This window comes from Phytophthora infestans, genomic scaffold, assembly GCF_000142945.1.
Source record: "Phytophthora infestans T30-4 supercont1.2 genomic scaffold, whole genome shotgun sequence".
In the NCBI taxonomy this organism is placed as follows: domain Eukaryota; phylum Oomycota; class Peronosporomycetes; order Peronosporales; family Peronosporaceae; genus Phytophthora; species Phytophthora infestans.
Window position 1 is genome coordinate 4,159,939 of NW_003303757.1, and position 65,564 is coordinate 4,225,502.

Below are 65,564 nucleotides of genomic sequence, written 5' to 3' on the forward strand. Positions count from 1 at the left end.
CTACTAACTACGGTCCGATCCGCTGTCAACCTGGCTGAACGTCCTCGTGCCAAGTTTGCCATTGTATCTGCCCCTGAAGACGCGAGCTCCACATGGGACTCTAACCGAAAATATCGGGAGGCAAACTTGATAGCTAGCTCTATCAGTGACACAATGGCCATGAAGGACTACCAGCTTGCAATGAAGTTTCTCCAATCGGTGTCTCGTATCATAAAGCACAAGGAGTTTGAGAGGCTTCTTCAAACCGAAACGGAACGACCTACCATCCTGGTTTCAAAGACCACAGGTGCGGGTGACGATGTGGATGATTGTGGCGACTGTGAGTTTGGTCAAGCTGGTATTGAGCATACCGAAGAGAGCTTGCTTGCCGTGGGCGATCATTGCAGTAAGACTAGGACCTCCTGTGTCACAGAGGAGGCCAACACTCACGATCTAGCCGACATATGCCCAGCTGTGCCCCAACCAAGACCAACTTTGCCCGAATCAAGACCAACCGTGCCCGAAGCAGGACCGATTGTGCCCGATTTAAGGTTGATCATCCCCGAGCAAGCTGCGAGTGTATCGAAACCGACTGCCCCGAAAACAAGTGCATGTATCCAAGAACCAAGTGAACCGGAGTCACCTACAACCGCGGTTAATATGAGACCAACTGTGCCTGAACCGAGACCGATTGTGCCCGAACATAGCATTTCTGCACTATCAAAACCAGTCAATGAAACACCATCAGTAGCTCAAGCCAGTGAAGGAGATCAACAGGCGACTACATCCAGATTATCTACAGTTGATATTGAAGACAGAGATGTGGAGTTCGAAATTGCGAGTCCAGTGCGTCAACGAGGGAGACCTAAAGTCACGCCAAAAGCAAAGAAAGCAAACCGAAACAGGCTGATTCGGAGTGTAGAGGCAGATTCAACGCTGTTTGACTTGCAAATAAGCTTGCGGTCCGTTCACGAAAGCCTTTCCACGAGCGCTACCTATTCATCCTCCGCTGAACTTGCTCGACGACTACAAGTGTATACATTTGGGACTAAGCCTAAACCCCCAGTGGCCCGACAGACGAGCAAACTCCCTGCAGGCAAGACGCTGACAGACTCAAGTTTGCTGACTCGAGTGCTTTCCAAAGACATACTCAGAAAGTGTGACGCGAAGGTTTCCGCGCTTCAACGTAAAACGTCTGGATTATCGGAGAGAGACGTATCGGTCGAGATTATTAGTCTGGGTGTGTTCTCAACAACGACATTACGAATGATGAAAGGTTGGCATCACGCAATCTCAATCTTCGACTCTATTGACAAAACGCTGAACTGGATCAGCCGAATCGACTTCACCCAGCCGCTTAGCCCGGACTACACTATTGAAGCAGACCATGAGATACCAAGCAAGCTTAAGCAGCTACAGATTCGCTCTGACTCGGTACGTCATCTTGTCACTGTACTACCTCGAAATAAGGCTAGTAAAACTAACATTGGAGCACAGATACATCTACTAGACCTTGCTGCCAGAGGGTCACTCGGGGACGAGTGCATGTATGCGGTGATGAACGTGATGTTTGCGTCCACACCAGGGGTGGTCACCATTTGATTCGAGCCACGTTGGTGTAGTTGTCAACGGGAAAAACACTACAGACATGAAGGCCTTGCGTCTCTTTTCGCCGGGGTTTCGGACGAAAAGGTGCTCGTTCCCATCAATTGTAATGGAAATCATTGGTGCGCTATCATGATCGACCTATCGACCGAAAGCATATACACTTACGACCCGATGTCATCATCCTATGCGGCCAGCGTCCGAGCTATCGCGCACAAATTGGTGGGGGTCCTACCGATACCGAAGGATAGGTATCATCACCAGTCGTACGTATCGAGCATTGGTATCCAGACCGACAACTACAATTGTGGCATTTACGTTCTCTTGGCATTCGAAGCCTTTACGGGAGCTTCTGACGTGGGATATGTGAACAAGCAAAGGTTGCAGCTTCTACGATACCGGTACCTCTGTATGTCTGTGTAAGTTTCTTCGGCATAATATGAGACTTTACATTTCTGATGCATTTTACTCTGACACTGCCTGGGATGTCATTGAACTTGGCTACACTTCACTGAACTATATATCCAGCTATCCATGATTCGCATGTATACATCGAATGCCCCCATTCGGGTAGCTCGGACACATTCGGGCGCACTCGGGTGTGTGCAAATCCTAAAGCATGTTGCCATTCGGGTGATATAACGACTGCCTTTTAGATAAGAGAGGATGTTAGCAAACTCGTATTTTACGATACGTACGAGAGCAAAACCGCGCGCCCGGCAGCTTATATAGAATTTTCAAGATACGAGAACACATTTGATTGGCTATATTATCTCCTGGGTTTATACTCCAGGTCGACACCAGTTCCGCGGTGCACCCTTGTTCCATCATCCACCGAGTTACTCGGTGCCAGCGAGATGCATGACATCCCTGGCCCCACGTATATCAGCGAGGAGCCCGTAGCTTGCGAGCAGTCCCCTGCAAGCCAACCTACCCAGCCGTCTAAGCCAAAACGGGGGAAGTTCAGCGAGGAGCAGGACTTTGTACTGCTGTATGCTATTACTAGGCTCGCTCCATACGCTGCGGACCACGGGGACGTCGGATAAGCGTGGGAAGACATTGTTAGCTCCGCGCCTGCTTCACTTCGCATGCCTGTCACTGATCGCGCATGCTCCGACCGTTTTAAAACATTAAAAACGTCAGACGCTCTAAGAACATACACACGGCTTCTATTATTGGTGCATTTCGTTCTTCCAAGGGTTATAGTGATGTGCTGAAAGCGTAGTACAGCAGTCATCTCTCGAATTTCTGCTCTGGTGAAACGGCAGTATACTTTGCAGTACGCGTTGATTTGCTCGCTCAGCATGAAGCGCACTACAGGGATGAACGGCCGCTCGGGGTCGCTAGGTAAGTCGCGAAGAAAAAGCGCGATTCGAATGCGAGCATCTTATCTTTGTAGTGCGAGTTCCGTCGGTGGAAGTCAGTGCGATTTCGTAAATGAGAATTTTACGAGAATGTTAACAACGCCTACGATATCGCTAAAAACGGGAACAAAAAATGCTGAATGTACCTATCGGTATTTACGAGATTGCTAACACCCTCTAGGGTACTCGTTATTTAGACCGATTGGAAGAAATGAGACGAGGAAGTTGTGCCAGAAGTTGACCGATCGACCCAAAGTCATAGTTTGATGAGTGGCCATGGTATACGCGCCCGCTACGTAAAATCGGATACATCATAGTAGAAAGCGATTGGTCGCCACTGTCGCGGTCTCCTTCTCTTGTCGGGGTCGTGTATCTTGTGAAAGCCGACGTAGATTCTTAGACGTAATAGATGTGTAAAATATACTTATTTCTTATTTGTTTTTCTTGCGCACTTCTCGTAAAAGAAGAAAATTCACAACTGAGAGCTCTCTCACCAACCCTCTAACTTACCAAAGTACCTCCTACCAGCACCAGTACCTCTAGTTGTCGTTCGTAAACGGTGTCAGCGTACCACTGTCTGGACTCCTTCGTTCCATTTTAAACTAGGGACGAGGTAGTCGGCGACGGGGAACGAGACTGATCGGGCCTGACACTCTTCTTACGCCGCTCGCTAAATTGCCGTAGACTGTCGTCTAGAATAGCGAGTCCTTCCTCTAGCCGAAGACCGTGACATTTCTCCCCGACTGCCGCTCGGAGTCCTCGCCGAGCCTCATCTTTTCCAGCAGGTCCGATCGTCGAGTCGACAGGTAGATCTGGAACGATCGACCTCGTTCCAATCGAAGTCGAATCCGAGTTTTCCTGCGCCACCGAAGTCGTACCATTAGGACCTGCACGCAAATGGTCGAGGCTAGCTCTCTCTCTCCTTTCCCGTAGCTCCTTCCGACTTTCGAGCTTAGCCCAACCCTTTTGTGCGGCTTCAATTCCCGAGCCGTCGACCGCCTTCGCTCGCGACGCCCAGTAGTACCTCGTAGCATGGCTATAACAACCCAGTACCAAGACGAACACGTCTCCAAAGAGACTCGCGACAGAGAATTTCAGTATCACGTTCACCACTAGGGTAGCTAAAGCAACACCCATCCAACCACATAGGGCACCTTCCACGCCTTCGTAAAATACTCTAGGCAGGTAAAACACGAGCGACAATAACAGTTGTCCCACTAGACATACGCCAATCAGGTACTCGCCCACTCGATCGATCGAGGCAACCGTAGCCTCAGCTATTGCCTTAGTATAACGACATCATGATGTCCACACAAGTTGCATCACATCTGGAACGAAGAGACAGATCGAGTGGTGCCACGCCTCACACCATCTGAGGCACAACAGTCCGAAAATGCCAAAGCGGGGTTCATACTTCCATACCAGAATTTATCCGACCTCCGACCCTATCGGACAGGTACCCCAATAGGGGTTCATGAAGTGCAAAAAAGCCAGCGGACTTTTTTTGACAAGTAAAGTAATTCTGTGTAATCATTATGTTTGGAGGAAGATAGGCAAGATTTGTCGTTCTGTACTGAATCTGTAGAGAGCCTGTTGTGTCTAGTTTATAGGCGGCTCAGAATCGCCTAAAACGGCCTGTGGGCTGAGAAAATCGAAAAGAGCTGAAAACAAGCAAATTACACTAGAGAGTCATGTGCTCTCTAGCAGGCAAATAATAAAATGAAGCTGAACTTGACAATCATCCGGATAAATTGACTGTTCGGATACTTTTTGGACATCGACAACCAGTCACTACTGAGCGCATTTCATTGGGCAACCATTTTCCAATGAAATTCTGCCGTTTGGCAGGCCCGAATCTCTCTATCAGTCGGCGATACACAGCCACACGTCGTATCCGACAATAAGGTCGAGGCCTCACTCGCTCTTTTTTCGACGCTACTGCGCAGACCTCTCAAATTGCACTGCTGCATGCAGCGTGTGCACACGGCGCCCCGTCAGCCCCCCCCTCCAACCTCCCAATACGACAGTGTAGCTCAATGGATAGGGCGCAGGGTCTTGCCCTGAGAATGTTGGTTCGACTCCGACCGCTGTCATTCTGTGGTTTGTTTTATTGTTGTTTGTCTGGATTGTTAACTACCTCGAGTACGTCCTGTGTGTATCCAGGGGCGGGATCCCTAATTGCTGCGGTCTGGATCAGGCGCTGGTGACGCTCCATCTTGCTGTTCAGGACTCCCGCGCGATGGAGAGTGCGGAGGTGCTTGAGGACGGCGGCTGACCCGCGCGATGTGATCTTTCGCTCGGCTAAAAATGCAAGGACTGCTTCCTCCGCCCGTTTGCCCAAGTCGAGAGCCTGATCGCGATAGCCATGCGCTGCCGTGTCAACTTCGAAGCCGTCGTCCAAGAAGAGTTTCATGAAGGCCACAAGCAGCTTGGCGTCCGAGTTCTGCTGCTTTGAGATGGGTGCTTGCCACATCCTTGGCTCTTGCGCGTACCAAGCAAACCACGTAGCATGAAGGTGAGTGACTGAAGATCTGCGTTGCTTCTTCTTGGTCTCACTGACAGCTTCTTTTGCAGTGTGTATGTGGTGGCGCTTGTGTGTAGGCTTCATAGGATCGTTGTTCAGCTTGGCCTCGAGAGCGTCCATGCGCTGATCTTGGCGTTGAGTGTGCTCGATTAAATGGTTAATTACAGCGGCCTGGTGTCGAATTGTCTTCTGGTCGCTGGTGTCTTCGGTTTGCTTGCCGTCTTGCGAGGTTGGTTGTGCTTTGGTATCGTTCCTTGATTTGTTGCGGAGTGATGCTACGGATATTAAATGCGACGACCCTCCGAGCAATTCTGCGATAGCGCAGCCACTGTGAAGGACGCATGCTTCGATGCGCTTGACGGCTGGGGCTTCAGGGCTCAGCTCCTTCAGCAAGGGGTAGTGGCGAAGCACACACGCGGTAAGAACATCAAGAACGGGCTGGTTGACGCTGTGGCTTGTTGTCCCAAAGTCTTGGCAGGTAGCGAAAAGGATACGCTGAGCAGCTTCGGCTTTGGTACGCGCCTGCGCGTCGAAGGACTTGAGCTTTTGGAGAAACACCGGTGCTTCAGCGTCGTGGCCGCTAAGTATCTTGCTTTTCTTGTGGTCCTCTGCGCTGGTGTTGAAGATATAGTTGGATCCTTTATTTGTTGTTGTCATGTTCCAGGCGCCGCGGTCGAAGATCCAGCGAGCCGTGAGCTGGCCACAAGCGTTTGCATGCTGAGCGCCGACGACGAAACGAGTGGGACGTCAGCGCAACCTCGACACCTGCCGGCTTGGCGATGCGGTCCAGTACGCGGTTCACATGGGCAAAGATTGTCGGGATCGTGTGCAAGCCAGAAGTCGGAGCCGTCAGGCCTTGTGTCGTCGTCGGATGGTCGAGCATCTCCAACAACGGCACGTCAGGGGCCAGCTCTGACTTGGCTGCTTGGGCAGGTTGTCTATAACGTTTGCCGAGGAAGCTACCTGGGTAAGAAGCGCCAGCGCGACAGCGAGGAGGGGGCACGTGGTAAAGTCCGCGTCAGGGAAGATCGACAGGCCCTGCTCTTCGGATGTCTTCATACGGATGAAGCGAACGAAGAGTACCTTTCCCGCGTCGATGGACAAGTTCTGCTTCCGAAGATGCGCAAGGTCGGACGCTCAGCCGAACAGATACCACAGCAGGCATAGTAAGGCAGCGTCTTGATAGTCACTTGGACAACTAGCGTTAACATACAAATACATAAGCATTCTTTTAAAATCACCCTTTGACGGTGTGGCTTTGGTGATGAAGCCACCACCATCTCGCTTCATACAAAAGTTGTCCAGTGTTTTCCCCATTTTAAGCAACCGAGCCTCAAGTGCGGGTCTGTGCCGAGGGAACTGTTCGAGTAGCCATAGTTTAGCCTGCCGGTAGTATTGCATCGAAGTGTTTCTAGCCAACGGCTTGCCTTTTTTGCCTCATTAAATGCAAGATACATACCGAACTTATCCATCACTGATACGAAACACTTTCCAGTCTCATCACGTTCAATGCAAGTTCGCACATACTCATCACTTACATTCTCCTTTTTTTAAGCTTCGGTTTCCAACAATCTCCACGTAGAACACCTCCCAGCTACAACTTCTCAGCTGCCAGCATGTCCAAGCGCATCACCGTCGCGGAGCGCCGGCGATTCAAGCGATTCTTCGACGCGGCACTGGAGTACGACGAACATGGAACGCCAGGGGACGACGCCAAGGCCATCAAGCGGGAGTTCTAGGTCGTATTGAAGTCGCACCTGGGCGGCAACAGCCTCTCCACCGGTCTGGAACACATGGAGCGGTTGGTCGACGATCTCCTCGAAGGTCGGCCCTCCATCACATTGCGCGGTCCCGTGGTCGCGATGCCATCTCAGTCAGGAGTCTCGCCCGAGCCGTCCGCACCTGCTAAGTCTTCTACCACCTCCTCCACTTCGTCAGCGAAGAAGCCTGTTCGCGGTAAGCGGAAAACTCGCAGCGGGCCGCCCCCAATCAAGTCGTCCCAGAAAGCTGCGGAGCAGCGACAAGCTGATAAGCCGACGTCTTCTCTCGTTCCTTCCGCCGAGTACAAGGCGTTGGTCGACTTGAACCTTGACGCCCCTGACTCCGTAAAGGCTGCCGTTTACTTCATCTTGGCAAAAGGCGGAGGAGATCGGAAAGAAGCCTTGGTGCATCGCTTATCCTTGGACCGGGCGTCCGCAATGGTACAGCCCGCTTCGTTTCCGCGCGATCTATCGAGGTCATTGGCGTTTCTGGATGTCTCACCGTCGGGCGTTCTGGGAACGGGACCTGTACGCGCCTCTGGCGTCGGAGACGGCACAGAATAATCGTCGTAAGGCCAAGAAGCGCGCCGTACAGGCTCGTGTAGCCTTCATTAGTTTGTGTATTGAAACCTGGGGCTTCTACAGATTCCTCACGTTCCTCGACAAGTGCCCGTTGATGTTCTGGATGGGAAGTCAGCCAGGTCGTGACGACAAGAAATGCCTGCACTACGACGGACCTCTCGCGGACACGTTAACTTCGCTCGGAGACAAGGATCCGGAACGATACCAGGCTACCATCGACAACGCTCTGGAGCCCGTGCAGATTGACGCGTATGGGTATCCGAGTATCCGCGTCCTGTTAGAGACGACCGAGGCTTTGGTCCCTACGGCCAAGCCGGCTAATTGACTCTCCATGGTGGCTTTGGCGCGCATTCGGCTTGATCTTCGGTCTTCGGTGACGCCTCGTGACACATGGGTGGGGTCCACTAGTGACGAGCCTTGGAGGACTCTTATGGACGACGCTCTGGTGAAGCATACCCAGCTGACGGTCGCAACCGAGTTGGAGAGTGGCTCGTATCAGCTTCCCGAAGTTAGGGGACCAACCAAGACGGAACGCCGACGCGCCGAATGGTCAGATCTCGAAGAGGACGAAGAAGACGAGGCCAAAGATGCCGCTCCTACTGCTACGGTCGTTACCTCTGCCACTGCGGACTCTCAGAGTGCCGAAGACGATGCTGACGACGGAGAGGACGACGACGAAGAAGCCGGGAACGACGACGAAGACGACGACGAGGACGAGTACAAACCAGAGGAAGACGACGAAGACGATGAAGAGGAGAATAAGGCTGAGGACGACGACGGGGAAGACGATGAGAAGGTCGTTCCCAAGAAGGTTTCAGCCGACAAGGGGAAGACCACCAAGAAGTAGCCTCTTATTCGGAGTCGTTTTTAGTCCTCGTTCCTTTTCTTGTTTCTTCGTCTCGAATACATCCATTTAATCTCCGCGCTACAAGTCTTAATCGTTCCTCGATGTCCAACCAGTTGTTTCCGTCTCTAGTGCCAACGTTACCTCGTTCCAACTTTGTAAATCTCGAGCATAGTCATCCCGCCAAAGGGTATTGTGCTCCGTTGATGCCCCATGTCACTTTCCTAGTGTCCAATTCCGTAGCGTTCCAATATGTAAATGCAAAATGCAGCTCAGTGTCCTGAGACTCACTCGTGCCCAAACATCAATAAGAGTGAAGCGGTCCAGCTCCACGCGTTCCAACCAGTCAGAGGACCAGTTAGAGCAACACTTCCGCGTCGTCTACCTCAGCGTTGGCCTCGACCAACCTGACGCTCCGACGTATCTCCGGCAGACCCTTCTTCTTGCGGTCTGCTCCTTCAAAGACGCTTATTAAGGTTCCGAATTTGGGGAACAAAGCAGTTCGGGGTAACCAGAAAGTCTCGTACGTTGCCGTCAGCACTAGGTATTGCAGCTCGCCCTTATCCACTCTCTTAGCAACGACGTCTACTATGGGCGATGAAACACCGGTGAAAGCCGTCTCATTACCCCCGATAGACACTCGTTCCACAAACCTCGACTGAGGCAGATCTTCCTCTAGTAGTGGTTCAGCCTCCAATTGCAATCGTTCCCAGCTACCTCCTCGCTTGTCGCATGATTATTTGTCTCGTTCCCGGCTGTCACGTTCTTGCTGGTTGCACTTTTATTAGCTACGTTCACGGCTGTCCCTCTACGCACTTCGTCTGCAAACGGTCGACTCCATCGGCCACGGAAACGTTTCAACCTATTCACGCTCACAGCGACGACCCTGTCGGGATGCTTAGCGATTGCGATCCTGTAGGCGTTCTCCCCGACTTGGCCGACTATACGGTACGGACCGTGCCAAGAGAACGCCAGCTTCTTCGTCTTATTTTCGCCAACTTTTGACCTGAAGAACTATAGGACCCAGACGGGATCGCCTACCTCATACGCGACCTTGACTTGCTTGTTCAATCGCTGCTCGTGCCGATCTTGGGCCTTTTATAACTGTCGTTCCACCAGGCGCCTTGAGTCACGTAACGACAGATACAACTTTCTTCGATACGTGGCAATTTCGTTGCTTTTCCAGTCCTTTCCGGTGTTGAGGAAGGCCAAGTCGATCGGCAGTATTGGGTCACCACCGTAAAGGGAGTATCCCCAAGACCCTCATGGTAGGCAGTCCGATAAGCCAATAAGACTCGAGGCAAATAGATATCCCAATCGGTTTGAGTTTCACTCACGAACATCTTGAGCACTCCCAATATCGTCCCATTGAATCGTTCTACCAAACCCTGAGTTTGGGGATGCAAGGCGGCTCCAAACAACTCCTTTATCCCTAGCGTCTGGTATAATGATCGTGCCAAATCGGATGTGAAGTTCGTTCCTCGGTCACTAAGCAGTCGTTCCGGAACGCCGTGGCGGCAAATGACTCCTTCAAGCATAGCGTCCACAAAGGAGATCGTGTCCAACGACGCCACCGCGAAAGCTTCGGCCCATCTCGTGAAGTAATCCACAAACACCAAAATATACTTGTTCCCTCGAGGAGTGACCACCAAAGGACCGACTGCGTCAACTACCAGCAACGAGATCGGTCCCGATAACTCCTGGATCGGCATCTTCTGCATTAGACCGGCTCTCCAGGGTCTCCGACCTTTACCACCACTACAAATGGCACATTCTTTTACGTACTCGATCACGTCCTTTCGCCATCCGTGCCAATAGGCATGGCGTCTTACTTTGTTTAATGTCTTCGTCTTTCCCAAATGAGCAGAGAATATGTCAGCGTGACAATAATGTAGAGCCGTCTCGATAAACGGTAAAGGAACGACGGGAGCTGTCACCGTTCGCGCAGGACCGGCACGAGCCACTAAGTGCACGAGGCGCATCAGGACCTCGTTCTTCATCAAGTGATGTGGGGACATCTTTAGCACCGTCACCCTCAGTTGAGGATCCGTGGCCAGTGCACCGTCTTTCAGAAATGATCTCATGGCACGCATCCACGGCACCCGCTCTTGTTCTTTCACAAACTTGTCGTAGTCCAATCCGAACACGTCGATCGTGGAGGGCAGGGAAGGTGGAGCGCCAGCTTGTAGTTCTTCCTCTTGTTCTTCCTGGGTGAGCTCGTTGGCCGGGACCGCCTCTTCGGTCTGCTCCCCGACTGGAACCGAACCGTCGGTCACGTTTGAGCCCTCGCTCCCTTCCGAAACGATCGTTTCAAGTGTATCAGGCGGATCATTCCTTTCTTCGTTCAAGAGGTCATTCGTCGTGATGGCTCCTATCGTTCCCTTCCCAGCGCGATGATACAGCCTCGACAAGACGTCTGCGTGTCCCCATGGACGTTCCTGGCTTGTGATACACTTGAAACTTCAGTTGGGACGACTCCGCAGCCCATCGTGCCAGCTTCGCATTCGACGTCCTTGTGTTGTCACTAAAAATCCACGTAAGGTCTTGATGATCCGTATACAGGTCAAATTCACCGTGGTCGAGGTAGCACTTGAGCTTTCGTGTAGCCCAGACGATTCCCCAGCACTCATTTTCGGTGGTGCCACAGGTCTTGTTGATCCAATTCCTCTGAGATCCTACCAACATCTTACTAGCGTAGGCAACCGCTCGGTCACGTTTGTCGACTTCCTGCATCAGACAGGCCCCTACCGCCAAATGAGACGAATCCACATAGAGCTTGAATCTCTTGCCAAAGTTGGGATATATCAGTATAGGAGGTTTCACCAAAGCCCGTTGTAGCTGTCGAAACGCCATTTCACAATCTTCGTTCCACTTGAAGTCTACCTCTTTCTGCTTCAGTCGTTCCAAAGGGGCGGCAATAGCAGCGAACCCTGGTATATAGCGTCGGAAGTAGCTCGTTAGTCCGAAGAAAGCACGAACGGTGTGAAGATCGTGCGGCCTTTCAATATCCATCACTGCCTTCGCTTTCTCGGGGTTCGGTAGTATGCCCGTAGGCGTCACGATGTGTCCCAGGAACGCTACTTGGTCACGTCCCCAGTGTCACTTCTTCATTTTCGATTTAAATCCCGCCGTGCGGAATACTTGTCTTACTCGGATTAGGTGAGTAGGAAAATCGTCACTAAACACCACGCAGTCGTCCAGGTAGACGAGGCATGTTCTCCACTTCAGGTCGATTAGAGCATTCTCCAATAGTCGCTCAAACGCAGGAACGGCGTTGCATAACCCAAAGGGCATAACAAGCCATTCGTACAGGCCAAATTTGCTCGTAAAAGCCGTCTTCTCCATACTGTTCGGTTCCATCGAGACGCTCCAGTATCCCGACGCGATATCCATAGTGGAGAACAGCTTGGCGTCTCCAAGGACGTCCAAAATGCCATCGATCAACGGCATAAGGTAGCTGTCCTTGACCGTGACTGCGTTAAGCTTCCGATAATCAAAGCAGAGTCGAATCCCGCCGTCGGGTTTTCGAATCATTAGCACGGGGCTAGCCCAGGGGCTGTTTGAGGGTCTGATCAGGCCAAGCTCGAGATATTCTTGAATCTCAGCCTCCATTACGTCCCCTTCTGCCTTTGAGACTCGATAGGGAGACTGCTTTATCGGCACGCTCGTTCCCGTATCGATGCTGAACTTCAAAAGGTCCGTACGCCCCGGTTTCTTGGACGTCTCTACGAAAACATTCTTCAGCCCCCTTAGCATCTCGGCAAATAGTCTCCTTTGTCCCGCTCCCAGCGACAATCTTGGAAATCCACTTCAAAATCGTCGTCTTCTTCGTCCTGCATTGCGGTTGCTATCTCAGCGTCGACGGGTCCCACTTTCGTTCCTTCGTCATTGTCAGTGGCACTTATCGCTGCGCTTACTTCATTCGTCGTTCCACTTCGGACCTTCGTTCCAAAAGTTGATTTGGGAACGAGAGTTACAGCCGCTACGTATGCACCCGACGAAATTTCAACTTCTTCCGTGGACGCGTTACAGACCTCCACTAAGGCCGTCCCATTCCGCACGGTGCACACGGCTCGGGCCACTCGTAAGTTCTCATCGGTCCCGGGGACGCCTTCTACCAGAACGGTGGAGCGATCTTTCATCGTTCCACGAATCTTGGACTTGACCAGCGCTAAGTGACCAGGCTTCAAGCGAACTGCTAAAGTCGTCGTGACTGCATAAGTCTCCTCCACTCTCGAGACGCCCAACGGGATCCCATCTTCCGTCCCTTTCAGGGTCATCGTCCGGTCTTCGAGATCCATTACGGCTCGGAACGAGCGCAACGAGTCCGTTCCCAAAATGGCGTCCACGAACAAATGGTCAACTACCACAAACAAAAGAGTCATATCGATCGTTCCAAGTGTTACAGGAAGTTCGACCACGCCACGCACACGAATTTCATGTCCCGAAACGCTGTCTAAGCTTCCAGTGTAGGGCTTAAGGGGTTCTGACGCGCGACCAAGTCGTTTCAGCACCCGCCTGCTCACGAGACTCGCCACAGCTCCCGTGTCTGCCAACATCTCCGATGGGCAACAGTCGATGAAGCCACCGGTTACCGTCTTCAGCCCTCCCACACTACAAATGACGCGCTTTCCTTCCGGTACAACTCATGCTCCATCCTGAGAAGCATCGTCCTCACTCACGGCTCGCAATCCCGACGACCTTCGCGGCCGCGGAGCCCTTCGCGCGTTGATTGCATAGATGTCGGATTGTTCATCGGCTATTTTCAGCCTCTCCTGTTCCAGCGATTGGATTGGAAGTCTAAACGTCACCTTCTTCAACCGTTTTAGTGCAACGGCATCGGCGACGGGTCCGTCTGTTTTAGAAGCTTTTGATTAGTCGCGCAATTTGTCTCGGATGGTAGAAGCCTCGGTCCGGAAATAGGAACGAGCCCATGCCACCGCTTGATTTAGGAACGAAGGAGTCGTCGTTCCACCTACTTTCTCTAGGTGAGCTCGAAGGGACTCCTCGTCCAAAACGTTCTCCTTGGTCTTGTCTCGCAGCGGGGGAACATCAGCCCTCGTTCCGCTCCCCTCCTTCGGATTAGTCTCTCCCACTCGACTTTCGTCGTATCCGTCCCTTTCCTGTTTGAGCATTTCATTCACTTTTTTCCGGATTTCCGAGCGCCACCGAAAAGATAACGGTACTCCTTCCTCGTTTCCGTCTATTACAGTAGAGGACTCATCGAATCCAACGCAGACGTTTCGTATAAACTCACTCTCAGCGGAGTCGTCTTTCGATGCACTGCCATCGTTTCCTTTTTGGGTGATGGCGCTGACGGGCGACGCAGTCTCCGTCGTTCCCGTTTCGTCCTTAAAGTTCCGATCAGCCCGTCTGGCCACGGCAGAGTTTTCTAGTTTCTTCTCGTACCAATCTAGCCAGTACTCCGGCTTCCTCATCTCTCCCGTAGAGACTTCCCTTGTGCGCTCCAGCACTTCTTCCGATATTCCCAGTTGCTCGCTCAGTTCTGCAAGTGACAGCTTCTCCTGCTTGCTAGCGTTCTGTGTTACTCGTGACTGAATTTTCTCGTCATCCAACGGAAACGGCCGCTCTTCCAGCTCCTTGTCTTACTCCTCGGGTTCACTCTTCACTATCGGATCGTCACCGCGCTCGAGCATATCCAGCTCCTCGTCGGTAAACAGACGATCATATTCGCTTGATGTGTCCGTCGCCTTGGTACGTTCCGAATTCAGCTCAGCTTCGGGAACTTTAACGCCCTCCTCAGGAGCAACCACTACTCCGATCACGGCCGCAAACAGGTTGGTTCTGACGCCTACCACGTCTTCCGTCTTTGTCTCGAGTGCCTGTTCATCCCAAGTAGACTTGTCGGACAACTCGTCCGCTTCCGTACTTCTGCTGCACCCTCCCTGGGTCTTCAACGCATCCTCGGGACGTTCCGTTTTCCCTTGATCGACGTTCTGTGCCCAATTGGAACGATCCTTCGTTCCACCTTCACTCTCCATTGTTATCAAGGAGCTTTCCGTAGCTCCTCCCTTTCGTTCCTTCGCAACTTCCGGTCCCCTCGTAGAAACTTCCTCTTCTCCTTCGTACCTTGAGCCAGTCCGTTCCGTTAGACTGCTCGTTCCTATTACAGCATCCGCATTTTCAGTCGTCACGCTCGCAACGGGAACGTTCCGAGCGTTCACTCCAGTATTCACACCAACCTCGAGAGCCCTCTCAGGCTCACTAAACCCGCTTAGCTGTGAATCTTCATCTCCTTTTGTGTCGCTAACCTGGCAAGAGGAAAGAGCGACACTTTTTTTCCCTCCCTCTTGCCCCCTTCATTGTCGGGACATTCCAGTCGGTGTAGCCGAACCTTGAGCAGTCATCGTTCCAGCTGCTACTGCATTCCTCGAGAGACTACGTAGTTTCTCGATCTCAGGACAGTTGGTCACGCCATGACCCGGTAGTCGACAGAAGAAACACTCCGCGGTCCGGCGATCTCCATATCGATTCCCACTCGTTCTCCTAGGCAAGCTACACTTATGGAGTAGTGACCAAATTGGTGACAACAATTACACAGGCCTCTCGCGCGAGGACACGTCTCTCGACCACACCCTTTTCGTTCGCAGCGTCCGCACACCACTTCGCCTTCTGCGGTACGAGTGTTGGGACCCATACGAATGTTGGGAGGCCCCATTTCAGCACTCACTCCGCTTGGATTAGAAGGACTAGTCCGATTCTGATCGTTCAGGGTCTCGGCGCTTATGTATCCATCACTCGTTCCAGAATGTTTTTGCACGTTCCGATTTAGCAGTTGCAACTCTTAAAGTACCTGTAACTCCGTCGAGGGTACATATTTCGTGCCCTGAGGCTTCATTCCTTCCTCGGGAAATTCATCGTCTTCTTCGATAGGCAGGTGAAGATTCTTGAACAACAGAATACGACAGGCTTGCTCAATAGACCCAAGTATGTTACCGTTCAGCACCGCTCGCATCTGCTTGTTTCTTATTCCCTCAAGGAAGAACCCGTACCTCATGCGGGGTTCGGGTAAGTTCAGCGCGTCGCATATTGTCTCGAGTCGATCACCCCATTCCTCGGCAGACTCGCCTCGTTTCCTTGCAGCCGTCTTAAGGCGGGTCCAGGTTTGGGCCGGAGTCAGGCAAACGAACCGGTTGTGAAATCTGGAACGAAGCGACTCAAAGTTATGGATTCTCGAGTTGTACCACCATTCTTGTCCCTTTTTGCCCTTTAGACACTGTTCGAAAGCCGTCAAGCGCAGTTGATCATCCATGCCTATCGTACACTTCTCGAACGAACGCCAAAACGCCGCAGCTCGTTCACTCGAGGCCATGTCCGAATAAAATGGAACGATCACCTTGACTACGTTCCTCAATTCGTTCGGAATTCCCACCGTTGGAGCTTGCTCTCGGCCATAGCCATGCGGCTCACGTCCCGCATATAGGGCCGTGGGAGCAGTTGGGCGAGCCGTCGCATATCTCGGGTAGCGTTCTCGGTCAAACTCCGCGTTTCCACTGAATCTCAGTTCTTCATAGTGATCTTGGAACGATCTTTCGTTTGTCGGCTTCGTTCCCCAATTCAGCGTTCCCTCCGCTCACGTTCCGGTCGGCATTGAAGGCGTAGTCATAGGCGTGGACAGGTAAGTAGGAGGCATCTCAATCGGGTTTCAACCCAGCTGTAACATCGGACCAAACGGATTCGAGGACGAGTATTGTCTCGGCGTGCCATACGCCCCGCTTCCTTCGTACGTTCGGGGTGCTCGGTCGGATGCCTTCTCATACAAAGGGATAGGAGACGAGGGTCCGCCGGTTCGAACTTCAGGGTTTGACCGATACACGGTTTCTCCTCTCCCGGGACTACAGGTTCCACTCCTCGGGGACTCCAACAGTCGATCTAACTCGTTCATCGAGTGTCGAGGCGGAGCCTCCAACGTTCTCGACCCTCGGACCTTCGACGAAGAGTGCTGAGTTCCTACGGACACACTTGACATAGCCATCTGCTGCATGGCCTGGCCGATGGTGTTGACGATAAAGGCTTGAAGAGCCGGGTCCACCGTCGCCGTCTCTTCGCTCGTAGGCGCCGTTTTGCCCCTATCAGGGTTCGTTCCATGACTCGTGGGCGTCGTTCCTCGGTTGACCGGCGTCGCGCTTTGACTAGCAGGTGTCGTTCCACGGTGTACCGTCGTGGTAGGAGCTTGCAAAGTCGCACTTGACGCCCAGTGACGTTCCACTATGCTCAACGGCTCAGCTTGAAAGTCAGTCGTACTTCGAAAGCGCGACCAAGATACAGGAACGTCGCTCTCATACAGCCTTCCAACATCCTCTTCCAGCGAGTACTCAGCTGTCGTCGCCGAGGGCGCCTCCCGCCCAGTCTCATCCACGTGAGTTAGCGACGGTCGGGACGGATCCAGCGAGAACGACACTCCCCTTCGCGTTCCAGAACCCATCGTCTCGGTATCTCTTGCCTCTCGTGACCGTGCCTGCTCCTCTCTGGGGGTCGGTCGATCTGCTAGAGTCCCGAGGAACGCTTGGAAGCTGGCTCTGCCCTGAGGTGACCCCAACATCGTCACGAACATTCTTCGGTTCTCCTCGGCTCGTGGTGACGCGCCAAACAAGCTTTCGTAGTCCTCCTGGGCCGCGCGTTTCCTCAGCCCTTCTACCGCTCGTTCCGTTTGGACCTCAGCCGTCTCTCCGGTTTCACCAAGCGCTCGGGGGTCCACTTCGCCGCCTACGCCTTCCGTAGCGGGGGCGTCAGCGATCTGGTCCTCGTCAGCATCCGCCACGATCCGTGCGAGGCGCTGCTCTTCGTCCCCTATCGGATCGTTCCAGTTTAGGGAGTTCATCTCGTCCCGGCTCCCTTGCATCTTCGCCTTAAAACTTGACGCTAAGGTTTTCCAAGCGGCTCTCTCCGCTTCCTCTCTTTTACGCTACTACGAAAATTGGCTAGAAGATACCCTGCTTCTCCACCAAATTGTCGCGGTCTCCTTCTCTTGTCGGGGTCGTGTATCTTGTGAAAGCCGACGTAGGAACTTAGACGTAATAGATGTGTAAAATATACTTATTTCTTATTTGTTTTTCTTGCGCACTTCTCGTAAAAGAAGGAAAATTTTCAACTGAGAGCTCTCTCACCAACCCTCTAACTTACCAAAGTACCTCCTACCAGCACCAGTACCTCTAGTTGTCGTTCGTAAACGGTGTCAGCGTACCACTGTCTGGACTCCTTCGTTCCATTTTAAACTAGGGACGAGGTAGTCGGCGACGGGGAACGAGACTGATCGGGCCTGACACTCTTCTTACGCCGCTCGCTAAATTGCCGTAGACAGTCGTCCAGAATAGCGAGTCCTTCCTCTAGCCGAAGACCGTGACACCACATAGTATTTGCGATGGTCACTACATGTGCTTACGTATGTCGAAGTGTTGTCGTCTCGCTATGAAAGCAAAGAAACTTTGTAATGTATCCGTTTAAACTGTAGATGTAAATGAGCAACTTGTTTAAAATTTAAAGGCATATGCACAGGTACCTGTATCGCAGGTACTGAAGCTCCTTTCTGTTTAGTAAGCTGAGCACATCAGCGCCAGCAAAACTTTCAAATGCTGTGAGGACATACATGCCGCAGTTGTAGCTGTCCGCCTGCACGCCGAGTTCGCTTATATTAGGATAAACGCAGTACTTCCTAGGAGCATAGTCTGGTAGTAGAGTCGTCAAATTTTCTGCCACCACTCGAACTTGAGCACCGTAGGTTGCCGGCATGGGGTTGTAGATAGTCACACCCTTCTGGGCACCGCCAACCATTATTCCGCACCTATGCATTGAATTGCAGCATAACGGGATCAGGATTTTTCTGAGGACACACCAAAGAATATGTTGGCTAGGTCTCGTGGCGGTACTGGCATCGAGCCATCCACTACCGGCCCGATTACACAGGGCCTGACAAACACAACATCCGTTCCCGCTCCGAACAACTTGAACATGACACAATCTACTGTACTGTCACTCAGTTGTGCTCTGGCAATAAGTTCGAGCACTTCGGTCTGTATTTACACAAAATCGTGGAAAAGTAGCTCGAAAAATATGTTTAAAGGTGTAAAACGGATACTACAGCGTAGCTGGACCGAGAGAAGCTCAATCAACTTGATCTTACCAAGCAGATCGGGCTCCGGCGAAGCGCGTAATGATATAGGCATAGAAATTGTAACGTCAATGGATTCGACCAGGTAACCCCGGTGAGGTCTAGTGACCTCCGTCGTCTTGACAAGACGTGACCTCGCTGAGGAAAGTTTCGAGAACGGAATGTTCTCATCTTAGTGAGGGAGAGTGTAACGGGGTTACATGGTGTGCAACACACAGGGGTACGAAGTACCCGGAGAGTTAACAAACTCTCAGTACATAAGCTGGAGAGTTAACAAGGTCTCTCAGTACGTTGGCTGAAAGCCACACGTTATGCATTTGATTAGGTTTATCTATGCTAGATAGTTAAAGAGATACATTTACCCCTAGGCGGCTTGGCCGCAATAATAGTAAATAAAACACTTCTGGTTTTGAAGCATAAAAGTTAAGGTATTAACTTTGAGCCCTGGCCTTGGACTGTAAGTGTCCTTTGGATAAGGAACTTAATATTCGTGACTCTTTAAGTCGAACGTCTTCCTCTGACGCTAAAGCTACGGCAGCCCCGCTGCATAGTCACACCCTTCTGGGCACCGCCAACCATTATTCCGCACCAATGCATCGAATTGCAGCATAACGGGATCAGGATTTTTCTGAGGACACACCAAAGAATATGTTGGCTAGGTCTCGTTGCGGTACTGGCATCGAGCCATCCACAACCGGCCCGATTACACAGGGCCTGACAAACACAACATCCGTTCCCGCTCCGAACAACTTGAACATGACACAATCTACTGCACCGTCACTCAGTTGTCCTCTGGCAATAAGTTCAAGCACTTCGGTCTGTATTTACACAAAATCGTGGAAAAGTAGCTCGAAAAATATGTTTAAAGGTGTAAAACGGATACTACAGCGTAGCTGGACCGAGAGAAGCTCAAGCAACTTGATCTTACCAAGCAGATCGGGCTCCGGCGAAGCGCGGAATGATATAGGCATAGAAATTGTAACGTCAATGGATGGTAACCCCCTTCTCCGCCTGCTTAATTGACTTCATTGCCCGATGCCACTTCTTCATGATTACCTATGTTTCAGTCGCATATGCTCCATAGCCAATAACTTCTAGCACCACGTCCTTTCGTGATAGCCCTCTGTGTTTTAACTGTCGATCAACCACTTTTTTTATCGCACACCCTGATGTATTCTGGCCTTTAACATACGCGTGATTGTTTTCGGGCTGTGCCAGGGGGTTTGTGGAATGTGACGTCGATCTTTGTCGCGCAATAGGTACTCTCAGTTTCTCGCCATTCTCAAACATCTTTAAACAGGAGAGTAATCGTATCGAAATCGTATGTTGGCTCTGTAGATAATGCAGTTTGCACAGATGAAAGACTGAAGTTGGAGCGGTACACCTTGGAATCGTCCTTCGCTGTCTCAACTGTCTTCTTGCGCGCGGCTTTTTTAGCCTTTGCAGCTCGCGACGCATAAACATTATGAAGTATAACTCCATTTGCTGTTTTGGTCCTATTCATTAATCTGCAATTATGAAACGGTCGAGGACAAACTAAAGTGAACAAATATCGGTACAACGTCATTATACCGGAACGACACGCGTACGTAGAATGCCCATCCCATTGCATCCACTCGTTTTCCTACACAGTGTATATGCGTTCAGACCGAAGTAAGCTGTCAAAAAGACATACCGGGGTAGCAAACCATTCGTGATGCTGGGCTGGCTTCCCAACTGTATTCTACTATTGTAGTTGTAACCGCGTCATAGAAATCTATAGCTTTCAAGAAGGGCTGAAATCTTTTGTAAAGTTGGGACTGTTAAGTATCTTCGCTTCATAGTGAATATGGAAGGGAAGAGACCAAATAACGACTCGATCGCCAAGAGAGCAAGCGCACCAAGTCCGACTTTTCTATTGAAATTGTGTTTTAAGATGTTGAGTATATCAACCTGTCATGCTTGTTGATGGCCACATTATTCTCTACGCACTTTGCCAAGCACTACAAGAAGTCGGAGAAGAACTTCCTATGAAATTACCCAATCGAGACCTTCAACGTCTCCGAGAAGATTGTTGCGAGAGGTGTGCTCGGCAACAAGACGGTGTACAGTGCCAGGAATGATCCGTGCTTGTTGAATAAAGCAGGCAGCATCGATGATTACATCGGGCGTGTGCGACGTGCTTTTAATTCCATCGTGCCTCCGATTGTGCTGGCCGACGGCTTCGCGCTTACAGACGCGCTTCGTATCGCACACATTCTCGAGATGCGCGGCGAACGAGCGGAGGAAAGAACCCACGCTAAGCATAGCAATAGTTTTCGCTTCGCAATACATCACTTCTGACGCAGAAACATTATGAAGTATTACAACATTTGCTGTTTTGGTCCTATTCATTAATCCGCAATTATGAAACGGTCGAGGACGTACTTAAGTGAGCAAATATCGGTACAACGTCATTATACCGGAACGACACGCGTACGTACAATACCCAGTCCATTGCAGGCACTCACAGTGTATATGCGATCGGACCGAAGTAAGCTGTCAAAAAGACATAACGTGGTAGCAACTAATTCGTGATGCTGGGTTGGCTTCCCTACTGTATTCTACTGTTGTAGTTGTGACAGCGTTAAATAATTTATAGCTTTTAAGAAGGGCTGAAATCCTTTTACAATTCCAAACTAGAAAACTTAGTGCAGGTACTCACGATTTTTAGAATCTCATAACTTAACGCCATATCTTGGGGTTTCAGCTAGACCCTCACGAAGTGCATCATTGAATAATGTATCGATCCGCATGGCATCCAATACAGGCAAAGCGCAGCTAAATAAAATAATAAATAAAGGGTGAGGTATAATGAGCTTGACGAATGTCGCATGTGGCTCATCCAGACCCTCGGGGTGGCCTTCAAAACCCACATTACACATTTGCAACAGGACGTTCCCAATTGCCATTCGCATGAATTGTGTTGGTGCCACTGAAATTTGGAGACACAAAAGAATGTACACGTTACGAAAAAACACGGCGTCAGTGTTATGGTGGTGACAACGTTCCTCTCTAAAAATAAAATCAAGTTTTGCGTTTTAAAAACTTGGCACACAACATTAACTATCCACTCTGTACTTCCCGCCAAAACTACATCCTGCTCGATAGCTTTCTCTCAATCTACCGACTCATTCGACACGCGTCAAGACCCTAAGCAAAATCATCACAATGCCAAGGTCAGGGTTGTAAAACGTTTTTATTTTGCTAATGGGAGAATGGAATAATGGGACAACCCACCCACCCCAACTGTCAATTCTGGAATAAAGAGGTTAATCGTTTCTACAAAGAATGGTAAAAACAAATGTGCTCGACAACTCTGGACACTAGACTAACCAGCATTCTAGCATCACGCGCCGAAGTACATTTTTAGCAATTTAATATAATTGACTTCTAGATAGATGCTTCATCGAGTCCGTAGCTCTGCTTCAACGTGCGGCGCTGACCCCTGGTCGACTGGTTATCCCGCACAGATTTTACGTATTCGCGCTCGAAATCAGCAATGGATTGCCACGCGATGGCTTTTGGAGGTATCAGCTGTAATTCCGTGCCTCAATTAAACGTGGAGGATCAACACCGCGTTTATCGCCTTGCTCATAGAAGCTTAGCAGCTAACCCTCCTTCATTGAAGACTACACCTCCTTTCTGCCAACACCACCGTCACTATCGCTGTTTTCACTATCTTGGTCACCCCTATCAGCTGGCAAGCGGGGTCTCGTTGCGTGGCGCTGGTGTGGATTAATTGCGATCATGGCTATTGTCCTGCTTGAGCCTGGTAATGAGACGTTTAAAGGTGGATTCAGTAGCTGTGAGCAGCCTGGCTACTGCACCAATCATAAGAACCTCAAGTTCTTAACATTTTTTGACAGCGAATTGCTTAGAACAATTAATGAAAGCTATAGCCTAATAATTGTTTGATTCTTTAGGCTTTGCTTAACCCTTGAACCCCTGTGTGTTGGAAGGTCCAACATGATCAGAGTATAGCTCTTATAAATATAACCCCCACGGTTATGCGCATGTTGGACCCATCAACATAATAAAAATTTGACTTGATTTAAGTATTTGATTTTGGACAATACAGAATCAAAGTATTATTTCAGAGGTCAATTTGTAAAAAAAGAGTCGATGCACAGGTGTAGGGATGATTCCTGGAAAAGTAAAATGCGGGGGACCCGATAAAGAGGTACGAAGATTCGAATATGTGGTTCCGGATCGCCTCCCTTTTCATTTGGAAAATTTCTACCGAGTGCGACAATGGTAGCTCCAGCGGGAAAGGTTCCGTCGCGCAAGATGACGGCGCGGGAGAAGCCCAAGGTTGAAGTCTCGCGGCGACGTGAGTGGCGGCGGCGGCGCTCTGATGAAGTTCCGGAACCGCACCTACCGCTAGATAAGAGCGGCGCTCGCGAAGGGAAAGATGCCGGTCCCAATCGGACCGAATGTACCCGCGATGTATTAGGCAAAATCCAAGGCATCTACGTAACCCAAAGCAACCTGCAAAACTAAATGCCACAACCAAGGGACTCACGAAAGGGGAGGAGACGAGGAAGACCAATGAACCTGCGAAGGGGAAAGCCTCTGCGAACCAAAAGACGCTATCGAAAACGAAGACGGTGGCAAAGGGGAAAGCGCCAGCCCAATCTTCGACCTCTGGCGATAGCGTAGTGAGTGTTGTGCGCGCCACGATTGCTGGAGCGGTCACGAGTCTGCAATTACGTGAAATTCTTGGCACAAGTGACGAAGACGAAGATGACGACCAGGATGATCCAACATCTACTCCGACATCGAAAATCGGCAAGTGTCGCGAGTCAACATCGGCTCTAACTTTGATCGCTAGCATGGTTTTGCTTCTTACAACAGCGGCGGGACCACCAACATCGGAGCCAACACCGACTGCTGAAGTGACTGGACCTCCGACATCGGATCCAACTTCAAATGCAAGTCTAACTTTACCTCCTACATCCGAACCAACATTGAAGAAGGTGGCGACTCCCAATCGTAGTCCCGCAATGCGTAATCTCCCCGGTAGTGCTGGCAAATGAAAACGCACAGTCATGAAACCACGCAAACGCTGAATACAGCGATGACGAGGATGACGACGTCGCTGTTGTAGAATGTGGCGAAACGACAAACTTGCAGGATGGCGTTTCCTGATTTGTCGCGGAAGGTGGGGCCGGAGCTGTCACTGTTCTCGACTCCGAAAGAGAAGAGAGCACCAGCGAGCTTTGTGATTTTGGTGACTTCGATAAGGACGATGAAGAGGGCGTGTTGGAGTTGGAATGTTCGTCGGATGAAGAAGAAGGTGATGCAGCTGAAGAACTACCTGACAGTGAGTTCTTGGAAGTGGCTACAATAAAAATCGTCATAAAGGAAATGCGAAAAACGGGTTGGGGATACGGTCAGTTATACGCAATATATATGAATTCTATTTTTACAGGCACGCACTTCTGATGTGCTTTTCTTTAGACGCCACGCAATTAAGACCATCCCCTACTTATTATGAGCAGTACCAGGGCCCTAACGGTCCGAGTACATCCATTTTGCGCGTTGCTTGGAACCCGCTCTTCAATTACTTACCTCCTAAACGGTGGAGGCAGATTCAAAAGAGACAAAATAGTCCCATATGCAGAACATCCCCAAACATGTAGCAGAGATACGAAAAGTTCAAAAAAAGGCTAACCCGGACGCTGTAGAGTCCAAGAACGAAGTACGAGAGCGAATACGATCGGGGAGACCCTTGGAGGCCTCGTCGAAAAGCATCGCCCAACGTAACCCAGTAATGCCAGAAGGAAGTACATCACTTGGCGCCTCTCGCGGGCCACCCGTGAGTACAAGTGTACTTTGGTATGGGACCATATCGGCAGGGACGAGCGGGATCTCCTTCACCCGAACATCTTTGTACTGGATCTGGTTCTTGAGCGTCGCGCTCCGGCAAGCAACATTTTTATCTCCTCCACAACAAGGACGTGTCGTGTCTTGCGCATGTCATTCTTAGGACCTTGCTCGAATGCCACCCAAGTATTATGCTCTTCGAAACAGGCACTACCAACACGTCTTTATCGACGTCTGCAACCAGGCGCCTTTTTCTGGTTTAGGACAAAAAAAATAAGACGAAGCAGCCGCGGCAAATGCCGCGCACCGCGTTAACGCTGGAAAGCCCGTACTCGTTCTGAAAAGGCGGTGTCCTGCTTCTGCCTGACGAGCTGCCTCACGAGCCGCTTTTTTCTCTTAGCGCCTTCCCCGCTCATCTGCTGCTTAAAGTAAATTTTCTTGTGAGTGCGAGCCATAGCGCTGGGCCTTAGTCTGGATACGCACTTGCGTGGAAGAGTTGCCGCGTATCTAGTTTTCCTCCTGTGAGTAACAGATAGAAGAAATGAATAAAACACCGAATGAAAAGCGCGATAACACCAGTTTCGTGCTCTCTTCAGAAACATCATCTTCTTCATTTTCTCTTCTAGTTGTTCATCTTCCGCCCCCTTGTTCCGTGACTTCTTTTGCATTATCGCCACCTTGAGCACTCCAATTACCGCCAGTGTCTGGTCTTGTATTTTATATTACGAGGGAGAGGTAATATTATCTTAGGCTTGTAATGTATAGACAATAATTAATTCTATTGGGAGGTATTTCATGAGTAGGGATAACTACCGAAGGATGCATCTGTACCTCTTCAAATTCTCTACTATGACATTCGATAACTTAATGTGGGGGTGTTGTTGATTGGTCAAAAACCTACCGATGCGCCATAAATTTTTTAATTAATTGGCGCTTAAATAGTTCCGCTCCAAATAGTATACCCTATCAACTCGAGGGTATACTCATGGAAAAGTATACAGTAAATTGTAGAGCCCTGAATTAAAAGAAGTATAGTTAGGGTGCCGGTATTAACCCTTTAAGCCCGGTGTTCTGTATTATACAGAATATGTAATATGACAGTGGGAAGTATGCTGCAAGCTTATATACGCAATTGGCGACAGCGATTCTGCGCATATAGGAGTTTGTATTTGTGGGAATGGGGCATCTTATCATTTTGGATCAGAGATCGGGAGATAGACGGGTATATTCCTCTGCAATAGAAAAGGCAATATAAAATGCCCAGAGGTTTCAAAATTCTAACTTCGTCCCGTCATCTTCTCGCCCACGCATTCCGTCCATAGGTTTCAAAATTCTAACTTCATCCCATCTTCTCGCTTACCATTTCGTGAAATCGTCCAGAAATGACGGAGTGGATTGACCCAAAGGAGTTCAAGCGTTTATGGGCCTCTCTGATCAAGGCTGGATGGAGGGCACGACCGCCGACAGGCCTGGACTCGGAGCACACCTATGTAAAACCAGGCGTGAAAGGTCGGCTTCGTAAGGACAAAGCAGGAGTGGAGTACTTTGTTGGTGCGTGTTGCCCGCCATAAACGTGACTTGCTTTTTTCTAACGCTGAATGTACTAGGCACAAAAGCGTTGTGGGATTTTGCTATGCGAGAAGGGTTGATACCTCCTCTTACCCCCTCTTTTCGGGGCCTAATAACTGTCGGACGGCCTCCAATGGGAAAGCAGGCCGCGTATGCAGCTGCAAGGAAACGAATGCCCTCGCGAACCCTCTTGTCTGGTGCAGTGGAAGATGACACGGTGGCGGTGGGTACAGATCAAGGGGGCGACGTGGAGAAACCTGTTACGGCGGATACAGAACAAGGGGACGCCGAGGAGGAGACTGTGCCGGCGGATACAGAACAAGGGGGCGCCGAGGAGAAGACTGTGGCGGCGGATACCGAACCAGTTGATGCCATGCAGCTAACTGCGCCGGCAGATACGGAACTGACTGCGGCGGCAGATACAGAGCACGGTGATGACGTCGAAGGTAGTGTGACGGCTCCTACAGAACAAGGATGTGGCGAGGTTGCGACCAGTTGGACCGGTCTGGATGTGTTCGATTCCCCACACTTTATCGACGCGATGAGATCTGAAAGATTGTTTGGGCCTGTTGATGCGGACGATGTGAACATAGCTGAACATAGCCTGGCGCCTCAAGAAGACGTTGAGTCTGTTAGAGATCCTGTCGATGCTCCTGGGGACCTATCCGAATTATACGAAAGCGAGGTGGAATCAGATGACGAGTTTGAAGACGACAGCAGCGAATTTGCACAAGATGATATTGCTATGCGCACGATGGCTGCTTCTGGTTGGGAGATCTATGATCAAAACCATTGTGGTAAGATAGTATCATACAGAGTACTTTCAGCTGCCTCTTTATATGCTGTGCCCGGTAGTTTTTCTAACATGTTTGTAATTCTGTATAATCCGGAGTACAGGCGACCTACAGCTTGATGAAGCAACCGACTTATACAACGGAACATGGGGGCCCACCAGGTCTGCCGCAGCCTTCGCCAGCTCGCCGTTGGGTATGTTTTTCTACTTTCTCCCTAAGAAGTTGTGGTTTCACATTGCGAAGGAGTCCGAGGCGTATCGTATCGAGTGTATACCAAGTGTCGCTGCCGCCCAGCGTGCTAAGCAGCTCGAGGCTAGTGCAAAGGACCCCACGAAGACAGTACAACCAGTAGAAGCATTGGTGGAGAAGCTGACGAAGACAAGATCGATAAAGGCTCACGAAATTTTGCATGTGGTGGGTCTGCTGATAGCGCGGTCGTTGTGCAGTCACACGGATGGCCTCGACAAGCACTGGCGGACACAGGAGGATGGAGCGATACTCCGAGGAACGTTCAACAGATACATGTCTCGGGATCGTTTTAGTACCATCATGAGATACCTTCACTTTCAGAGCTCAGCCGCGGGTGCTGCTACGATTGACAAGGCTTGGAAGGTGCGACCTGTATTGCAGACACTGGAGAAGACGTTTCGCCGAGGGTATCGACTTGGAGCGCGCATTAGCTTCGACGAGGGGACCATTCCTAACCGAAGTAAGTTCAATCCGGTGCGCGTCTACAACAAGGACAAACCGCATAAGTACGGGACGAAGGTGTACATGACCTGCTGTGCGGAATCCGGGTATTGTTCTCGGTTCGTATTCTCTTTTTACTCTGTACGATACAGCATAAGCTACGCTGATTAGCTTGTTCCGGATGGTACAGAATGGCATGTTCTGTCGGATACGGAGTTAGCTGACTATTGTGCTTGGTGTTCTGTATGGCTCAGCATTGAAATGTACATGGGTGCCTCGGACGAGTCGAAGAACGCGCAGACTCCTGCAGAGCGAAAAGTAGCCAAGTATAAAGCGAAGGGAGTCGCGCAGAAAGCTGTCATTCGCAACGTCTCCAAAGCTCTGGATGGGCAGCAGGGAAAACGTCTTATAATTGCGGATAACTTCTACTCATCGTGCGCACTCGCGATCGCGCTGATGGAGAAAGGGTATTACTACGTCGGGACACACCGAAGCGACCGTCTCGGGTGGCCAGCTGGATTCGCGTTCACACAGAAAAAGCGGCCCGTGTCGATGCCCCGAGGAACTTATCGTATTGCCCAGTCGAAGGATCACCCTGACCTGGTTGCTGTGTCCTGGATGGACTCAAAACCTGTGAATCTAATTGCTACCGGTTGTGCAACCACGGCTACCACCGTCACCAGAAAGGAGAAGGGATCCGCGATATCTCAAGTGGTGCCATGTCCTAAGCTACTTGCCGATTATCATAGTGGAATGGGGGGCGTTGACCGGCACGACCAGTTACGTCTCCAGAGGTATTCAATCCAGCGATGCGTTGCCTTCAAGAAGTATTACCGGCAGCCCTTTCTCGGGTTCGTCGACATGGCCATCGTGAACGGCTTCATCGTGCATAAGATAAAAATGCGAAAAGATGGCAAACCAGTACCAAGTCATGCAGAGTACATGCGTCTCTTACATGTCGAGTTATTAGCACTCACCGCGACAAGTTTGGCTAGTAATAAGCAAGCAGAAGACTTGGCCTCGATCCCACTGCCTCGACTTGAGCACCAACTACAGGAGCAAGAGAGAAAATACAAGGACAAGCGACGTCAGCACCTATGCAAGGTTTGTTCTGCTATGGCTCCACCAAAAACCAAAGGGTTTGAGAGCTGTTTTTTCTGCGAGGCCTGTGAGGAGCTGCACGATGGATATGTCCCCCTCTGCAACTGCGTGCGCCGAAAAGAAGCAGGAAACCGACTCACATGCGATCAAATTTGGCATGACTCTTGGGCAAACGGCACTGCCATACCTGCTCACCTGAGGAAGAATATTCGATTCCGTAAGCGTAAACGCAGCGAAGATGCATGAGAGCATGCCGAGGTTAGTAAGCGAAGTATTAGTTTCTAATGCCGCATTTCCTCCTTCTCCCTGTCAGCAGTTCTATGCGTTCCCACACCAACATTTCGGCCAAGTTCTAGCCTAGTTCTTCTTCACTTCCGTCTAGTCTAGAACTGGCCGAAAAGTTGGTGTGGGAACGCGCCGACACGCCGACAAACCTTTAGCGCGACCAGTCATTCTGGCGCCAAAACCGTTTTGCTATCGGATTCCGGGGGATACTGATAATCAAAGTTTTTATGACAGACATCGTTCGCTGCACATCATTTCTAAGCCAATAAAAACAGAGATATCGTACAGATGGTGGGTACATTGTTGCATTTATGGCAACCAAAACATCACCTATGTCCCAATTCACAGCGTCTACGACACTGCTCATTTGCAACGGATTAATTTTACCGAGCTAACAGCAATATGTTAATCAAGTCAAACAATTGTTCTGTATAATACAGAATAGAGCTCGGTCTACATGGGTTAATAATTTAAAAGTGTGATTGTAATGTTACACGGGTCCAACTACAATACTTTCGGCCAGCAATGTTGGACCGTCCAACATGAAAAAATTACAGTGGATCATTTTTCGACCGTGATGCTGAGGCTCACAGCTTCAGTGTGTATTGTGTGGTACAATAAAGCTAGCAGTAGTTTAGGGCCGATCGAATGCACTGAAGTATCTGCATGTACAGTACTTCAAAATCCGAAGGCGAGTGTCGACAGCGAATCACGAAGATAAAAAAATGTTCCTTTGCGTAATCTAGCGCATTTGTCGCTATCCTCTACTTCAGTAAAAAAACTACCTGGTAAGTTATACAATTAAGCGAGTGTGTGTGCTTGTTCATGAAGCGCAGTTATCGTCATACAGTGTACACGGACATGGAGCGACAGCAAGCCGATTCTCTGACTCAGCACTTGCATCCGACTCGGACAGCCGCACTCTGAGCCGAGTGAGTGAAGTTCGTACGTGGCGCGAATAGGGTATCCACTTACGACGGAGGCCATAGTAACTTCAAGTAACTTTCTCAGCGGAGCAGCAGCGATCGACGGCGGCACTGGCATTGCCAGTCTGACAATTCCTACCAGTGGTAGGCTACCAGTATACCTAATTTACTAAGATTGTAAATGGTGACCATGGTGCTGCGAGCACTCAACATTTCCTTGCACCGACCATTTAGTCCTCAGTGGTGAGGCACCGACAATTCAGATCTACAACTTAAAAGTCAAACGAGCCTCTGTCCAATCCGAGCACAATGTCACGAAATCTGACCACTCATATGCCGTGTAAATCTGAACATTCCGATGCGTAAACACAATAGTGGCATTAGCCCACCCGGCTGAAACAAAACCAACACGCCGACCGAACGACATCCAAAAGCAACAGAAGCTTTGCAGCGCAAGACAGCAGCACAGCGCGCGTCTTCTTCTCGGCACTAATCGGTCGAACGCACTTGAAGCAGGCCACACCGTGAAGGCAGACACTTGCACCAACACTCGCGCTAATTTCCGCCTCGGAACGTCGTCTTTGCGTTAATCCGCGCACGTCTGAGAGGGAGATTCGAAAGGATTCCTTACGCTTCTGACCTGCTCCAGCTCCGGCAGCAGACCGTGCAGTGAAACAGCGAAGGCGCTTAACATCCACGCAGACAGATACAGCCAGGCGCGCTCGCTCCTGAACGTCTTCTCCGACTTCTCCGACGTGAACTTGGCTACCCTTAGCGCAGTAGGCGACTCGAGGATGGCAGACACAACCAAGTTAGGGTAAGTAAAGCATGCTACAGCCAGCTACGATAAAGATCTATGCTACTTTGATCTCACAAGGGCTGATGGGGCGGCACGTTGGAAGAAGGAGGGGGCGATTGACTGACCACGTGTTCGATGCTCGTATATGCTCATTCTATTTAGAAAAATATTCATCGGGGGACTCTCGTACGAGACGACGGACGGTAAGCTAAGTGGCTAAAGGAAAGGGGGCGACGAGGTCTAATGCTGTGTGTGTGTTCTATTGACTGATGCGTTCCAGAGAAACTCCGGTCGTACTTCGGCGCGTATGGCACAGTGACCGACGCCGTGGTGATGAAGGACCCGATCTCTAGACGATCACGAGGCTTCGGCTTTATTACATATGCGGACCCTTTGTGTGTCGATAGAGCGCTGGCGCAGCCCAACCACATCCTAGACAGCCGTCGAGTACGTGGTGGTTTGTGTATTCTCTCTCATACTGGGGAGCTGACTCGATCTTCTTGTTACTTGCTGTTTAGGTTGAAGCTAAGCGGGCCGTTCCTCGTGCAGAGAGCATGCGCGACATCGGGAATAGCGCGTCGTCAAGTCGTGTCAATGGTAGCACTTCAATATCCAGTATCAGCGCTAACAGTGCAGTCGGCGCCACAAAAAAAATCTTCGTGGGCGGCTTACATTATGAAACCAAAGATGGTACGTCTCCGCCGTAATTGTACGATGACCGCAAGCATTGTTGACCCCTTGTCGTTGTGATTCATTTGCTGCAGCGGACTTTAAAAAGTATTTTATGCAGTATGGCAAGGTCGTGTCGGCTGAAGTGATGTTCAATCGCGAGACGAACAAGTCGCGTGGCTTTGGTTTTGTCATATTCGAGAGTGAGGCCAGCGTTGAGCTGGTGCTGCAGGACAAGAACCACGTCATTGACGGTAAGTCCGTCGAGGTAAAGCGCGCCGTTCCGCGCACAGATGTGCCTCCTCCACGGTCGGTCTCGTCTCGTGGAAACTCTTTCAGCGGCCCCTCTGGCCCTGGCTCCGTGGGAAGCCTGGATGATGTGAGCACAATAACAACGCCCCCAGTATCGCTCTCTGGCAGCGTATCGTCCACCAGCGGTCTCGCCGCTGCGATGGGATCGGAGAAGTTGTGTCGCACAACTTCAGCTTCGGCCAATCTCATGCCCAATGGCTTGCTGGGAGGATACGCTGCTGCCGTTCGCTTTGGTGGTCGGGGGCTGCCAAAGACCTCGAGCTCGAATGCCATGCTTCCTTCGTCTTCAGTGACGTCGCCCCGCCCGCTGTCCAGCAATGGGGATGTCAGTAGCATAAATGGCATTAGTCTGGATACATCGACGATCAGTGGCGTTGCAGATGCGCTCTCCAGTCTCGTGATCGGCGATGGAGGTTCGTCCCGTGGAGGTGGTATACTAGGCGGAAGCAGTGCTGCCTCTCCGCCACTATCGGCGAGTTCTTCGTCTCGTGGATCGTCGGACCACCTGGTAGACGCGGGAAGTGTGTCAGCTACAAACGGCCACCTGTCGCCATTAGACGTCGCTCTTCACCCTCTTGATAATGACCCGGTTATCGAGCAATGGAAGCTTTCTCCTAGCTCTGGTCCACAACTCTCGCCGAGTGCCCCGCTTGGATCGCCCTCCGAGTCCAGCTTCCTCCCGCATGGCCTTGTGGACGATAGAGCCGGACCAGCGTCGAACTTGTCATGGCAAGCCACTCCTTGGCAGCAGCAGTCGTGGGGCTCTCCGCCTTTGCCACGGGGTCAACAGCAGCAACAGCCTCCGCTACCACCCGCTCCTGCCCCGTTGTTCTCGATCTTCTCAAACCAGCGCAGTGGCGGCACTCCACTTCATGGATCAAGTGCGTGGCATTCGAATGCTGACTCTGGATACGGTAGCAACGACACTCCAGCCAACTCTGGAAGTGACGGCTTTGGCAACGGCATGATGGGTATGGGTCTATCGGGCTTTGGTGGTAACGGTGTGGGTAGAAGTGGGTTTGGAATGCACTCCCAGGGCGATGACAGCGCACCTTACAGCTCGCTGGGCGGGTTTTTGCAGCAAGACTATCTGCCAACAGACCAGGAGCAACGGCAACACGCGCTTGGAGCCGCAGAACATCCACTGGACTCGACATCATTTGGACGGATGATGAGCAGTGAAGTTCCGCCTGACGCGGGTGATTTACGTAAGAAGCCAACGTCTTTGGAGTACGACTTGCCGTCGTCTGCAGCAGAGTACCATCGGCAGTACAGATAGAGAGCGACACGACGCGAATCCAGCAGGGCAGTTTACACATCACGGAGGCGTGGTGTCTGACGAAGAAGCCCCATCTTGTAGCTCACGCTTGAGCAAATTTTGCGCGCTCTTGCTACTACGGAGAAATGCGACGGTGTTTCACAGCGGTCTTTTTTCGTGGCGCGTGCGTTGAAGCGACCGTTTCTCAATACGAAGACAACGACGACAAGCAGAATGAGGATCGGAGAAGCGTGTTCGAGTATGCGAATTGGAAGGAGAAGGATTATTAGTCGATAGCGAAAATAGTGGAGTAGGAGATAGCACCTAGGTTACGTTAGTTTGCAGGCGAGGAGAGAGAGCAGAACGTGGCGACGTCATAGACGGTCGCGGATAATAGGAAACACATCGCGAATACAGGAGCGCCACCACTTTGTGCAGGTTATTCTGACGCAAACACTCTTTTTATCGATTTTTTAGCTTCAACTTTGTCCGTATTTAAGAGCATCTACATTTGTCTATCCTTTCGCAAGCAAAAGGTAGTCAATGCTCTACAAGTGTTTAATAATGACAAATCTATTACAGTATTGGAGCGCTTCTCCTTCGCACCGATTCTAAAATGGGACACTGGGCAGCTTCGGACGAGGAGAATCATTGGCGCCGCACGTTCTGCCAGGTGCCATTCAGCGCCATCTACGAGCATGCGGACAAGGGAAAGCGCAGTCTGCAAGGTCTGGTGGCATTCTTTCGGCGTAAGGCGGAGGCAGAGCGCGGCGCAAGTGAACAACTCCGCGAGCTTTTACTAGATGAGATTGGTGCGTTGGAGGAGCCTGGAACGGGAATCCGGCGGGCGTTACTGGAGCTAAAGGGGTTCGTGGACGCCACTTGCAGAAAGCAGCTGCTCATGGCTCAAGTGCTGGACGAACAGGTCGCGGAGCCTTTGGAATCGCTCAAAGACGCGTCGGAGACCTACATCCAGACGCTGCAGGGCGAGATTCTGAACGCCAATAACGAATACGAGGTTGCTGCAGCTGCTCATATAGAGACAGTCAACAAGTTGCATAAAGCTACACTGGAAGTACGGGAAGCTAAGGCCAGACAGAGACTCGCACTGCATGTAAGCGGCTTCAGCGTCCATGGCGGGTAGATTTATGGTCTGATAAGAAGGCTATTGCTGTGTTTTGTGCAGGGTATTGGTGTGCCGGAGTTCGAACTACAGCGCCTGGCTGCTCGAGTTGCTAAATGTGAAGAGGAGCAGGCTCAAGCGATGATGGCCCGTGCTCGAGCGAAGACAACGCTATACAATCGAATTATTGCGAGAGATGAGATGACTATGGCTGTGAGTGTGGCGTATCAGAAGGCAGAGGAGGAAAGACTCGATCAGCTGAATGCGAGCTTGCATCGCTTTCTCCATGTGGAGAAGGAGCGACTGCAGGTCTCGCAGCAAATGTTGGCGTCACTTGAGACCCACGTGCAGAGTCTAAGTAGAGCGGAGGACATTCAACTGCTCATACACAACCAGCGTGATCCAGACAACATGCACTTCCAGGGAAAGGCGTTGGCATTGCTGGATTGGCAGTGGAATAAAACACAGGGAGATCATGCGGCTACAAGACGGCAGTCGCTAAGTCTTCTGGAGCGTCGAAGCAGCATAGAGGAAGGCTCGGTTGCGTCGCCAACTTCATCATTGGCATCGACAACAACGTCATCCTCATCGAGACGAGGACCTTCTATAAACGCTGCTGTGATGGCATCTGTGGCGCCGCTCGACAGTCCGCACACGGCTCTTACGCAGACTCCGATGAGTACTGCACTTCACCGTTTTTTTGCCGAGGATCAAGTGCATGGTGCTTCGTTTAGCGAAGAGATTGGCGATACGAGAGAAGCAACTCCACGGTCTCCCTCTAACGCTAGTGCTAGTGGTGATGAACCTGCAAAACTTGCTAGTAGCCAAACGAAAATATCCACTGAAGACCTCGTGCACGAGACATGCAAGACAGCAGAGGGGCGAGCTCTTTTTGTAAAATGTTTAAACCGACAGCGCAGCCTGGAGACGAAAGTGAAAGACCAAGCGAGCTTTAAGGCTCTTGTGGCCTGCTTCAACGCGTTCCTCGACGAATGCGTCCGTGAAGATGACATCAAGGCGGCAAAAACTGCAATGATACTAGCAGAGACGTTTTATTATCCCAAAATCCAACAAGAATCTCGGTCGGAATCGAGTGATGATAAGCTCGATGCCGAAGATCCGCCAGGTAATGGCTGTGCTCATACAAGACACGGCGAAGCGTGGCGGAGGTCTTCGCTGTGTGCGGATTGCAGAGACTACACTGAACGTACAAGCGAGGAATTACTGCAATATGTTGATGAAACCCACCCTCTGCTTCATGGAGGAGGCATCGGGCGTGGTGCTACACGGACATATTTGCAGGAGGAGGTCAAGAAGCATCCCATTTGGAAGACGCCTTCAGTGAGTATCACACTTGTGAGCAGCGAGCTCAAGTCGGACTTCTTATGCTTACTATTGTGTCTGCCGCTTATAGTTCTGGGAAAAGGCTCTTTTGTTGGCGATCGGCGAGGAGCTACAGCGGACACCGCAGCCTTGTCCATGGGAGGAACTCCCATGTGGTGCTCCTAAGCATGATGGTAAGTCTGTCAAGCCTGTGGTGAAGTACCGTCGAATGAGTCATAACGGAGTATGAGCTCATGTATGATAGGTCTGCCGTCGCGCGAAGAAGCCGTGTGCCGTGTGCACAACATTGTTTTCGGCCAGCTAGGCTCATTCACACTAAGTATGCTGGAGTTTGAGGTGCCTTTGACACAGATCGAGTCGTTTGTGGAGACCATGTGTGACGCGCATGAACTGACAGAAGATCAGCGCTTTCTGCTGCGTAAGAATTTGCAGGAAATCTTCGCGACACTGCGGTGAAGGCAACGATATAAGGGCATTTATAAGTTTGGAGTCGATGCAACATGGGGTCCGTCTGTAGTATAGTGGGGGGGGGGGTTAACAAGACATTTGATTTTTGTGTTTGAGTTGCTCACTGCTTGTACGGATCTAGTTCAAGCGCTCGATGACCATAGCTCCAGCACCACCGCCACCGTTGCAGATGGACGCACAGCCAATAGTTGCGTCCTTCTCCTTCAGGATGCTAATGAGTGTACCGACGATACGCGTGCCAGACATGCCAATCGGGTGGCCGATAGCGACAGCGCCGCCGTTGACGTTGACGCGGTCGTGTGGGATGTTCATTAGACGCATGTTGGCCAACGCCACGACCGAGAAGGCCTCGTTGATCTCGTGGTAGTCCACGTCGCTCATCTGGAGTCCAGCGTGGTGCAGAGCCAGCGGTACGGCCTTAGAGGGAGCAATAGTGAACTCGACGGGGTCCTGCGCGGCGTCAGCGAAGCCGCGGATGCGTGCCAGAGGCGTTACACCCAGCTCGCGGGCCTTGGCTCCAGTCATAAGCACCATAGCAGCAGCGCCATCGTTCAACGTCGACGCGTTAGCTGCCGTAATGGTGCCGTCTTTCTTGAACGCCGTACGTAGACTTGGGATCTTCTCAGGTTGAGTGTTGAACATTTCCTCGTCCGTGTCAAAGACCTTGGATTTGCCGGCACGCCCCTTGACTGTCACAGGAGTGATCTCCGTCTTGAAGAATCCTCTGTTACTGGCGTCCACGGCACGGCGGTAGCTTTCAATGGCGAAAGCATCCTGGTCATCGCGTGAGAAACCAAAGTCCTCAGCGCACTTCTCGCCGCACATGCCCATGTGCTGATTGTTGTACGGGTCCCACAATCCGTCGTGGATCACGCCGTCCACAAGCGTGCCGTTGCCCAGACGGTAGCCCGCGCGGGCTTTCGGCAGATAGTGAGGAACGTTGGTCATGCTCTCAAAGCCACCGGCTAGTACGATCTGCTGGCTGCCGCTCATGAGACTTTGCGCGCCAATTGCAATCGACTTCATTCCCGAAGCGCATACTTTATTGACGGTTGTGCACGGGATGAAGTTGGGGAAGCCCGCCTTGAGCACGGACTGACGTGCCGGAGCCTGACCGATGCCAGCGCTCACCACGTTACCCAGAAACGCCTCCTGGATCTGCCCAGGCTCGAGGTTTGCGCGCTTGACAGCCTCAACATTGGCGATGGCACCTAACTCCGGCGCCTGGAGCGGCGCAAAGGATCCATTAAAACAGGCGATGGGCGTACGCGCGTAGCTGGCGATCACCACGTCGGTGTCGGCTACGCTCGTGCTAAAGAGCCGGCGGGAGGCGGGGGCGGCGCGGCGCAACATCATTGCGAAACTGGAAGAGGCCTCTGAGCTGAAACAGTAAATTCTGAAAAGCGTCAATCATTTTGATTGGATGCGTGGAACCCCATCTTCAAGTTAGGTTCCAAACTAAAAAAGTATGCAAGTAATATCAAGTAACATTTCGACTGCGTCAACAAAGTTACCGGTAACTCAACTCCGTGATGCTCTTCTTGGAGCAGACGCAGGGCTTCGCACCGGAGGACGGCGCGCCTGATGCGGCGGCCTCAGCTCCTTCGCTGTTCGAACTGCTGATGCAGGAGCGTATGGCTGCTGGTTTTAAGCCGGCGGTCGAGTATCTGGCGCACACATTGTGCGATTCGTATCCGAATCTGGCGCTGACTTTACCCGTACGCCGCCTTGACGAGAGTTACGCACTGCTGCGGCTCTGCCTTGAGTACTATTTCCTGTCCACACACGGCAGTTTAGCTACCGAGAAATTCTACGGCATGAAGCGCGTCACACTTGTTGCTAATGGGAATGGAGAGATCACGACGGCGCCGCTGACTCCCCGAGCCAGGAAACTCGCATTGCTCTTCGCTGTACGTTGCTGACGATAATTGTGTGATAGGTAGTCATATCGTGCTTATAGTGATATACTACTCGTGCAGGTGGTGGTGCCGTATTTGAAGACGAAGCTTGATGCGTATCACAAAGAGACAGCGGAACAGCTTACACGGACGAGAAGTTCTACGTCGGCTGAGGCAGCAAGAGAGCAGCGAATGGGAGATTTTTTACGGCGTCTCCGCAGCTGCCAGTGCTTGCGGGTATTAAAGAAGGGATTTGTGGCGACGTACCCGTTCGCGCACTTTGCATATGAAGGCTCGTTCTTCCTGTACCATTGGCTGTATCTGTTTGGAGACACGCCATACTTCTCGCCCTTCTTGCGCTTCATGAAGACAAGTCTGGTAAGAGTCACACCCGACGACGAGTCCGTATTCCGACAGAATGAAGCGGCCTACCGCGAGAAGGTGCTGGAGAAAGTGGCTGGTCCCGGTCTGTTCGACAGAGTCCGACGACTAGCTCTTCGTGCGACGTGGGCGACGCTGGATCACTCGTACGTGCTGCTACTCCTGGGTGTTGCCGGGTACAAATTCGTCGAGTGGATGTACTCGGAAGAGGGCGAGGCGGCCAAGCTTCGACTCACAGGCACTGACGCGCCGATCCCACCTCCTCCACTCCCACCGCACTTCTCCGGTCAAGCATTGACACTTGCCACCATGGACCCCGCACTATGTCCACTATGCAAGAAGAAGCGTGTGAACCCGGCTACGATACCTTCAGGCTACGTGTTCTGCTACATGTGCATCTACCACCACTTAGAGAAACACGGAGAGTGCCCCATTACGCAGATAAAATGCGAACCTACCAGCATCATCAAAATCTACGACGATGCCCGAGATCCATAAGGCCAAAAGAGCATAAAGTTTTGTAGCAGCCGGGTAAATGGGATCAAGTAATAAGCGCGAGTTGGCCATAATTCAGTTATCCTCTCTTCTCAAACGCACAGCCGACAGCCCAGCGGTCAACAGAAGAACGGCCCCAAGTCAAAACGCGTCGGCGGCGGAAGGCGATGGCGGACTACACGTGGTTGAAGCTGAGTCCAGCAACTCCTTTGTGCTTTGAGCTAGTGCTTGGGGATCAGTTGGGGATGTCTTGAGGTATTCTCGCCACACGAAGCCTGATCGCTTCGATAATTGCGCCTCCGCACAGGAGAAATGGTCCATGATGTTTGCGAGTTCCTTCGTCGTCTCAGCCCGGAAGCGCTGCATCTCCTCGGCCATCAACGCTCGCGTAATGAGTTCATTGATGTGGTGTGCACGACGCTGCTGCTCTTCGAGACTTAGAGACGGTGGCTCCACTGCGCTCATAAATCTTGAAGCTGCGGACGTGAAAGACGCTACGGAGAAGCCCGACGTCGATGAAGATGATGATGACGACTCTGAAGGAGGTGGAGAAGGATTCCGTTCTGGCGAGGACTCACCCGCGACTACTCGTTCTCGATCAATCGTCATCTGCTTCACCGCTGTTGCTTGGCGGAGCATGTACGTGATGTTTTCCAGCAGCAACAGCTCGTAGATCGCTGGCTGAAAACTCTCCACTTGGCTCCATCCACTGATTGCCCCCGCTAGCATAGTCAAAGAATAAGGTTAGCTCCCCCTCGACGACGCAACTACAAAGTGCCAACACGTACTGGACTTGGTGAGCAGAGCTACGAGTGGTGCGTCGTTGTGCGTCTCAGACGACCCCGTGCCACTCTCAGCCAGCTGCCAACCCGCGAAGATTGCATGTAACGTGCTCACGTAGCAGCGCTCCTGTCCGCTAGTCGCTTAGCACAAGCAGCAAGCTCACCCAGTAGACGCTCACGCTGCTCAACGTGCCTCTTAAACACTGAAATCTCACTGCAACGAAGCACACAGACAGCTTGTGAGTGTGTGACTTAAATACTACATACTAGCCATCCCTACTGTTCCGGTGAGCTGGCGATATGCTCACACATAATACGCTGCAGCCAGCGCATGTGGCCTTCTCCAGCATTGTCCATCACTGCCGTGTTCTTCCTCATCATCTCCCACGTCGCTTCGTCGCCTGGTTCGCCCAAGAAACTCGCAACTGCTGCGTCCGAGCGGAGATACGGCGACTTCATGATATCATTCAGAAAGCGTTGCAACCCACGCATGCGACTTTGCATAAAGGCGCTGGACATGAGCACTGCAGCCGTTGTCGTCTTCTCCGGAAGTGACGGTATTAAGAGGCCGATGTAGCGAGCGTGTAACACCACGTGAAGCCACTCAAAGTCCCGAAAGCGTCGACGGACGCCCTCGTGGTGACACTCTTGAGTCACAAGATACGTCGTGTGTTTCTGCAGATACGAGCCACGAGCTTCGGGTGCACTCACCTTCAGAACTACACGCTCCTTCACACTCTCAGCACACCAACGCTGCCGAAAAGGAGCCCAAGGTAAGATGTTTGTCATACTTACTCGACGATGAGGACGGCAATACATACCTGGTGTTCGTCTAGACTGAAGGCGTTAGCGCCAGCGTTACACAGTCTGACCGACCGCATGGATGCCTCCAATGCAGCCGCGACTAGACTGTCCTTAGGTGTCGCGAAGAATTGCATCGTTTATAGTCGAGGATATGCTGTCGAGAAATGAGACTTCTTTGTCGTGTTGGACCCAAAGCGGCGTCATCAAAGATCGCAAAAGGTTCCACTGACACGCATCAAGGAAGCGACTAGTCGAGTGTCTCTTTATTGATCTACCGTATCCATAACATTAGCTTGTGTTTGTCGTTGGCTTGTGCCGCTTACGGGTTCGTCTCTCAGCAATTACTCGGTCGTACAGCTTTTCCTGGAGCTTCGTAAGAGGCTGGAACTGCTGTGCATGCAGCGCGCTCTCCAGCTCAAAATCTGCGAGTAGCAATCTTGCTTCCTCCATGTCTTTCGAACACAGCACCAGATCTCTAGCACTCGTGTCGCTTAATGGGACGACATTTGACGGACAAACAGTCGCAAGCCCACCGGCAAAGGCCTCGAGAGACTCGAAGCGAGCATCCATGACGCTCCACGCCACATGGAATGGAGTTGCTTGCGTGCACATTTCGAGAGCACGTCGTAGAGTTTCGTCCTTGGCAAAAGCGTCACGAAGTACCTCATGCTCTTCTCGGATAGCCGTAAAATCATCATCCGAAAGAGTCCGCGTTGATGCGTCATGCGCTTCAAGCAGCTCATCAAACTCGTCCGAGTTAAGTTGTGCCAGCTCATGTGGCATGACTGGTGGTAATACATCCGTCACGACGGTACTTTGGCTGATACAAGTGCCGCTGTCACTACAAGCAGTGGATTGCTGCTGTAGACTGATGCTGAGTTGGACCAGCGACGCGATCATATTCACTGCACCAGTAGCGAGGTGTTCAGCAGCGGCTTTCACTGTTGCACTGCCTCCATTCTTCACCAGGTCACGACCACGTTCACTAGAGCTTTTAACGAACTCAACCAAGTTCGTCTTGGACAGAGAAACTCGCTTATCCAAAGAAATGTACTCATTTAAATCTGTTTGAGGCACTGAGTTCCTGCTCTCGTGAACCTGAGCGTGGAAGCCGGTGATACATTCTTCTGCCAAGCTGGCCATGACTGTGGCTTGCTGGGATATGGTCACGTGTTGTTTCTCCAACACCCCGAACACGGCATTGGCACGAGCTGTAATCCATTGTAAGACCTGAAGCTCCACCCACCACGATACAGGAATCACCAATGCAGTTTCTGTAGAGTGCGCGACTTCTTTCAAGTGTTCTTGGAGGAATCCACTGTGAGCCACGAGCAAATCGATCTCCTGTCCAAGCGCAACGGGGGCACTGGAAGTGGAGTGGACTTTCGAGTCAATTTGTGCCCAGTACCCTGGAAGTCTCTTCATCTCTGACAACACAAAGGCTTCCTTACGAACATATTCACTCAGTTTCTTCAACGTCCGAAGAAAACTCCCACTGTCGATCGAAGCATAAAAGGAATGCAGGACGCGCTGAAGTTGGTTAATACAGTTTGACGTCCGATACAAAGCTGACCCTTTCGCTGCGTTCTGGAAATGCTTGATGGCTTCGCTCAAACGTGCGGGAAAGGGCATTTCTCCAGTAGTAATTACACCCAATAGCTTCTTTTTCCAGTCGGGAAGCAACGCAGTTAGCACGCGATCCAGAGTCTGAAACATCATAATGTCACACTTCCCAACATACTTGGGGATCGCCAACAAATGGGCACTTCGTAGTCCTCCTATGCGATTGTAGAACCGTACGCGAATATCCAGGTACGAATACATCTGATGCCGATCCGCAGTGTACAGCTCTAACGAGAACACCCACGATTCCTCTAGCAGTCTCGCAATAATACTCAAACTCGCAGCGACGCCCAGTCTGACAAACTCTGCCGTTTGAGCTTCATCGTAATCTGGAGTCCCATTTTCATCCACTCGAAACATCTCCTTCACCCTCTCTTCCTCTCTCTCCACCGCCTTGGCTACACTTTTCTTCGTCGTCGGCTCTGTTTTCTTGGTATTCTCCACTAAATCCCGTAACAACACTGGTGCATGATGTCGAAAAGTCTTTACCGAAGACGAAATTTGGGCCCCCGACAAGCCTTCCGCCGCCATCTCCATTAGAAAATCCAATTGGGGTTTGGAATATAGTACAACTCGATATACTGGTGGCTCTCTTTGCACCACGTAGCAGCTCTCGAAGGTATTTGGGGGCGGAGACCATCGAGGACAGTTGGAAGGCTGCTCTTCTTCATGGTTATGGTGAGTCATGTACTCGTACACCAATCGATCTCTGGTCTGCACGGTGGGCTCTACAGGCCCCAAACCCACTGCTAACACTGCCACAACTTCCACAATGGACGCTTTGACGTCGAAGCAGCGTCCTCGTTCCCCCACATTGGGTATCAGTTTTGAGTCGGTGGTATCACTACTATTTGCTGTAGCAAAAGTACTTTCTTCTGCTTTCGCCAAAGGGAAGAAGTTGCGCTTCTGGTTTGCATTAGACGCTTTGTACTTGGTCCATTGTGTCGGATGCTGTAGTTGGTGGTGCTGTGTGTACTGGTCTGGTCGAAAAGAGTCTCGAAAGTACTTCACGGTACTCGCGCTCTTGCGCTTCTTGTCGGCGCGTTGCTCGCGACCAAAGTGCTTACAGAACAGACATACAGCTTCATCCACGTCTCCCGTCGCTGGGTCTCGCGATACTGCCGCAATGCCGAAGCGCAGCTCGTGTCCCGGCAAGTTCTACTCCGCGTACCCATTTTGCATTCTTAAAATGGGTATAATAAAAAAATAGGCAGAGCTCATTCATTTTGAAGCAGACCCATTTTCGTCTGCCCATAGAAATTTCTTGACATGAACCGCCTGCTGCAGCACTTCGTCGACTCGGGCGGGTCCCAGGGCGCCCCGGCAGCGCGTCCGCCGATCCCGGCACCTCCCCAGTCGTCTGGGGGCTCTTACCATGCCGGCAATCGTGGCTCATATCAGCGTGCGGCGCCTGGTGGGCCGTTCTACTACCAGCCACCGCAGCCTCCCAGCGGATTTGAGGAGATCCCGCTCACGTCGCAGTCGACTGGAGCCATGTACGAGACTGTGGACCTCAACGCCGACAACAGCAGCCAGCAGCATTGGGGCCACCGCCCACCGAGCAGCAGAGAGGGTAGCGGGCAGAACGCGCCCGTATCGGCCTCTGACCTGTTTGCTAGCGGCCCACCACCAGCCCGGAAGTTGTCTGGAGACAACCCGTATAGACGTCAGTCGAACCACACAGCCAGTCCCTTTACCCCTACTACTGGGAATGTAACCACGTTGGGGAATGCTACAACACCTCCAAAGGACCCATTTGCGCCGACCCAAAATGGAGGAGCCACGTTCGGCCACGCTCCGGAGAAGGACTCATTCGCTGCTCAGGAGAACAGAAATGTATATGGTAATGGAGCAGCTCACGACCCGTTTGCTGTCCAACCTCCCAAAGACAATGGCTTTCAACAGCAGCAGCAACAACAACAACAACGACAGCCACCTCAACAGCCTCACGTAAGCCCACCAGTGGACCCATTTGCTTCCTCTACCCATTCTAGTAGCAGTCCGTTTGACTCTCCTGGTCCGTCGAACGGTGGATATCAAACTGCCGACAGCTTATTTGCATCGCCTGCACCCACAAACAACGGAAATTGGTCACAGGCGCCGCCGTCTCCTGTTCAAGCCCAAGAATCATTTTCCAGCGAGCCACCAAGTGCTAGTAGCCTATTTGGTGGAGAAGCGCCGTCGCCATTCCATTCTACGCCGCCTAAGCCCCAGATTAATGCATCAACTTCTCCTCCTAAGCCCCAGGTCAGTGCTTCACAAGTCCGAGTCCCTCCCTCTCCAGCAAAGTCTCGGACCAACATTCCTCGTTCACCTATGAAGCCTCCCATCGCGTCTCCGCCCTCGCCAATGATGAACGCCTTATCTCCTAAGACGAAGCCTCAAGTATTCATGCCCCCGCCGTCTCCAGTGATGAAACCTGTAGACCATCTCGCAGCTGCTTTCGGCTCGATGAAAGTGGCTATCCCTGCAAAGTCGCCGTTTAAACCTGGACTGGATGACCGACACATGAAGTTTCCGACTGGCAAACGTGAGGATGATGCCATGTCCAATGCTCCTAGCATCGCGCCGAGTCGGATGTCGATGCTGTCAACACTGGACGATTCGCTAAAGTTGTCAGACATGTACAAGCAAATGACGTCGCGTCTGGAGGGAGAGAAACACGATCTGCTCAAGGTCGTGGCGAGTCAGGCTCAAGAGATCGCGCAAATGAAGAAACACATCAAGTCGTTAGAGCTGCAACTCAAGAAACACCGGCCTCAAGATGCATAGGTTGAAGACTTGAGTTGAATAAAAGACAGCCGGCAGACCCAGAAAGGAGAAGCGAGCTTTGTGTAGAGAATGAATGTGGTTTTTTGACACTGTTTTTAATATTTGTCTTTGTAGATAGAGTCTCTAATGTTACAGAAATGTTGCGAGTAGGGCACTTACGGTCGTTTCGCGTGGATATTATTCTGGAGAATCGTTGAAACCGCGGTCGCCGACTGCAGATCAATTGACTGCGTTGGAGGGATTCTACTCGCTATATCGCCCCTGTTCGCCACTTCCAAGACGCTGAATGAGTCTTTTGCACCGCCACGATGTGCATGAGGCACCGCCACGTCCGCGATCAGCGAAGAGGAATCCATCACACAATACTTCGCGCGATTTCCCTGGTACGGACTATTCCCCGGGTAAAGCTCGAGCTCATCTGAACCGCAAGTCGAACTACGACAGCGACCAGAGTTTGTTGAAGATGTTGAACTCGACGGTGGCGTGCTTAAAGCAGAAGAAGATGGACTTGGAAGCGCTGGGATGTCTAGAGCAGAGTTTGTGGCTCAAGCGACGCATGTTCGGGGCGAATAGTTCGGCTGTGCTGAAGGCACTGCACGAGGTGATGCTGAGCTACAACTCTGTAGCGATGCAGTACCTCGCTCAAGGACAGTTTGACCAGTGTTTAGCCATGTTACGGAAAGCTGAAGCTATCGTGGCGCCTGGGAACTTCAGGCGAAGTCAGGCCCTGCAGATTCTAACATTTAACAACATCGGCTGTTGCTATCGCAAGCTAGGAAAGCTGAAATCAGCGCTTAAGTATCTAAAAGAGGCTGCTCAGATCGGATCTGGCTCAGCACACGTGAAGAACCTTTCCATTACGCACCTCAACTTGTGTGCGATTCAGTCTCAACTCGGCCGTCACGATCTGGCATTGGAACATGCACAAGCTGCGATTTTCCATACGCAAGAAGAGCTCGTGAGTCTCGAAGGTGGAGCCCGTGATGAAGATGATAGAGACCAAGACGCGTTAGACGCTAAGACGCGTGAAGAGAAAATTATCTCGCTCGCTGTAGCGTACCACAATTTGGCGGTGGAGCTCGAGTTTAATGGACGAGGTGAAGCGAGTTTGCAATGGTACAAGAAAGCTCTGCAGCTGGTGTGGAAGTACCGCGAGACCAATGAAGCCTTGTGTGAATCTTTTAAAAAGATTTTCCTCGACGCGAAGAAGAAGCAGAAAACCGCAAACATCCGACAGAACGGGATTCCTGCTTCAGCGTTTACAGCAAACAAGGGGCGACGTCCGCTTACTCGCCCCAAATCAGCTCATGCATCTAGGAGTACGAACGACATTGATAGGGGAGATGTATCGTACAGCTCCACAGTTGCGTCTCACTGCTATAAAGCCACAAAGCCCTCGACAGCAGGACTTCGTTACGGTACTGCAGCCACTGAAAGTGGGAAAACAATGCGCCCAACGTCGGCGACGATGCGACAGCGACCAGTGTCTGCCAAGCCATCAACTCGGCCAGACCCCCGTGACTCAGAAGACACGTTTGAATTGCACTGGAGGAGGCTGGAGAAGGAGCACGATCTCAACGACGTTCAACCACCACCCGAAAAGAAAACTAGACGACCTCAAAGCGCAAGCAGCGCCAGTACAGCAGCGCGTCGAAATCAAACACAGCGGCAGCATAAACTGCAGGGGCAGCTGTTCTTTGGAGCTCAAGATGAAGATTTTATTGGAAACGACGAGGACTACGGCGTGATAAATGACGATGCGAGTGACGATGAGTTTGATAATTACCCCGGAAATAATCAGCAGGAGGGGGAAGTCGACAGCAAGAAGCGTTGTGGACGACCTGGTAATTCAAGAAAAGAGCGCTCGAGTGCCACAGGAGGGTCAAGACATCGCCGGGTTCTGGATATTAGTCGCTCTCAAACTTCTTTGGGCCCAAGCGAAACGATCAGTGACATTGTTCTTGAAGAGGGGTCCCCCAGTGGAACGCATACTGGTTACAACGGGGACGACGATACGGACCAGGATCTACCAGCTCAGCGCGTTTGCCACATGGAGTATCTACGTCGCATGAAAAAACTGGCTGATAGCATTAAGGAAGATATGAGTGGGGCGGGTATTCGTCTTAAGGATCGGATTGATCCAGCCGAAAATGAGAATGCAGCAAAAGTGTCAACGCCCCGAAGCTCGACGTCCAAACTTCGCGACCAAATTGAACAAGCTAGACGCGATTCAAGCGATAGTTTACACGACGTTGAGCTACATGCCGCGAAGCCTACTGAGGTGAAAGCTGTGAAACAGAAGCTTGAAGACGATGAGCTGGAGCTTCAGGAAGATGTTCACGTTTTTGAATCCGAAGTAGCAGCGCGCGACGCCGAGTTGCAGCTGTTCAGAGAAGCGGCAGGACGTCGACTTCAAGCATTTCTCAGAGGCCAACGCTGTCGTTTCGAGGTGCAGCAACTGAAGCAGGTAACACGATCTCTGTACTACGAGCCTATTCTATCGGCTTAATCACTTTTGTATTTGCTGTAGATAAAGCTTGAGAACGCCTCAGCCTGTTTGATCCAGCGGCAAACGCGACAATATTATGAGGCACAAAAGGCGGTTAGAAGACTCGACGAAGAGAAATTGCAGCTGGAGCTTCAGAGAGAAGAGGTGGAGGACATGGCTGCTTGTCTTATCCAGCGATTATGGCGACGAGCACTCAATCAGAACATCGATGCAACTGAAAGTCAAGACGCGGATGAAGACGAGAAACCGTCTCAAGTTCCTCAGCGTCGAGTATTTTCCATCGCTGACGTCGTACTTGGAGCTGCTGTCAAGAAGTCGGTGGGACCGAGCAGCCAGAGACCTCCAGAACCCCCTCCTTTAAACCCCGCAGTGTCCGTACCCCACTTGAACTTTAGTAATCTGGCGGAACCAAAGCCACCTCGACGAAGTTCTACTGTGTCGTCCATACGTCTGGCTGATCCGAATGAAGTCGAGTTGTCCACAAAATCACAAGGAAAACAAAGTGCACGCAGCGACGTGTATGATGACGATGAAGAATGGAAAGAGTCTCAGCCACGTTCAGCAAAATCAACTCCAAGTACAACTCGCAATTCTCAAGACAACGGACCCGCGACATCGCGTACGAGTCGGAGCACCGCGGATCAGTTACAAACTCCCAAACAGCAATCGACAGCCGTAACCCAGCACTTAAACCGTAATATCGTCGAAGAAGCAGACATCCACCGTCAAAATGGTACAGCCACACGCATCCAGGCGTGCTTCAGGAGTTTCGCTGTCCGTCGACGTATTGCTCTCGAGAACGCAAGTGATTTGAGTCGGGCATACATTGAACAGAGACACTTTATCCTCACTCTGGACCAAGCAGTAAGTGTTCTTTCGAAGTATTGGTTCGTGACTCAATATTCTAACGTATTCTGCTGTACTTCCTTGTAGATGGTTTTAGAGCAGGATTTCTTGGAAGAACTTAGCGCGATTAAGATCCAAGCCCTTGTGCGTGGTCGTCAAAGTCGACTACTAACCGAGTGCACCAAGGCAGGCGTATACACTGCTGCGATCACAATTCAAAGATCCTTTCGAGTACATCGTCAAAACACCCGTCGAGCAGTTGACGAAGGTGTTCGTAGTATCGCAGCTCGCACCATCCAGCAGGTTTTTCGTGACTATGAGGCTCGAAGAGCAGCAGTTCATCAGGCTGCAGTTAACGAAGAGCTCTTGAGTGTCCAGCAAATAGCTGCGAACACCATTCAGAGCTTCTGGAGACAATACTTTACCGCATTTGACCACAACCTCGAGGAGATTGAAGCTGCCACGTGCATTCAAGCGCTCAGTCGTGGACATCTTACCCGTAAATCGTTAAAGTCTCTGCGTGGTTCATCAAGTGGCTTCTCAAAACACGTAAGTGACTTTCAGTACCACTCGAAATTCTACACTGTAGTCTAACTTGTCATGACAGTCGTCAGCCTTCTTGATGTCCTCAGTTGAAAACCTTATTGAGGGTGACGATTCCGCAAGTGGTCGTAAGGAAACTCTGAGCATCAACTGCAGTTTCTTACCGCCCAAGATCCGCGAGTTGTACATGTCAAGTGGGAACCAGGTCCAGAGTTCAGATAATGAGATCCAAGCACAAGAGATCGCCGAGCTCGGACTTACATTCGCAGATTTCTTGCGAGAGCTGGAGACTGGAACAGACGAGGCTGTGGCCATTTCAGCGTTGGACGCCATGCGTGTTCTATTAGAGACGTCCCCAGAGTCAACGAAAACTCTGGCAAATGTAGTTAAAGTGGCACAAGCGCTTGATCGGAGGTTACGGGACGGGGTTTGGAACGAAGGTATCGAGACATCGAGCATGGCACTACTTCACGCCTTCCGGGACGTATTAGACGCTCAATAATCCAGTACAAAATGACCCAGTCCCGCACGCACCTCGACTTCATTCTTCATCTAACTCACTACCTCGCACTACACTGTGACCAAAGAAAGAAGTTGACAGGCCTCTACGAGTCGCTGAGTCCATCTAAAGCGACTTCAGCTGTCCCATGAGGTCTTCCAGGCTGACGTCCACGTCCGATACTGACGCCGACTGATCATCAGCGGCAGCTACCGGCGCTGTAGTGGGCTGATCGTACGCAAACGAGATACCGGACGCCAGCTTGGCCGTGTCTGTAGCTGGAGCCTCCGAGGCGTCGTCGTCTCCGCCAAGCTCGATGCCCCACTCATTGTCTTCGTGTTCCACAACAAGATTCTCCTGACCATCATGACCCAGAGCCGTCCAGACCATGGGCGTCCAGCTCTTGTGTTCATCCACCGCCTGTTGCTTGCGACACTGCGCGTTCGAGCACTCGGGGTTCGGACGCATGACGTCCGACGGGAAGAAATCCTTCATAGCGCTGTAGCCCAAGTAGTACGACACCTGACCGAAGCCCAACAAGTACTTCAACACATTCTGCACCAACAGAGCAGCCACAAGTCCCATAGTAGTCGGTAGAGAGGCTGCGCATACGCCCTCGCGCTTCAGTGTAGACTCGTCAATGCCACTGGCCACAATTAGCGGCGGAAGACACTCGAAGCAAGCTGTGCGTCCTGGTAGCAGGAACTGAATATGGCCCGACACTGCGTCCTCCGACACGCCCGACTCCATCCACTCCTGGTTCAGCTCGTTACACGCTTGGTTCAGTGCCGTACGCGCCGCATAATTGTCCACACAGCTCAGCACCAGGTCGATTTTGCTCTTGCCGTCCACTCCACCGTATTGAATGCGGTCCAGAAGCTGCTCGAAGTTGGCGGTTGTAGTAATATCCATCGTGTACTCCTCGAAGATCACGTCTGGATTAATACCTATAAACACCGCAAGTGCTTAGTAAAATGCTACGGGTAAGACTGTACTTCTTAAGTAGTGTATCCTTACTGTGTAGGGTCTGCTTGGCGGCTGCTGTCTTGGTCATTCCTGCCTGTTCGGGGCGGAAGAAGAGGCGGTTCATATTGGCGATCTCCACGGTATCGTAGTCGTACATAATGAGCTTGCCGATGCCGCAACGCGTGAGCATCTCGGCGGCTACAGAACCAATTCCTCCGAGACCTACGATGAGGACAGAGAAGTCACGGATCTTCTCGTAGTTATTGACGATTCCCATACGCTTGAGAGCCATTAGGCGACTGTAAGGGTTGCTGTCCACCACCTCGGCGCTCATTTGCTTGGCACGGGCGCCGCCAGCCTCACGCTCCATCTTGGCCTGCACCGCTGCCTTCTGCTGCATCAGTTCCGCGATCTGCCGGTCCAGCGACCGCAGCTCCGCCTCGGTCGACATGCTCGCGGATCGTTTTGGAGAATGCCACGAATACTTTCACTACTTTTCGCTTTATTATACTACTTTTCGCTTTATTATACTACTTTGCACAAATACAGCTGGAGTCAATAAAATACTACTTCAGATGCTTGCACTGCTAACTTTTATTAGAATAAATAAAATATTTTTATTTCTGTAAGTGCTGTTGGTTGCAGTGTCACACCAAAGGCAGTCGTTGATAATGAAGGATTCAATTGCCCACTTTATTCTTTATTCTGCAAGAACTACTACATTGCAACGTCTTGGCATCAACTACAAATATGCATCAAGAAATCAAACCAAAAAGCTGTCCATGCAACATGGAGGATGCGATTGCCCACTCAGTTCTTTATTCTGCATGGACTACATTCCAGTTTACCGGATACTTGTTTGCTGCGAGTGTTGGTTCGAATATCTGCTGGAGTTTCAGCTTGTTGCTCGCTACTGTGACGCATCAAAAGCGTCGATTGAAGCGGAAGCTGTTCTTCATGTAATTAAGCACGATGGGGCGCAGAATAGTCGAGTATGTGTGGCGCAAGCGGAGGAGAATAGGCAGCACCTTCCGTTGGATGTGGGATTCCACAACATCCAGGTACTCAACTGTACGCTTGCGGGCTGGAATCATACCGCACGGCTCACCTGGCTGCTGCTCCAGCAAATAAATTATCTTCTTGAGGTTGGCCAAGAAGTCGCCCAGATTGTTGGACTCATGGCGTCGTAGACTGGCTGAGTGCTGGATCACCGTGTTCACGCGGCAGAGCTCGCGGAACACCAACGCGACTTCATCGCGGTATTGAGTTTTCATCACTCGCAGCTTTGCGAAGTACAATTCATCTCGTCGCGTCGACGAACCGCCTGTGGCTGATGACGACCCGGACGAGGAAGGCCGCATTTTCCGCTTCCCTGATCGTTTGCTGCCACTCAAGCTACCAGATCTGCGACTACTAGATTTAGCATTGAGTCGGCGCGGGGCGCATCCTTTATCGACATGGTTCTCTTTCTGAGTTTTGTGTCGGCTATTAGGACATGGGCCTAACGATGGTGCCGCAGCGGTCTCCTGATTCGGCGACCGAATCAGATTAAGTCGATGGCCTTCCACTAGTCGCACCGAGATCTCCACACCCCCGATTTCACCGTGAGACGGCTGGCGACGCAGCGACTCAATGCGGTGCTCCAGTTTCTGCTTATACTGCACCTGGTTGGCGCTTTTCTTCCATACAAACGACTCGTAGCGAGACGCGCACATCCTCAAGTGCCGCACGTCCGGGTCTCCTGTTATCCGCTGCAACTGCTCCAACCTGCATCAAACCACCACTGCGTCAATACAATTCCCACTCTTTTCCCTCCCCTCTTTAACCATACGTACATGGCAGCGACTAGTCGGTCCCTCAACTCGCTGTGTACCATGCGTCTCCAGTGCCGCTCTCGCCTCTGTTCATTTTGCATCTGCGTAGCTGTCATGGTCTCTTCCTCTTGCCGATTCAACGGCTTCTGCTCCTGTTCTTCTGTGTGGGCGGCCAGTGCCACCTCCATGGGCGTCGCGGGTGACTCGGCGCCTGTCCCGTTAACCACACACGAGACAACGATGTCTGTTGCGGCTGATACTGCGTCACTCGGAGCTCCTCCCAGTGTGTCTATGGCCTTCGAGCGCATGTTGTTGTCGCTCTCGTGACCCACCGTCGTCTCTCCTGTCGTTGCGGGCCGCTGCGGCCTGCCTTCTTTCTGCCTTCTTCTTCACGTCAAATTGATGTTTCTGCACACCAGCAGAAAAAAAAACAAGCTTTGACCGTTCCAGATTTTCAGAATATCAGCTCGCATCCATAAATTGCAGGAGACAGGTTTATCTGTGAAATTGACAGGGACCGAAACAGTTCTGTAGTGTGTGGTCAAATCTGTCGTCGTTTCAGAATTACCTACCGTTTCGTAATCAGCGTGAATGCGAGTTGGTTATCGTAACCAAATACTTCATTTAATATTTAAAGAAGTGATATTATCAATTTCGATTATAAAAGTTTAAACTTGTAGTAGCTCAGTTTTTCAAAAGCTAACATAATATTTCAAAATTAGCTCAGATATTTAAAAAATAAAAGATAAAAGAATATAATCTCATTTTGTAAATATTTGAAAAATATTAGAAACCAGATGATAATATCATCTTGCATTAAATATTTTTTTATGATATTTCCCCATTTAAGTATGTTTCTTGCCACCTCACTCGTGGGCTGAACTATTTCGGTCAAGGCAGGCCTTTAAACTGACGAGTATTTGCTCTAGTATATCACTGTGACACACACAAAGCCGATCGAGATGGAAAACTGCAAACGGATGCAGGTTTGAAGTCGATATAGCGAAATCAAGATATTCGTTCTTGTCATCTGCCGATAGCATCGTCCAGATCGTGCGTCTCATAAACCTGCAGCCTGTGACGCTAGATTAATGCGCCAACACACCACACCAACCTTGTCGTCACTCTCACAATTGTCTTGGACTCCAATTCCCTCACTGTTGATAAGTAATACTCCAGCTAGTCGAGCTTTAACAACAAATGATTGGCGGATTAATTCAGATTACGCTATCTTAAAAAAAAAGCATTCCGTACAATCAGCGGGCGGGACATCGTGCGGCGCTGTATTGCCTGCGAGAACGGCCCAAAAAGCGGTTGAGTTTTGGGAGGAAAAGCCCCCACCACCTGATTCGGCCGATGTGCGCCGCCAGGAAAGCCTGGCGAACGTCAAGAAGGCGATGGGTCCTGACTGGTACCCCAAGAAGAAAAAGAGGCGCAGCCGCCCTCGCAAGCTGACCGCCCGAAACGCCAATTACATCGAGCAAAAGAAGCAGCAGAAGAGCAAGTAATTTGGATAATATATCCTTATTGCCCCCGTTACCCCGCTTATCTTTGTATTTTGTATACTGGCGGGCGGCGCGAGGCTTGGGGCCGCACATATGGTAAACTAACTGTGGTGCTGCCAAGCATCTACGGAGTGTAGCGCGTTTCGTATAATAATTAGCGCATGGTGTCTACTGTGTACCCTTGCGAGCTGGCCGTTCCTATCTGCATACGCGTTACCGTAGATGGAAAGTACACTTGCTCACTTGGCACACGCAAACCCATGCTATATGTACCACCAACCCTCACAGTTTATATTTCACTAATGTGCGCTCACGAATGTAAGCTTCAGTATCGAGTGAGCACTATGCGCGATGAATAAGCTGCTGTCTACATGGACACAACCACGTATGCGGTAGTGATGACCATACAAGCGGCCATCGCAAGGAGATGTGTCTGTACGCAGTACTTTACTTTAGCGCCCTGTCCATAATGGCCGAGATAAGAGATCGGTTGAGTCACGGATGGCTATAATGTGTACCCGCCGCGCGCGTATATATTGCTTTGAATACTGCTAACAGACGCCTGATCAGCTTGCCTGTATCACCGCGGGTATGACCTGTGCCCGAATAGTGACGTGCTGGATCATATAGACGGATACATCATAATCGTAGGTACAGTAGGCTAGCACGACGATACAAAAGTACCGAGATCGCAGCAGTAACCCAGTGCATGGGTGTTGGCTATCACGACAACACCCATTGGCGGCATTGCGGGATATGCACGGACACATCAAATAGCACGCCGAGCTGATAAGTAGGCAGCGAAAGTACTCCATCTAATGTACATGAACTATTATTCAATTCAAGTCTAACCATCACTACGATCTGATACTCTGCCTACGGCCATATATCTTCGTATGTTGCAGCCGGTCAAAAGAATGTGCACGCAGTGGTGCCTCTTCGTCCGATCTGGACGAGGCCTTTTGTCGTACATATCGGACCCAGTATAATGTCAGTCGGAAAGGATTTACGCCACTCTATCAGTCAGTAGCTATACAAATAAGTCAGAAAGTACGTCAGCTATGCAAGTAAGATCAATGCATGCGGAAGATAGTGGAAATACCCTTCAGTAACATCACAAACAGCTCAGCAGAATAATTTCAAATATTGATGTTTGTGGCGACCATCGGCAAATACTACATATCATAAAAGATACTTCGCGCGCGGAGCTGATTAACATTGCTCTATTCGACCGTCGCAATCGATGAAATGTGTCGACTGCCTCACGGCGATGACGTGCAGATGGGTAATATGTGTGAGTAGGCGTATTTACTCTAGCTACACTGGGATTCCTCACCGATCTACGCATATTTCGTAGCATCATTGATACTGACCCGTCTTCCGTACAGGATATATTAGCTTTGCAACCACGCGCGCCTCCGATTCGTGTCATTTTGGGAGCAATGCGCTCAAACGAGATTATCGACAAAAGCTTCCAGGGCAAGATGGTGCACATATTGCGGATCACGTTAAACCCAGGTCATGTCTACCTTTACTATGACGATCAACAATACGCTTTCGATCTAGATCTATCACGCGGGTATCTATCTGTAACATCCAACTGTCACGCCTACATATTTATATGTGATGTTTCCAAAAGTGACTTTAAGAAATGCTAGCGGTACACGCTCCGGAGGTGGACAGTGGGGCATAACATGAGAGCGATAAGGATATTGTGTACGGTTTTGGAGCGTAACATAAGTAGATCACAGTAAACAAATATTATATGTAGATTCGCTCTAAGTAGAAACTCTAAGCCCACCTCTCTACACCAACCAACCATGCCCTAGCGTCCGCGGAGCGGGCGCCCAGAGCGCTAGTCTCTCCGCTTCTAACCTTGTAGCGTGTCTGTCTGTCCGTCCGTCTGTCAATCCGTCCGTCGCACTCCCTGTCTTCCTGCTTTGACCTGCCTTTCCGCATGGCTACACTCGGGCTGTCTTATACAGTTTCCTCCCATCTTATCGACCGCGCCTATCTTTCTGACTCGACTTAACTATGCCTAAATTACAATTATGACCAAAAAGCGGACACAATTAACTCGAGCCCTGATTGGGCAATACCGACCGACCTGCGACACTGACTGGATCTGTCGCACGATCAGACCGCCTCTCTCCCTCGCGATTGGACGTAAGGTAAACATTTCTGCCCCGAACGAAACACATTGATTGGATGCAAACAGCCTGGCGAGCTGCGCAGGTGATTGGTTATTGACATTTAGCTACGCAAAACCTGTCGTATGTACTGCAAATCGGGCACAGTAACCACTTAATTTTCTAAGAGCTCTGCACACTTCTTAAATAGAGATATGTAATATTATTTATGTAGACTTCACAGACCGGTATTCTGTAAGAGCTCTGGGATGTAATTTTCCACACACTTTAAACGACGATATTAATAGTATTAATATTATTAATATAAGCTTCACAGGCCGCATTTGTAAGAGCTCGGCGATGCTATTTTCCACAGACTTTCTAAAGTAGAGACGATAGTATTTTTTAATATTAAAGTAGGCCTCACAGCCAGCGCTTTTTGTAGGGACTTTGCGAATATATATATTTTGTACTTTACCTGGAACTCACCACTGCCACCGTGCAATGAAGGCGCGCAGCTGCACGGGCATTTCGCTATCTGCTCCCGTGCACCACACCCGACAGATGCATGCGCGCACGATAGATAATTGTCTTAGGCAATTTAAATTGCATGTAAAGTATGTTTTTGTTTGGAAATCTGATAATAATATATTATAGCAAAGCCAAAACGTTAGTATCAACTTTTTAATATGTTTCTAAATAATAAATACCAGCCTTATATTTCCAAGCTATTGGCTAATATTTGGACGCAAGTAATTGGTTTAAACAAAATATTTTGCTAACATCCGCACGTTTGCAAAATGGTGGGCCCTACGTGCAAGCAATGCGAGGCGAAGATTGACCCGCTTCTGCTGAACCCGCAGCGGTCTACGACGGATCCCCGAGCGCGCTGCGTCTGCTGCGGGAAGCTGCAGTACGGCTACGCATTCCGTACAATCAGCGGGCGGGACATCGTGCGGCGCTGTATTGCCTGCGAGAACGGCCCAAAAAGCGGTTGAGTTTTGGGAGGAAAAGCCCCCACCACCTGATTCGACCGATGTGCGCCGCCAGGAAAGCCTGGCGAACGTCAAGAAGGCGATGGGTCCTGACTGGTACCCCAAGAAGAAAAAGAGGCGCAGCCGCCCTCGCAAGCTGACCGCCCGAAACGCCAATTACATCGAGCAAAAGAAGCAGCAGAAGAGCAAGTAATTTGGATAATATATCCTTATTGCCCCCGTTACCCCGCTTATCTTTGTATTTTGTATACTGGCGGGCGGCGCGAGGCTTGGGGCCGCACATATGGTAAACTAACTGTGGTGCTGCCAAGCATCTACGGAGTGTAGCGCGTTTCGTATAATAATTAGCGCATGGTGTCTACTGTGTACCCTTGCGAGCTGGCCGTTCCTATCTGCATACGCGTTACCGTAGATGGAAAGTACACTTGCTCACTTGGCACACGCAAACCCATGCTATATGTACCACCAACCCTCACAGTTTATATTTCACTAATGTGCGCTCACGAATGTAAGCTTCAGTATCGAGTGAGCACTATGCGCGATGAATAAGCTGCTGTCTACATGGACACAACCACGTATGCGGTAGTGATGACCATACAAGCGGCCATCGCAAGGAGATGTGTCTGTACGCAGTACTTTACTTTAGCGCCCTGTCCATAATGGCCGAGATAAGGGCTCGGTTGAGTCACGGATGGCTATAATGTGTACCCGCCGCGCGCGTATATATTGCTTTGAATACTGCTAACAGACGCCTGATCAGCTTGCCTGTATCACCGCGGGTATGACCTGTGCCCGAATAGTGACGTGCTTGATCATATAGACGGATACATCATAATCGTAGGTACAGTAGGCTAGCACGACGATACAAAAGTACCGAGATCGCAGCAGTAATCCAGTGCATGGGTGTTGGCTATCACGACAGCACCCATTGGCGGCATTGCGGGATATGCACGGACACATCAAATAGCACGCCGAGCTGATAAGTAGGCAGCGAAAGTACTCCATCTAATGTACATGAACTATTATTCAATTCAAGTCTAACCATCACTACGATCTGATACTCTGCCTACAGCCATATATCTTCGTATGTTGCAGCCGGTCAAAAGAATGTGCACGCAGTGGTGCCTCTTCGTCCGATGTGGACGAGGCCTTTTGTCGTACATATCGGACCCAGTATAATGTCAGTCGGAAAGGATTTACGCCACTCTGTCAGTCAGAAGCTATACAAATAAGTCAGAAAGTACGTCAGCTATGCAAGTAAGATCAATGCATGCGGAAGATAGTGGAAATACCCTTCAGTAACATCACAAACAGCTCAGCAGAATAATTTCAAAGCATAATATTGATGTTTGTGGCGACCATCGGCATATACTACCTATCCTAAAAGATACTTCGCGCGCGGAGCTGATTAACATTGCTCTATTCGACCGTCGCAATCGGTGATATGTGTCGACTGCCTCACGGCGATGACGTGCAGATGGGTAAAATACGTTTGAGTAGGCGTACTTACTCTAGCTACACTGGGATTCCTCACCGATCAACGTATATTCCGTAGCATCATTGATACTGACCCGTCTTCCGTACAGTATATATTAGCTTTGCAACCACGCGCGCCTCCATTTCGTGTCATTTTGGGAGCAATGCGCTCAAACGAGATTATAGACAAGAACTTCCCGGGTAAGACGGTGCTCTTCTTGCAGATCACGTTAAACCCTGGTCATGTCTACAATAACATGTGAGCACTACGGATACTGTGTGCGGTGCTGTTTTGGAGCATAATATACGTAGATCACAGTATACATGTACTATATGTTGCTTCGCTTTGAGTAGAAATTCTAAGCCCACCGCAGCGCAGCGGAGGTGGTCGGCCCTCTCTACACCAACCAACCATGCCCTAGCGTCCGCGGAGCGGGCGCCCAGAGCGCTAGTCTCCCCGCTTCTAACCTTGTAGCCTGTCGGTCTGTCTGTCTGTCCGTCCGTCTGTCAATCCGTCCGTCGCACTCCCTGTCTTCCTGCTTTGACCTGCCTTTCCGCATGGCTACACCCGGCCTGTCTTATACAGGTTTCTCCCATCCTACCGACCGCGCCTATCTTTCTGACTCGACTTAACTATGCCTAAATTACAATTATGACCAAAAAGCGGACACAATTAACTCGAGCCCTGATTGGGCAATACCTGCCCACCTGCGACACTGACTGGATCTGTCGCACGATCAGACCTTCTCTCTCCCTCGCGATTGGACGTAAGGTAAACATTTCTGCCGAGCACGAAACGCATCGATTGGTTGCAAACAGCCAGGCGAGCTGCGTAGATGATTGATTATTGACATTTAGCTCGCAAAATCTGTCGTATGTACGGGCACAGTAACCACCTTTTTTTTCTAAGAGCTCTGCAAATAGAGATATTTATTATTATTAATGTAGACTTCACAGACCAGTATTTTGTAAGAACTCGGCGATGCTAATTTCCACAGCCTTTCTAAAGTAGAGACGATAGTATTTTTTAATATTTAAGTAGGCTTCACGACCAGCGCTTTTTGTAGGGATATATATATTTTTTACTTTACCTGGCACTCACCACTGCCACCGTGCAATGAAGGCGCGCGGCTGCACGGTCATTGCGCTATCTGCTCCCGTGCACCGCCCCCGATGAATGCATGCGCGCACGGTACATAATTGTTTTAGTCAATTTATAATGCATGTAAAATATGTATTTGTTTGAAAATTTGATATTATTAGTATTATAGCACATAAATAGTAATATTATAAAACATTTTAATATTTTGTTTAATAAAAATTCCACCCCTACAGTACCGTGCTATCGGCTAATATTTGGACGCAAGTAATTGGTTTAAATAATATAATTTGCTTACTTACCCACAGTTTGTAAAATGGTGAGCCCTACGTGCAAGCAATGCGAGGCGAAGATTGACCCGCTTCTGCTGAGCCCGCAGCGGTCTACGACGGATGCCCGGGCGCGCTGCGTCGGTTGCGGGAAGCTGCAGTACGGCTACACGTTCCGTACAATCAGCGGACGGGGCAGCGTGCGACACTGTATTGCCTGCAAGAACGGCCCAAAAGCGGTTAAGTTCTGGAAGGAAAAGCTTGCACCACCTGATTCGGCCGAAGTGCGCCGCCAGGAAAGCCTGGCGATCGTTAAGAAGGCGATAAGTCCTGACTGGTATCCCAAGAAGAAAACTAGACACAGCCGCCCTCGCAAGCTGAACGCCCGAAACGTCATGTACATTGAGCAAAAGAAGCAGCAGAAGAGCAGGTGATTTGAATATACGTCCTTATAGCCCCTTACCCCGCATAGTTTTGTATACTGGCTGACGGTGCAAGGCTTGGGGTCGCACATACTGTAAGCTGACGGTGGTGCCACCAAGCGTGTTGAACCACCTATAGAGCGTAGCGCGTTTCATATAATAACTAGCACGAGGTATGTACTGTGTACCTCTGCAAGCTGGTCGTCCCTATCTGCATACGCGTCACCGTAGATGGCACGTACACTCGCTCACGTGGGCACACGCAAAACCATGTTATCTGTACCATCAGCTCTTATAGCGTATATTGCACTAATTGGCGCTCACAAATTAGCCACAGTATTGAGTGGGAGCTACGTGCGACGAATAAGCTGCTGTTGACATAGATACTACCACTGCGTGACAGTGCAGACCGCAGATGAACGTGGCAAGTCGATGTGTCTGAACGCAATATTGTACTTTAGTGTCCTGTTCATAATGGCCGAGATAAGAGCTCGGTTGAGTCGCGGATGGCTATAAGGTGTGCCCGCCTCGCGCGTATATATCGCGTTGGCTACTGCTAACAGACGCGCGTTCAGCATACCTGTATCGCTGCGGAATGGCCTGTGCCCAGTTAGTGACGCGCTTGATTATACAGACTAAAACATCAATAGCGTAAGCACAGAAAGCTAGCACGACGACGCAAACGTCCCGATAAGAAAACAGGGACCCCGTGTATAGGCTGAGTATCACGAGCGCGTGGCAAATACACTCATTAACGACCTCGCGATATATGCACGGACACATCAAATAGCACGCCGAGCTGATAAGTAGGCAGCTAAAGTACTCCATCTAATGTACATGAACTATCATTCAATTCAAGTCTAACCATCACTACGATCTGATACTCTATCTACAGCCATATATCTTCGTATGTTGCAGCCGGTCAAAAGAATGTGTACGCAGTGGTGCCTCTTCGGCCGATCTGGACGAGGCCTTTTGTCGTACATATCGGACCCAGTATAATGTCGGTCGGAAAGGATTTACGCCACTCTGTCAGTCAGTAGCTATACAAATAAGTCAGAAGGTACGTCAGCTATGCAAGTAAGATAAATGCATGCGGAAGATAGTGGAAATACCCTTCAGTAACATCACAAACAGCTCAGCAGAATAATTCAAAGCATAATATTGATGTTTGTGGCGACCATCGGCAAATACTACCTATCCTAAAAGATACTTCGCGCGCGGAGCTGATTAACATTGCTCTATTCGACCGTCGCAATCGGTGATATGTGTCGACTGCCTCACAGCGATGACGTGCAGATGGGTAAAATGTGTGAGTAGGCGTATTTACTCTAGCTACACTGGGATTCCTCACCGATCTACGCATATTCCGTAGCATCATTGATACTGACCCGTCTTCCGTACAGCATATATTAGCTTTGCAACCACGCGCGCATCCGATTCGTGTCATTTTGGGAGCAATGCGCTCAAACGAGATTATAGACAAAACCTTCTTGGGTAAGATGGTGCTCTTCTTGCAGATCACGTTAAACCCTGGTCGTGTCTACCATAACATGTGAGCACTAAGGATACTTTGTGCGGTGTTGTTTTGGAACGTAATATACGTATATCATAGTATACATGTACTATATGTTGCTTCGCTTTGAGTAGCAATTCTAAGCCCATTGCAGCGCAGCGGAGGTGGTCGGCCCTCTCTACACCAACCAACCATGCCCTAGCGTCCGCGGAGCGGGCGCCCAGAGCGCTAGTTTACCGCTCCCTAACCTTGTAGCCTGTCGGTCTGTCTGTCCGTCCGTCCGTCTGTCAATCCGTCCGTCGCACTCCCTGTCTTCCTGCTTTGACCTGTCTTTCCGCATGGCTACACCCGGCCTGTCTTATACAGGTTTCTCCCATCCTACCGACCGCGCCTATCTTTCTGACTCGACTTAACTATGCCTAAATTACAAATATGGCCAAAAAGCGGACACAATTAACTCGCGCCCTGATTGGGCAATACCGACCGACCTGCGACACTGACTGGATCTGTTGCACGATCAGACCGCCTCTCTCCCTCGCAATTGGACTTAAGGTAAACATTTCTGCCGAGCACGAAGCGCATCGATTGGTTGCAAACAGCCAGGCGAGCTGCGCAGATACTTGATTATTGACATTCAGCTACGCAAAACCTGTCGTATGTACTGCAAATCGGGCACAGTAACCACTTTATTTTCTAAGAGCTCTGCACACTAGAGATATTTATTATTATTAATGTAGACTTCACAGACCAGTATTTTGTAAGAGCTCTGGGATGTTATTTTCCACACACTTTTCAAAGTAAAGACGATATTAATATTATTAATATAAGCTTCACAGGCCGCATTTGTAAGAGCTCGACAATGCTATTTTCCACAGACTTTCTAAAGTAGTGACGATAGTATTTTTTTTAAAATTAAAGTAGGCTTCACGACCAGCGCTTTTTGTAGGGACTTCGCGAATCTTTTTTACTTCACCTGGCACTCACCACTGCCACGGTGCACGGTCATTGCGCTATCTGCTCCCGTGCACCCCACCCGACGAATGCATGCGCGCACGATAGATGTCAATTTATATTGCATGTAAAGTATGTATTTGTTTAAAAATCTGATAATAATATATTATAGCAAAGCCAAATAATACTATTTTAAAACATTTTAATATTTTGCCTAATGATAAATACCAGTCTTCCAGTACCGTGCTATTGGCTAATGTTTGGACGCAAGTAATTGGTTAAAACAATATAATTTGCTAACTTACTCACAGTTGTGGGCCCTACGTGCAAGCAATGCGAGGCGAGGATTGACCCGCTTCTGCTGAACCCGCAGCGGTCTATGACGGATTCCCGGGCGCGCTGCATCTGCTGTGGGAAGCTGCAGTACGGCTACGCATTCCGTACAATCAGCGGGCGGGACATCGTGCGGCGCTGTATTGCCTGCGAGAACGGCCCAAAAAGCGGTTGAGTTTTGGGAGGAAAAGCCCCCACCACCTGATTCGGCCGAAGTGCGCCGCCAGGAAAGCCTGGCGAACGTCAAGAAGGCGATGGGCCCTGACTGGTACCCCAAGAAGAAAAAGAGGCGCAGCCGCCCTCGCAAGCTGACCGCCCGAAACGCCAAGTACATCGAGCGAAAGAAGCAGCAGATGAGCAAGTAATTGGTAAATACACCCTTTTAGGCCCCCACATTCCTTCCTATCTTTGTATTTAGTATACTGGCTGACCGGGCGAGGCTCGGGGTCGCACATATGGTAGTCAGCCTATGGCGCAGACAGTATTGTTGACACACCTAAACAGCGTAGCGCCTTTCAAATAATATTTAGCACATGGTATCTACTGTGGACAGCCGCAAGCTGGCCGTTTCTATCTGCGTACGCGTCACACGTACACTCCCTCACTTGGACAAAGGCAAGCCACGCTATCTGTATCGTCAATGTTCACAGAGTATATTCCACTAATGTGCGCTCATAAATTTAAACTACAGTTTTGAGTGAGTACTACGTGCGACAAAACCGTTGCTGTCTACGTAGATACGAGCACGTGTGCGGTAATGCAGACCGTACAGGTGGATGTTGCAGGTCGATGTGCCTGTATGCAGTTCTGTATTTTAGTGTCCTGTCCATAATGGTCGACATATGAGCTCGGTTGAGTCGCGGATGGCTACAAGGTGTACCCGCCGCGCGCGTATAAAGCACTACTGCTAAGAGACGCGCGACCAGCTTGCCTATATCGCTGCGGTATGGCCTGTGCCCAGTTAGTGACGCGCTGAGTCATATAGGCTATTCCATTAGACGCGTAAGCACAGTAAGCCAGCACCATGACGCAAAAGTACCGAGAAAGCGACAGTGACCCAATGTGCTTTGGCTACCGCGAGAGCGTGGCGCCGACGAGCTTACGAAATCAGCAATGCACGGACATAGCAAACAACACGCCAAGCTGATAAGTAGTGGCGAGCGTACAGCATCTAACGTACATGAGCTACTATTCGATTCAAATCTAAAGACCACTACGATATGATAATTTGCCTATATCGATATGGATTCGCATGTTCGTCATACATATCAGAGCTTGCTACTCGGAAAGGATCGACGCCGCTCTGTCAGTCAGTAGCTTTGCAAATAAGTCAGTAAGTGCAAGTAAGATCAATGCATGCGGAAGATAGTGGAATACCCTTCGCTAATATCATAAGCAGCTCAGCGGAAGAATTTCAAGGCATAATATTGGTGTTTTGTGGCAACCATCGGCAAAGCATACTTGCTCTAAAAGGTACTTCGCGGGATAGGCTGATTAAACCTTGCTCTAATAGACCGTCGCAAAAAAAAAATGGTGTCGACTGTCTCACAGCGATGACGTGACCGATGGTATTAAGGCTAAGTAGGCGTATTTCCTCCAGCTAAACTGAGATCCCTCACCGATCTATGCCAATTTGGATCATCATTGAAACTGACACGTCTTCTGAACAGCATATATAAACGCTTTAGCCACGCGCGCCTCCGATTCGTGTCATTTTGGTAGCTATTTGCTCAAATGGTATTAAACAAAACCTTCCCGGGTAAGATGGTGCTCATCTTGCAGATCACGATAAACCCTGGTCATGTCTACCACAACATGTGAGCACTATAGATACTGTGTGCGGTGTTGTTTTGGAACGTAACATAAGTAGATCACAGTATACATTTATTATATGTAGCTTCGCTCTAAGTAGAAATTCTAAGCACACCGCAGCGCAGCGGAGGTGTCCAGCCTACGCAACGCAAACCAACCATGCCCAAGCGTCCGCGGAGCGGGCGCCCAGAGCGCTAGCATGGCTACACTTGGCCTGTCTAATACATTTACGTCCCTTCTTACCGACCGCGCCTACCTTTCTGACTCGACCATACTATGCCAAAATTACAAATATATCCAAAAGCGTGACACAATTAACTCGCGCCCTGATTGGGCAATACCGACCGACCTGCGACACTGACTGGATCTGTCGCACGATCAGACCGTCTGTCGCCCTCGCGATTGGACGTAAGGTAAACATTTCTGCCGAGCACGAAACGCATCGATTGGATGCAAACGGCCAGGCGAGCTGCGCAGAAACTTGATTATTGACATTCAGCTTCGCAAAACCTGTCGTATGTACTGCAAATCGGGCACAGTAACCACTTTATTTTCTAAGAGCTCTGCTCACAGACCAGTATTTTGTAAGAGCTCTGGGATGTTATTTTCCACACACTTTTCAAAGTAATGACGATATTAAAAGTACTAATATGCTTAATATAAGCTTCACAGGCCGCATTTGTAAGAGCTCGGCGATGCTATTTTCCACAGACTTTCTTAAGTAGAGACGATAGTATTTTTTAATATTAAAGCAGGCTTCACGACCAGCGCTTTTTGTAGGGACTTTGCGAATTTATATCTTCTTTACTTCACCTGGCACGCACCACTGCCACCGTGCAATGAAGGCGCGCGGCTGCACGGTCATTGCGCTATCTGCTCCCGTGCACCCCACCCGACGAATGCATGCGCGCACGATAGATAATTGTTTTTGTCAGTTTATATTGCATGTAATGAATGTATTTGTTTATTATTATTAATATAGCAAATAGAAAGTAATATTATAAAACATTTTAATATTTTGCCTAATAATGAATACCAGCCTTATATTACCGGGCTATTGGCTAATATTTTGACGCACGTAATTGGTAAAAACAAATAAATTTTGTAAGGTTACTCACAATTTGCAGGACCACGTCAAGGCATATATCGACCG

General features: G+C 50.4%; 9 protein-coding genes across 9 annotated transcripts; 5 read left to right on the plus strand and 4 right to left on the minus strand.

Annotated features, from left to right (window-relative positions):
- Positions 1-30,793: 30,793 nt before the first annotated feature.
- On the plus strand, positions 30,794-33,437 carry PITG_01781 (heterogeneous nuclear ribonucleoprotein A1, putative; the record flags this gene model as incomplete). The annotated part of the gene is made up of 5 exons (XM_002908344.1): positions 30,794-30,816; positions 30,961-31,001; positions 31,079-31,245; positions 31,317-31,488; positions 31,563-33,437. 5 exons carry the CDS (start codon positions 30,794-30,796, stop codon positions 33,056-33,058), a joined length of 1,899 nt encoding a protein of 632 aa, XP_002908390.1.
- Positions 33,438-33,653: 216 nt separating this feature from the next.
- PITG_01782 (uncharacterized protein) lies at positions 33,654-35,960 on the plus strand (the record flags this gene model as incomplete). Its single annotated transcript, XM_002908345.1, has 6 exons — positions 33,654-34,151; positions 34,224-34,881; positions 35,008-35,253; positions 35,320-35,501; positions 35,575-35,677; positions 35,749-35,960. The coding sequence occupies 6 exons, from the start codon at positions 33,654-33,656 to the stop codon at positions 35,958-35,960; spliced, it is 1,899 nt and encodes a 632-aa protein (XP_002908391.1).
- A 129-nt stretch (positions 35,961-36,089) lies between these two features.
- On the minus strand, positions 36,090-38,235 carry PITG_01783 (acetyl-CoA acetyltransferase; the record flags this gene model as incomplete). Its single annotated transcript, XM_002908346.1, has 3 exons — positions 36,090-37,353; positions 37,487-37,699; positions 38,138-38,235. 3 exons carry the CDS (start codon positions 38,233-38,235, stop codon positions 36,090-36,092), a joined length of 1,575 nt encoding a protein of 524 aa, XP_002908392.1.
- Positions 38,236-38,887: 652 nt separating this feature from the next.
- PITG_01784 (uncharacterized protein) lies at positions 38,888-40,513 on the minus strand (the record flags this gene model as incomplete). Its single annotated transcript, XM_002908347.1, has 5 exons — positions 38,888-39,468; positions 39,535-39,596; positions 39,644-39,742; positions 39,809-40,281; positions 40,350-40,513. 5 exons carry the CDS (start codon positions 40,464-40,466, stop codon positions 38,888-38,890), a joined length of 1,332 nt encoding a protein of 443 aa, XP_002908393.1.
- A 3,791-nt stretch (positions 40,514-44,304) lies between these two features.
- PITG_01785 (uncharacterized protein) lies at positions 44,305-44,727 on the plus strand (the record flags this gene model as incomplete). The annotated part of the gene is made up of 1 exon (XM_002908348.1): positions 44,305-44,727. The coding sequence occupies one exon, from the start codon at positions 44,305-44,307 to the stop codon at positions 44,725-44,727; it is 423 nt and encodes a 140-aa protein (XP_002908394.1).
- Positions 44,728-44,954: 227 nt separating this feature from the next.
- PITG_01786 (uncharacterized protein) lies at positions 44,955-46,941 on the plus strand (the record flags this gene model as incomplete). The annotated part of the gene is made up of 2 exons (XM_002908349.1): positions 44,955-46,841; positions 46,883-46,941. 2 exons carry the CDS (start codon positions 45,191-45,193, stop codon positions 46,939-46,941), a joined length of 1,710 nt encoding a protein of 569 aa, XP_002908395.1.
- A 448-nt stretch (positions 46,942-47,389) lies between these two features.
- Positions 47,390-49,127, plus strand: PITG_01787 (uncharacterized protein; the record flags this gene model as incomplete). The annotated part of the gene is made up of 4 exons (XM_002908350.1): positions 47,390-47,792; positions 47,835-48,106; positions 48,170-48,631; positions 48,690-49,127. 4 exons carry the CDS (start codon positions 47,390-47,392, stop codon positions 49,125-49,127), a joined length of 1,575 nt encoding a protein of 524 aa, XP_002908396.1.
- A 123-nt stretch (positions 49,128-49,250) lies between these two features.
- On the minus strand, positions 49,251-50,541 carry PITG_01788 (ubiquitin activating enzyme, E1 family, putative; the record flags this gene model as incomplete). The annotated part of the gene is made up of 2 exons (XM_002908351.1): positions 49,251-50,071; positions 50,142-50,541. The coding sequence occupies 2 exons, from the start codon at positions 50,539-50,541 to the stop codon at positions 49,251-49,253; spliced, it is 1,221 nt and encodes a 406-aa protein (XP_002908397.1).
- A 472-nt stretch (positions 50,542-51,013) lies between these two features.
- On the minus strand, positions 51,014-52,296 carry PITG_01789 (uncharacterized protein; the record flags this gene model as incomplete). The annotated part of the gene is made up of 2 exons (XM_002908352.1): positions 51,014-51,857; positions 51,926-52,296. The coding sequence occupies 2 exons, from the start codon at positions 52,210-52,212 to the stop codon at positions 51,014-51,016; spliced, it is 1,131 nt and encodes a 376-aa protein (XP_002908398.1).
- Positions 52,297-65,564: the final 13,268 nt, after the last annotated feature.